The following is a 70769-nucleotide window of genomic DNA, read 5'->3' on the forward strand; positions in this document are numbered from 1 at the left end:
CCCATTTTTGGACTACAACTGGGGTGACTTTCATATTTCTACAATATTTCGTCTAGGCGTGGTGACGATGTAAAAAAGTATATAATTGTCAAAATCCTGATTTTGGGGTTCGGACAGATTTGTTACCCCCGAACAAACCTTTTTCCTAGCTAAACGATAAAAGATATCGACACACTTCCTTCAATGTGAGTGCTAGGAAGGTCTGAGGAACAACTTCCACAAGGCTCGTGTTGCTACGTCGAACGGTTCCCGAATGGGAGCGATACGAAAAAGTCTGTTTTTTTGAATTTTCAGTTCGGATTTTCAGAGAGCTCTCATTGGATTTCTATTGGAGAAGTTTGGACTTCTTCGTGGTCTGGGCCAAACTGTCGGAAAACCGTAAATGTCACACGAATGAGGGTTACATTTCCTGAATCCTGACAAAAATCCCTACGTTTTGATGTAAAATTTATCTAGATAGGGTAAAAAATGAGCGAGTGAGTTGAAGCTGTTCGGCATGAGTGAAATGTTTGAAAACGCTAGAGTGGCACACTCTAGCAGCTGAACATTCCGTCCATAGACTTCCATTATAAATTTGAAAATCTGTAAAAATTGTTTAAAAGTTTGAAGCTTCACTGAAGCAAAACTGTAAAAGTTAGCTGAAAGCCGAGTTAAACAGTAATAGCAAAAAGATACGGAAACATTTTAAAAGTTGAATGGTGTTTCTAGCTGAAAGTATGCTGAAGTAGTTAAAGCTCAAAGTAGTTGAAGATTTGCTGAAATTTTGTGGAAATTTTCTGATTTTACATTCATTCCTATGGGAGAAAAAAAGGCATAAAAAGTTAAATATTTTAAAAAGTATAAAAGTTTAAAAAGTAAAAAGATATAGCAGAATTGTACTAATTAAGTTGAATAGTTTAAAAGTTGAATGGTTGAAATAGCACAAAGTATGAAGGACTAGTTAAATGACAAAAAACGGAGCAACCAGAATAAGAATAATAATAAATAAAGAGAAACAGGATCTCAATAGTGTGAATGCCTACAGCATTCACACAATAAATAAAGAGAAACAGGATCTCAATAGTGTGAATGCCTACAGCATTCACACAATAAATAAAGAGAAACAGGATCTCAATAGTGTGAATGCCTACAGCATTCACACAATAAAGAAAAACAGAAAAACAATAAGTGGGAATGCTTAAGCGTTCCCACTTGATAAGAAATTAATCTTTGAGATGTCCTAACTTTTCACACTACTGAACATTATGTAGAATAAAACATGCCAACTTTAATATTGATTTATTTCTAAATAAAATAGAATAAAAATAAAAAAAATACCCTCACCTGTTACATAAGTTAGATCAAGATCGAATCCATCCCTCTGATAACGCCTCTTGTTCTCAGATATCTGGGGAAAAAAAACAAAAAAACATTTCTTATAGCCAAACCTAACAATAGGAGGAAACAGAGTGTGTAAATATGTCTGCCATTCATTTCTTCTCTGGCTTACAGAAAATGAACATACCATCCTCCTAGTGACCTTCTCCAGCTCTTTTTTCTGAGATGCCAGCCTGAAAATCCTCACAAAGATGATTATTCGCAAGAAGCGCAGAAATGTCACGGCCCTGTCAAAGAAAGATGAACACATTAGTATGGTAGAAGCCATTTTCTGACACTCACAAAGCTTATTTGTCTATACCAAAATTCATATTCAAGCCAATTCAAAATCATTTTAGAAGGGAAAAAAATATTAATATTATTATTACTACAAAATAAAATACATAAAAATGACAATATGCCAATTTAAAACAAGATCTTAAACATGATGAAAATTACAAACATAAAAAGCTATAACCTTTATGGGTATGGTGCAGCAAAAATGTGTCCTGATTTAAAAGCAAATGACATTTCATATTGCCGTCACGTTCAAGATTGTACAGATCATCTGCCATATCTGTGGTGGACCACAGCTAAAGATCAGATGACAACAGTAACATCAACAGCTGAGAGGCCAGAGCACCCACCTGGGAATCAGGCTGGCCCCTGACAGGTCACTGAAGGTGTAGATCATTGTGACGATCAGCGTGATTACGACAACACAGGCATCTACAATGTTCAGCTTGGAGCTGAAGTACACTTTAAAGCTAAAACAGAGAGCCAACAGTGAGTAATGCATTCCCAAATGCTCATTTAAAAAAGGAACAGATCACAAGCTGTTCCTGTACAGTACTGGTGGTTGTTAATAAAATTAATTGGATGCATTAAGTGACTCTGAACTGATATTCCAAAGAATCAGCCCAACGCATGGTACACATTTCCTGTAGAGCTTCCTCTTCACCACTTCCTGCTCAACAGCTAATCTCACAGTTCTGCTGACACAGGAGCTTGGGAATGTTTGCAACGCTTTTCAGTATTTTTTCTGCTTCTTCATTCATAGGAAGGGACTTGAGGGGCAACAGTTAAGTTAAATAATTTATGTAGGATCAGAAACTGCTCTATTGCCAAGCGGTGCCTAACACATGCAAGGAATTTGTTTTGGTGATAAGGTTTCTGTTTCTACTCATAAGGACTATCTGCCATTTGTTTTAGTTACTGGATTTATGCCCAACGTTGACATTTAACCCAACCATTACCAGTATATTCCTGTCCTTAAACTAAAGTTAAGGTAACGTATGTTTATTGGTATAGCACAATTTAGTAAAAAGACAATTCAAAGTGCTCTACATTAATTAAACATTAAAATAGAAGGAAAAAAATGGGATATAAAAAAGATAAAAACAATAAAAAAACAGGTATATCAAATATAACAGTTGGACCACGACCTTAAACTAATTATACCTCAGTTAAGCCTTAACTTTAACAGGCAGTTAAATGGGTTTTAACTTTGAAATAAAAGAAATAAGGCTTCCAGCACTTTTAGTCTTCTGGGAGTTTGTTCCAGATCAGTGGAGCAAAGGAACTAAATGCTACTTCTCCACATTTGGTTCTAGTTCTGGGTGGACAGAGTAGTTTGGAACTAGAATACCTGAGTGGTCTGGAGGGTTTATACACTGACAACAAATCTGTCATGTATTGAGGTGCTGAACCATTAAGTGGTTAATAGACTAAGACTATAGAATGAATTTAAAATCTTTCGTCTGAGATACAGGGAGCAGGTGAAATGACTTCAAAACCGAGCTGATGTGCTCTACTTTCATAGTCCTAGTGAGAACATGGGCAGCAGCTTTTTGCATCAGCTGCAGCTGTCTGGTGACCTTTAGGCAAACCAATGAAGACACTTTTGCAGTAATCAATTCAACTAAGGATAAATGCATGAATGAGCTTTTCTAGGTAATATTGGACAGTCATTTACTCCTGGAAATGTTCTTCAGGTGATAAAAGGCTGATTTAATAACTGCCTTTATGTGCCTCTGAAGGCTCAGGTCTGAGTCCATCTGGACAGCGAGATTTCAGCCTTAATCAGTGGTTTCTAACTGTAGTAGTTGATTATTCCAATGTTAAATCCCACAGACCTCTAAACCAATCTCTCAAATGGGATTAGAACCTGATTTACATCTTCATAAAACTTGTTGGTCCTCAGATAGTCGATAAATATACCAAAAAACGTATAAACAAGTACACATCCCCCACGCACATACACTCTGTTGTGTCACACTATCATTGTGGGGGCTGGCCATTGACTTCTACTACTACTGTATTAATTTCTATGGCGTAACCGACATCCCTATCCTAGCTATTATCAACACACACCTAAGTCCCAGTTGTTGGTCCTGACACTTAACAAGTACCCAGCATGAAAAAGGCTACATGGATAAACAAAGACAACACAATAACATTGTAGACATAAATAAGTAGACATAAATAAATCCAGGAATATACAATTTAGAAAAAAAACAAAACAAATGCAAGTAGTATGGGAAGGTTGAGAATACAAATGAATAATGCAACTTTTGCAGAAGAAAGACATTATAGGAGTCATTAAAAATAAATAACAGTATGAATTAAATTAAATACCATTTACATGTATTGACATATTCCGTTTCAGTTTATAGGGACAAAGAATATGCAAGTTATAATAATTTATATGTGCAGGAAGTCTTGCAATCAATATTACTGGGAATAAAACAAAGTCTAATACAAAGTAATCTCTGCTCACCTTTCCACATAAACCCGTAGGAGAACATCAGCCAGAAAGAAGAAGGAGATGGTGAGAGACACTGCTTCTAAAGCGTCTCCGACCTCTCTGTTCTTGTTTGGCAGTGAGAAGTCCACAATCACCAGCACAAAGTCTACAATTATCAGCACCATCCCAAATACACTAAAGGTATTTAGAAAAAAAATATCCAAATTATTTCAATAAAAACAGGAAAGCATGAAAACATTGATTACAATTTAACCCCAACCTCACCGAAAGCCAAAGGACATAACAAATGGAGCGACTTTTTTCCGAATGTTGCTGTAAAATGAGGAAATAAAAGCATCAGGGTGGTTATTAACATGATTCTGTTCAAATCGGACAGAAATGCTGAAAATGCACTCACTGGTACATAGTGTCTGGTAGCGGGCTCTCCTCCTTTCCATCATCAATTTCCACTTTTGCATCTTCCATCTTTGTGATGTTTCTGATTTTAAAAAAAATAATTAAGATAAACACATAACACAATAACAGAACTAATTTTAGACTGATGGGTGCATTTCAAGGATTTTTTTCCAAACCAAAGATTTAGTAATTAAATTCAAAAATGAATTACTAGGGATGCATCAATATAAAAAAATGACCCTATATTGATATGAGATATTATAGAAAAAAAGAAAACCAATATATATTTATCTTTTCTATTCTTTTGAAACTGAAAAATTAAAATTTTCACACCACTGTTTATCACATGTTTATCTGCCTTAAACAACCCAAAACTCTAGACTACATCACTCCCCGCAAACAATGGCCACGCCCCCTTCAGGATAACGAAAATATGGGAATTTAATGTGATTATTAACACTTTCCATCTGATATAAATATATATCCATATAGTGATGTGATAAAAACCAACAAACATCTGCTGTTATAGATATTAATGGTGATATATTATGCATCATCTTTATTACGCACCATAAATGGATACAATGCTGTATCTATTCAGGGTGCTGTTTTTTTAAGTTTTGTGACAAAAATTTGGGTTGAAGAAAAAAAAAAAAGAATACACAAAAACAATAGTTAACTGTAACAGGAAATCCTCAAGATATTAAGGTTACTTTAGAATGAGCTACGTTCTACCTCCAGAAACGTATCTGGGTAAGGAGGAAAAAAGGGCAGGACACTTTTCAATTGGTCCAAAGTCCTATTTTCAAATTCATTTCAGAGCAGAGGCGTAGCCAGAATATTTAAATAAGGGTGGCCAGGCAATAACCAATGTACACTGAGGGGGGGCCGAAAGTGGATAGGCACCAGAATATAAGGGTCAATCTGCACTGTTCTAACAGGAAAATTAACAAGCAAAACACCCATATTTTCTAAATAACGACCAACTATACTTTCCTACAGCCATTGCTAACAAATAGACGCATATATTTAAACATCTATGATGTCTAAATTAAAGGTGTAGTGGCCAAAATTCTTTCCCGTTTGAGTTTGGGGGTGGACATCTTATTCATTGTCATTACTTATCTTCTTTTATCAAAAATCGTTCAGCATGAAATGAATATCTACATGTACTAATATCTAAATTCAATGGATTAGTTATTATTAAAGAAATTATTTTTTTCAGATTTCACTAAAGACTCAGAAGACTTGCAGAAACATAATTTTCTCTTTACCCCATGTGATAAAATCTAGTTCTGAAAAGCGCATGATTTCTGTATTTATCATCTTGGTATATTGATGTTCATATTTAGCCAAAGTGTTTTTGTTGTCAAGTAACTCTTAACATACACTATATTGCCAAAAGTATTTGCTCACCTGCCTTGACTCACATATGAGCTTAAGTGACATCCCGTTCCTAATCCATAGGGTTCAATATGACGTCGGTCCACCCTTTGCAGCTAGAACAGCTTCAACTCTTCTGGGAAGGCTGTCCACAAGGTTTAGGAGTGTGTTTATGGGAATTTTTGACCATTCTTCCAGAAGCGCATTTGTGAGGTCGCACACTGATGTTGGACGAGAAGGCCTGGCTCTCAGTCTCCGCTCTAATTCATCCCAAAGGTGTTCTATCGGGTTGAGGTCAGGACTCTGTGCAGGCCAGTCAAGTTCATCCACACCAGACTCTGTCATCCATGTCTTTATGGACCTTGCTTTGTGCACTGGTGCACAGTCATGTTGGAAGAGGAAGGGGCCAGCTCCAAACTGTTCCCACAAAGTTGGGAGCATGGAATTGTCCAAAATGTCTTGGTATGCTGAAGCATTCAGAGTTCCTTTCACTGGAACTAAGGGGCCAAGCCCAGCTCCTGAAAAACAACCTCACACCATAATCCCCCCTCCACCAAACTTTACACTTGGCACAATGCAGTCAGACAAGTACCGTTCTCCTGGCAACCGCCAAACCCAGACCCGTCCATCAGATTGCCAGATGGAGAAGCGCGATTCGTCACTCCAGAGAACGCGTCTCCACTGCTCTAGAGTCCAGTGGCGGCGTGCTTTACACCACCGCATCCGACGCTTTGCATTGCACTTGGTGATGTATGGCTTGGATGCAGCTGCTCGACCATGGAAACCCATTCCATGAAGCTCTCTGCGCACTGTTCTTGAGCTAATCTGAAGGCCACATGAAGTTTGGAGGTCTGTAGTGATTGACTCTGCAGAAAGTTGGCGACCTCTTCGCACTATGCGCGTCAGCATCCGCTGACCCCGCTCCGTCAGTTTACGTGGCCTACCACTTCGTGGCTGAGTTGCTGTCGTTCCCAAACACTTCCATTTTCTTATAATACAGCTGACAGTTGACTGTGGAATATTTAGGAGCGAGGAAATTTCACGACTGGATTTGTTGCACAGGTGGCATCCTATCACAGTTCCACGCTGGAATTCACTGAGCTCCTGAGAGCGACCCATTCTTTCACAAATGTTTGTAAAAACAGTCTGCATGCCTAGGTGCTTGAATTTATACACCTGTGGCCATGGAAGTGATTGGAACACCTGATTCCAATAATTTGGATGGGTGAGCAAATACTTTTGGCAATATAGTGTATGTAAAATGTAAATGTTAAATAAGTTAGAATATTCCTTTTGAGAGTATTACTGCTGCCACTGTCTGTATTAGAGGGGGGGAAATGGTAGGGGTGGCCACAAGGGTGGCCAATGATTTGCTGAGGCTCTGTCCCTGTTTCAGAGTACCTCACACATCCCTTTGCTGATTTCATTTTCCAGCAGGGATCAGTACCCCCAATCCTGCTTTCATCACCATGCTGTCACTGTGCTGGAAAGTATGGAAGAGGAATAGGGCCAGTGACAAAATTAAAAAAAGGTTTGGTTTTCAAATTTTATTTCAGTTTAATATGGAAAAAAATTCAGAATTCCGAGGAAAACAAGTCAGAAATCTGAGGAAAACAAGTCAGAAATCTGTCAGAATTCTGAGATTAAAGTCAAAATTCTGAGATTAAAGTCAGAATTCTGAGATTAAAGTCAGAATTCTGAGATTAAAGTCAGAATTCTGTCAGATTTTTTTCAGTTTTTTTTTAGTGGCCCTAATGCTCTTCCGTAGGAAAGGCCAGCTAATTCTCTAAACCTAAACCATGAAGGGAGTGGATGAAGTAAGTGTCAGGAGGAAGATTAATCCCAGTAACCTGGGTTTCTGTTTAGGACAGACTGGCCACCTCCCTGCAGCTCTGCATTAAATCACACATTCCTGTCAAATGAGTTTCAATCACATGCACCAATAAAAGCTTAACATAAAATCGCTCTTCTCACCCATTTACTTCCGAATCTGGTCCCGGATTAAAGTAGACGGACATGATGAGTTTGTGTTCCTGGACTCTTCCCAAAACCCTTTAATGCAGAATGTAAAGCGCTCTCTGTAACATATGTGCAAAAAAATATATCTTTCCTTTCCTACATGTGACATATTTGCGTTGCATATTCATTTACTTACTGATAAAGAGTATTTAGTGCAGAAATGTGAACATTTAAAGCCCCAAGTCACACATGTTAACCCTTAACAGATAAACACACTCTTACCGTTAGAAGTGGCATCCGTGAAATTATTCGACAGCTCGTCTTGTGACTTCTTGTGAGCAGAAAGAAAGAAAGTTCGAAGGTTAACCGGGTAGATTTTTTTTTTTTTTTTGTATCATCCACTATTCTTCATCTTTTTCTGCAAGCGTTGCACTTTCTCGCATTTCCTGAACTTCACTGACGAAAAAGCTCAGCCCCCTTTTCTGCTGTTACTCATCTTTCCCTCTCTGCTTACTTTTTTTCTTTTTTTGGTTAAAGTCTGACTGAACTTGACCATAAACCTGCCCTATGAAGCTTTTTACACCCTGTGAAGCTTCAGAAACTGGGCCAACAAGCAGAGCGCAGCTTCTTCCCTCTTCTCCACACATCTGGTTGCAATTAAGCGCATTCCCCACCGTCCCGTTTTTTCTTTTTTTTCATGCGCATATTTTCGGCTTTCCTTCTCTTCTTTTTGCGAAAACACAAAAGCACTGATTGAAGCTATAAATTGACAAACATTTGCCATATTTCTCTGTAAATGTTTTTGATATGACCTACTACTGACTCACAAAAACTAATTTATCCGCGTTTGAAACGTGCTGATAAGTACGAAAGAGGATTAGGGCCACTGAAGAAATTAAAAAAGTTAACAGATTTTTTATTTTCATTTATTTTTATTTTGTATAATATGAGAAAAAAACCTCAGAATTCTGACTTTAATCTCAGAATTCAAACTTTTTTTCTCAAAATTCTGACTTTAATCTCAGAATTCTGACTTTTTTCTCAGAATTCTCACTTGAATCTCAGAGTTCTAACTTTTTTATCATAGTTCTGACTTCAATCTCAGAATTCTGATTTTTTTCTCAGAATTGCTGACTTTAATCTCAGAATTCTAACCTTTTTCTCATAATTCTGACTTTAATCTCAGAATTCTGACTTTTTTTCTCATAATTCTCATTTTAATCTTAGAATTCTGACTTTAATCTCAGAATTCTGACTTTTTTCTCAGGATTCTGACTTTAATCTCAGAATTCTAACTTTTTCTCAGAATTCTGACTTTAATCTCAGAATTCTGATTGTAATCTAAGAATTCTGACTGAATTCCGACAGCTAACAAACATGTTAGCATCAAGCCGTTGCCATGTCTGTTTTAGAGACTTAACTAGCTTGTTTCAATCACATTCCCCCAAACTGCTGTAGTTTGGGGGAATGAATAACATTACCGGGGACCCCTTGGGCATGTAAAAAGTCACCTAATCCCATCATTTTCCACCAAAGTGTCACTGGCCCTCCCAAACCACTCACATCTTTGTCAGTGAAGCTGACTGCTCGCACATCTCTTCCTTAATCTACATTAAGATCCGCAACTCTGAGATTAAAGTCGGAAAAACAAAGCACTTTTTAAATCCTTAATCCAATAACCAAATAATTTTTGAGTAAATTGTTTCCTCAACCTTTTGATATTTACACATTTAAAATAAAAAAAAACTAAGATCAACATAGGTAATGTGAGTTTAGAAACTCCCATTGGGTAATACCCCAGTTTTGTTTTGAATTCTGTTTTGAAATATAAAAATCTTGATTGTATTTGTGATTGCAGCTTCATGGGAACAGTAGGTGAGGAATAAACTCTTCCAAATACTTTTTGTTCAATAGGGCAGAGTCAGTTCTTGGATCAGGTGTGATTTATAACCACGGCCACATCTTTGAGCTTCAAAATAAAAAAATAAATAAAAAACTTTCAAGGAATGTTCAGCTCTGAATCACCTAATGTGGAACATGCAGAACTAGCCCCATCTATAAATCGTTCAGACATATTATTAGAGGAGGGAGAACGTCAGTACGGAGAAAACAAAGAGGAAGCTTTATGAAATAATGGTAGGTTGGATGAGGTTTTATTTCATTAAGATGGTGTTAATACTATTTTTATTATGAACCTTGTGGATAATGTGTAATGAATGTATTTCAGACTAATTTTGCTGGAAGTGTGTTTCTGTTGAATGCCATGGCAGTGTTGCTGCTGCATCTGGTCTACCCAGCTACAGCAGTTCCTGGGCAGCTTTATGTAAGTTAATCGCAGCACCTGCTGAGAAGGATATGCAGGTCTGTTTTTGAATCAACACTGGATTATGCTGATGTATGCACTTCATTTTTTTTTCTTAAATTTTCTAACTTTGAATTTCTAATTCATAGGCAACTACTCCATGCGGACCAGAGGTTGCAGCTCTTAAGAACAGCATAAAGAAACTGGAGAATAAACTCTTGCTCACAACCTGGCAGGTGGAGCATCTGCAAACTCATAGATACTTTAGATCACCTCAGCTTGCAGGATCCGACAGTAAACAACAGACTGACCAAGCCCCTGATCTGAACCACAACAGCAGCTCTGAAAACACAACAATGAAATCAATTCCACCTGCAGGAAATCTCATCGTCTATGATAAAGGTAAGTAATAAAATAGATATTTAATAATGAATTTAATTTTCACAAAAAAATACTACTGCATACAAGGGGATTCAATGAAAATAGATTCAATTTTAATTTTTGCTTTAAGTCAATTGTTTATTTAACTTTTGCTCCTTATTTATGATTGTCATTCTTATAGCTAGTATAAAGAAGTATTAAATATTATAACATTAAGTTGTTATTATAAAAAATACCATGCTTACTATTATCACTTTTTTGTTAACATATATATCAAAGGCACAAACAAATTTCCCCACAGCATACAAACACATATAACCGAATAACATTTTGCTTTTTATTGTAATCTGATTTTGGTATCTATGGATTTTATTTACCTGCATCTCTTCTCTTTCCTTCACTATTAGAAAATACAAAAAATATCTTTTTTTTATAATTATATTCTCAAACAAACATTGTAGCTGTTTTATATATTTAATATACTTATGCAATTACAACTTGAAGGCCTTTACAATGTACAAGGATCTTCACAATGTTGTTTTCCACAGACTGCTCCCAACTGTTTGATAGACTTAGATCACCCAGTGGCTTTTACCGCATCAGACCCAAATTACACCAGGACCCTTTTTTGGTCTATTGTGATATGGAGGATGGAGGAGGGTGGACAGTGTTTCAGAGGCGTCGGCATGGAAAAGTTGACTTTAACAGGTACTGCACTTTGCCAGATGAATTTTTTCTGAAGAAAAAAAGGAAGTAAAATTTGCTGAATTCATGCAGCAGATCAATCTATTATGAAATATATGTTTAATCCTCATAGAGACTGGGTGGACTACAGAGACGGATTTGGAGACTTTAAACTATGGAATGATGAGTTTTGGTTGGGGAATGAGCAAATGAACATTCTATTGTCCGAAGGTTAGAAAAAATGACCATTATCTACATTTATCTACATGCAGTCACTCTTTAATAATTGTACACACCTTTTAAAATACAAGGATTTTTGGATGTAGCAAAATCCTAAATATGGAAAACACACTTTCATATAACATACTAAAAAAAAAAAGAACAGCTGCAACACAAACTATCTAATAAAGCATTTTTTTAGATTAAAAGACAGCATTTGACTTATTTTGTAGGTAATCTTAGCCACTATATCTAGACTATTTTAAACATTTTATATTAAAAAAACTCTTTAAATGTCAAATTTATCATAGTGAAATACAAAAATCTAAATTAAAGTATTCACTCTAATAATCCAAAAGGTATTCTATAAGGCTGAGGGAGGAACTGCATAAGACAGTCAAGTTTCTCAACACCGAACTTCATACAAATGCAGCCTTTTTGATTGGAACATCAAAATTCCTAGATTTGATGTGATTTAATTACTTAAATCACATCTTTAGATATGATTTAATTCAATTAAATCATATCTAAAGAGACGCTAAATTATATAGATTGTTAATATAAATACCAAAAAAAACAGATATAGCTAAATCAGTCCTAATCCCGACCACTAGAGGGCAGCAAAGTTTTCAGATTAATTTATTCATTGTATCCTTCTTTCTTAGCATATTTATATCAGTTTAATTATTAACAATATCTGCATATTAATGTTTTAAAACATTTTGAAAAGATTGAATTATTCACACCACATGGCTTGACATTCTACAGATTTGAGAGTATTTTCTATAAATGTCTAAAAATATATACGTTTTTATTTGGTCTCGCTGCAGGTAAGAATCTGGTGAAGATTGATCTCATGGACTGGGAAGGAAAGAAAAGTTATGCATTTTATGAAAACTTCAGGATCACAGATGAAGCTGTAATAACAATATACATATATATGTATTTATGCAACTATAATTTTTTGTTGTGAAATACAAATTTTCCAATTTTCCCTCCAGGATAAGTATCGCCTCCAGTATGGGCAATACAGTGGGAAAGCTGGTGATGCTCTTACTGGTGGTGGGGGGATGGTGGAGCAGTGGTCTTCCTGCCTTAGTGGCATGCAGTTCAGCACTAGAGATCAGGTCAGCCACGCATGTCCCCCTTTTTCAGGCTTCAAATGGCTACTTATTGCACTTTTTAAGGAAAATCTGTTCATTGTTGTTTTCAGGATAATGATCGCTTCCTTCAGGGGAGCTGTGCCAAAGAGAATCAGGCTGGTTGGTGGTTTAACAGGTATTTTTATTTATTTTTTTCTTTGTTCACTGTTTGAACATTGTTAATCATCCCTTCCACTGTATCATCTACAAACTACCTTCTATCTGCAGATGTCATGCAGCCAACCTCAATGGCAAATTCTATCGAAGGGGGAAGTACAAGGCTGAATATGACAATGGTGTGGTGTGGGGGACCTGGAAAGGCCTTTGGTATTCCCTTAGACACACCACCATGAAGGTTCGTCCTCTGGTGTTTTTGGACACTGCAGGAAGTGGAGAAGGGGACATTTAAAAAATGTGGGCTTTGTATTAATTTAATAGCAAAGAAAACAGGATGTTTTGATTCCTCATATTTCAAAGGATCAACATTTTATTGAGTTTTTTTATACAGTAAACATTTCAGCATATTAGGAATGTATAAATATCTGATATTTAAACAAAAGTATTTAGTTTAATTGCTTCAACAGTGTTCCTATTCCTATGTGCCTTTCAAAAGCATTGATAACCCTCAACTTTTTTATTTCACATTTTGCCCCATCAAAACAACATACATCATGTATTTTAAAAGTATTTGAGGTCTAAGAGAGAGATGCAAATTAAAGAATAGTTATGAAGAGAAGAGAAAGGATTTTTTGTCTTCAACAATGTCTAACTGTGGAGGTGCATGTCTATTTAACCTTTTTTATCCTGAAACCTCTCGATTGAGCTCAGAGTGACCAGTTCCATTCAGAAAAATCTTAAAATAATGTAACATAAAAACTATAAAATTGGTGGTTGTAACGCAAGACAGTCTAAAAAAATCACAGTACATATCTTTTAAGGCACTGTAGAACATCTCAAAAGAAATTCCAGTTTAACAGTATATATATAACATGTGCACATATCGATGCTTCTCCAGTATATACAAATTAATATACAGATTCTAAAGGTCCCTGAAGAAATTACCACAATATCTACAGCAATAAACATTGAGGCTTCACAGCATGACTGAAACTGTGGCTTAACAGTTTATATAAACCCTTCATGTGTTGGATTTTTTATGATGTTGTTCTTCTAAAGATGCTTGACGTTGCAGAAAGGGTGAAATTGTCTATCATAACTTGCAAATATTCAAAATTATACATTAAAAGTGTTAAAGAGTTAGTTGTATTTTTTTTTTCTTTTTACCATAATGTTAACATGGCAGTGTAACCCAGTGGAAATGAGGGGTAATATGCTCTTCTACTCCTTCTGTACAAACACTGGGGACAGATCCAAGTCCAGCATCCTCTGTTCTGCCTCACTCAGCCTGTAGGGGGAGCCACCACTGCTGCTCTGGTCTCTAGATATTGGCAGTGATTGGCACCAATCCCTCCTACACTCAGATGAAGACATGTTAAAGCTGGAGCTGCGCTGGCGTCCTTTGCCTCCAGAGCACAGCTGAGCTTCTTTCAGTTTCCTGGCCAGGATGTTTCCCTGGATAGGTGAGGGGCCTCGCCGATTCCAGTTCTGCTCAGCCCGCTCAGCTCGCTCTACATCCAGATGATTCACCTCACGAGACCAGGAGAGTGTGAGGGATGGACCTCCGATCCCTGAGACCAAATTTCCACCTCTGCCTCCAGAGTCGACAAGCGTCTTTCTTTCCCCTGTGCCACTGAAGTCTTTAACATGTTTATCAGATAATGAGGTTTTTGTGTTTGTTCCCATGTGTTTGACTTGAGTATTTTGAGAAGTCCTCCTCTGGCTGTGAATTTGGGGTTTTGTTGTACTCCAATCTGAGACTCTGTGCTCAGGGATGGGGTAAGAGGGGTGAGGCTGTCTCTCCCATTTCCCTTTGGTCCAAGAACTTCCTTCTGGAAGAGTCCGAGATCCCACCTGAGGAGGAAAATGTGGAATCACATCTTAATAGGTCTTGTAACAATTGATTTAAGAATAGATAAACTAGAAGAAACAAAAATAAAAAAAGGATGGGTGGGTGACCTGGGTCATGCTCCTTTCTCTAAAATGCACGGATTGAGCTGAGGAAGTTGAAAGGAGTTTGGTGTCATTAAAGCTGGAGGTCCGTCTGAAGTTTGGATTCCTGTTGTAACTATTCCCCGATACTGCATCTCCTCCCCTAAGACCGGCCATCTTACTCCTCTCTACCATCTCCACCCAGTCAGCTGTGCGGTCTCGCCATCTAGAGCTCCTCCCCGAGTCAGAAGGACCTGAAACAAACTCCACTCTGGAACGTGAAGCCTCAGACAGAGGAGTAGATGTGCCAACATGGCTGCTGTTAGCAGTGTCCTGCGTACCCACAGGTAGAGCAGAACAAACAAATCCAGTAGGGGATGGAACAGGGGAGGTGGTGGGTGAGGCACATGTCTCTACCACAGTGTCATGGACTGGGCTTGAGGAGACATGGTACAGCTGGGTGGCCTCCTTTAAGCCCTGCTTCTTCATCTCTTTTAGCTGCTGCTGAGCCAGACGGTAGCTACAGAGAACATAGAGTTTTAATTAAATGAAAAAGGGTTTAACAAACACTATTAGGTACTGATAAAAATATTGGTGGGAAAGATATTTGAACATACCCAAATATTGGTGGTAACACCTTCTGACCTGTGGGAGATAGCCTTTCTGGATCCTGTGAAAGTGTCATCACTGGTGCCTGTGGCGAGAGAGGCGGAGCTCCAAGTGAGGGTCGTTTTTGGGGAATGACTGCAGCCGATGGGAAATGACCATCAGAAAGACTGGGTCTTTGAAGACTGTGGCCACAGATGGAGGCCTCATCTGAAAGCTTGCGCCCCCCCGGGGGATGAATGGAGCCTCTATGGACCGAGCTACACTGAGGAGTCTGGTAAAGCTTTCTCCACACAGTCACCACTATAGTCACCATGATCACTGCCAAGCAGAATGAAATACCCAACACCACAATCATGTTCCCACCAAACCGCGATGCTCCCACAGGTACAGAAGGCAGGGATGGAGATGGAGAAGATAACACTGAGGAGCGAGAACAAAATGAAATAATATCTAAATGAGATACAAGGATATTACATCATCACTAAATCTGGAAAGAACAAAGGGGAGAAATGTGGCATGTTTATCTAACTAAAATGGTGGATTAAGAATACAAAATAATCTGGATAAAAAACATATTTTTCCTTCAAATGTTAAAATAGTATTGAGAACAGCATAAAAAAGGTCTAGTTTCAATAATATAACTGGAATAACTGTTGCAATAAACAAAAAATAACCCTTTTCTTCCATAGTAAAATATTTCATACCCACTATACCATTTATAATTGCATTTTAGTTTATTGTTCCATTTGATTAATGTTTTTTTGTCAAATATTTAGTTAATTATTTACAATTACATCTAAACCTGACAAGCAGTTTTATATTATTCAGTATAATTTTCTAAAATCTCTTTATTGTACTTCCATTTATTTTAGCCTTGATTTCAGTTTGTCATTAAAACCATAATGTCTCTAAGAAGCCTTAGAAAACTAGATTTTTTTTCAAGCCTCTAGAGAAACATATGTCCCTATAATTTCATATCAGTACATCATAGAAAGTGTTGTTTAATACCTTAAATTGTTATTTGCAAAGGTGGTGTAAGATATCCCCCTGGTGGGTTTGAACTGACACAGAATGAGACCTGTTATTGCAGACACCTCAATGTAATATACTAAAAATGGCTGATATCAAATGAGTAAAACTTAACTTGAAAAACCAGACAAAACATTGCACAGTCATATCCGATAGATCAGAATATTCATTTCAATAAGGCTCATTTGTCAGATTAAATGTAGCTTTTAAAAATAACCTTTAAGCTGGTTTGATGCAGTTTTTGTAATCATAATAGCTTAAACTGAGTTGCTAATAGACCTATGTTGTTAAGTTGTAGAGCAGAAGGTAAAATGTTAAATTGACTGCTTTAGAGAATATAAAACTGTTTAAATTACTGATTTAACAGAACTTACTATTACAGTCCTCCAGGGAGCATGGAGACCGTTCCTTCACCATGCCAGCGCACTTCACGCCTTCCACACCTGAGGGCAGCAAACACTCCCGTGCTCTTTCTCTCACCCCTTCTCCACAACTCACACTGCAAACACTCCATGGCTGCCAGGGCCCCCAAGATTCTGCAATTCAAATTTAAGACCCATTAAATCAAAGGCGGTTGGACTTATTAGGTCATGTTCTAATTTAGTGACTGATAAAAGCATCTGTTCATTAGCTCTTATTTGGGGTAAAACTTGCTGAATCAAAATAAATCCCATACTTTTCACATTTATATTAATAAAACTTGAAAGCCATAAATCCATCATTTCAATTGAGATTGTCTACCACACAAATTCCAGTCAATTTGATTATTAAAAAGAGTATACATGCAGCAATTTATTATTCACCTCAATTAAAATCATTTTCACTGACATTTGATTTTTTTAATGTGTCACATGAGAACTGGATTAAAAAGAAAATCTCCCTTTAAGCTTCACAACATATGTATATTCCATATAGCAGTGAAACATGTCTTAATCAATAGATTAAACCTCACCTGCACTTCTGTAAACCACCAGACACTTCTCTGCTGGACTAGACAATCGACTAAAATTGAAAACAAAGCGGAAGCAGTACTTATTCCTTCCTGGGTAAAAAACTGAGCAGTTGAATTCAGTCTCATTTTCCTCTTGTGTCAGCCAATTAAATGCCAGCAAAGAAGATTCCTCTGGTTCAGGCTCCATCACAGTGGATGTAAAATCACCCCCCTTTCCAATACTTGCGTTATATAGCTGTATTTTCCCATTAACATGGGTACATGGTGGCGTTATCATCTTCACAGTCATTGTGTCCATGCAACCACTTTTATAAGCGTTGACGTTTTCCACCAGTAGTTTGTAGGGGAAAATACGGGATGGATAGAGAGGTCCGGAGTTCTTCACTTCTTGTTCTGTGTGAGGGGATCGTATGACCACTGTGATGAAGTCTCTCTCCGTGAACCAGAAAGCACAGGGCAGCTCAACTCTCTGCGAACGAAGTGGCTTGATTGGTTTCCGTATTTGACCTCGGACTTTGTTAGTGGTGTTTCGTCCAATCTGGTTGTACTCCGAGTAACTGACTTCTAAGAGGAGGGCTGAGTCCATGCCACTGGAGCAAGCCTGGAAGTGTTCATTAGTGGATAAGCCAACCTGAGAAGAACCAATAAAAGAGAGGTATACAACTCATGTTTGTTCTGATTATGCCACAGTAAATAAGTGAAAAAGATGGTTGATAAATTAAAGATCTTATTGTCTTGCCTGAAAATATTCAGAATGGTTTCCTGCCCTCTCCACAGAAATGTGAAAAGTGGGCCATTGCACTTGCAGCTCAGAGCTCCACCAGGAGGCTGAGGTCACCGTGTGGCTGACATCTGAGCCATTAGCATTGGGAATAGTAGTGATGCTTGTTTGCCTCAACAGGAACCGGAAAGTTCCTGCATACAGGAAGCAGGAACAATCAAACTCCTCCCTACCGACCAGTTGGTGGCCGGGGAGGGGCCTGGACAGAACCGAGGTATTGGTTTCCATGTTGACTAGGGAGAGGCTCATGTTGCTGATGGAGTTGTTTTTGGATTTTACACTGAAGTCCACAAATACACTTCCATTACTTAGGGCCACGTGGAAAGAGGGCCATATACTGAGCCCTGCAAAAGCTGCCAGAAAAAGAGTATAAAAATAAAATAAGTATTAAAAATAATTTGAACGTTGAACTCTGCATCATTGGTAAAATAGTTTTTAATAATGCATTTTAACCATTCAGTTTTCAAGATGTAAGACAAAACTTGAATCATTTTACAACCAGCTCATGGTTTTAATTTCTGCTTTTCTTCTTTATCTATATATGTCTGCTGTTAGCCTATTCAATTGCTCCGCAGGGACAAATAAAGGGATTTTATACTATTCTAAGAATTGGTTTCACAAATTTACACACAAGGACAAAATCGTTGGTACCTCTTATTTATTAAAAGAAAGCCCCACAATGGTAACAAAAATAACTTGAATTCGACAACAGTAATAGTACATACAAATTATACTAAAATAAACAAATGAGTCACATTGCTTTTCAACCATGCTTCCACAGAATGATTAAAGATCAATTAAACAGGCCTGGACAAAAATAATGGTACCCCTAGAAAAGACTGAAAATAATGTGACCAAAGGGACACACTAAATCAAGGTGTGTCCACTGATTAGCATCACGGGTGCCTATAATCTGGTAATCAGTTGGTGGGCCTTTATACAGGGCTGCAGGTACTGTAGACACTGTGCTCTTAGATCACATGGTGTGTACCACACTCAACACGAACCAAAGAAAGTGAAGGAAATAGGTGGCATCAGAGTTTAGAATTAAAATTATAGACAAGCATGTTAAAGTTAAAGGCTTGATGTTATTGTGACCACAATTGTACATATTATTTAGAAATGTAGGATCCATAGGACTGTATCCACCCTCCCTGGATGCGGGAGAAGGACAAATATTGATGACATGTCAAAGAGACAGATAAGACAAATGGTAACATTTGAACTTCAAGCTCGAGGAACATAAGCATTAGATCACACCATCCATCGTTTGACACAAGGAAAAACTCATTGGAGAAGACCAAGGAGGTAACAATTGTTTGCTTCATCTGACACGGTATCTTGAATTTCAGCAGGGAACAATAAAATTTGAAAACTGCCAATGGATTCTCCAGAGAAATATGCTGCGCAGTGTAAGAAAGCTTGGTCAACAAATGTTAAGGCTACCATCCTTACCATACATAATTCTGTCGAAACATGGTTAAAAGGAAAAGTCTGACTTTAATTTGCTTATTTTCCTATAATTTTTATTTATTTTTACTTTTTTCAGATTCAAGTTATTTATGAAATCATTGTGTGTTTGTTTTTTTTCTAGATGTGTGAGAATCAGAACACATTCTGTAGTATTCTCATCACACAAGCTTAATCTTTTCTTGTAAACTACTTACTCAACAATGACTTTGAATGATATATTTCATTCATGTTTTTACAAAAGTTAATCATCCTTATTTCCCCATAGCTGGTCAGAATGAGATGGAAACTGAAATTGCTTCTCCTGCTAAAAGCATGCTCCTGAAGCAGTGGCTGCAAATTCTGTAGGGAAATAATGTGTTCAGGTAACAGAAACACATGTTTTATCAGAGCATCCACACCACAAATAAGGTCAGGAATTCCATCTCTCTTTTCTAATAAAGCTGCTAAATGGCTTGATAATAGGTAGGTATCCCTCTTTGTTGTGACTGTGGCTGGCCTGGTAGCATGTAGACTGGATGCAACCATCCAAACTACTTGAGACCAACCACTCCTCATTTGCAAAATGAGGCCGAAATGCATAGAGAAATGGAAAGAGGAATAAATTAATGGAGGGGGAAAATAAACAGGGTTTACAAAGTAAAAGACAAAAAAAAATATATCCATCCATCCATCCATCCATCCATCCATCCATCCATCCATCCATCCATCCATCCATCCATCCATCCATCCACCTGTGCCCTCACTGCTATTTTACATTACATTACATTATCTGCAAGCCTAAAAAAAGAGTGAAATAAAGTAAAATATTTCAAGATTTGCTCTGTTGATGGCTGTGTGCAGATTTCAGACAGCGGCTGTTTACAAACTATCCAATGAGCTGAACAATGTGGCAGAGCTGAACATACTTTAAAAGTTTAAAGTCAACAGCTACGGACAACTCGTCTACTAAAATTTGATCTTAAACACAAGATGCCATAATTAAAGAAGCATCTCATCAAATTTGCTTTGTTTCACGTGAATTACTGTGAACACTAAGCTTAAGTGCAAATTAATATATATGTTGACGATCTTGAGCAAGGATATAGGGAAAACATATATCGTATAAAATAATAATTCAAATTTGTTTTACGTTAGCCTCTGCAAATGATTGCAAATAATCAGTCCAAGCTGGCGTTTGTTAGAAAGTGGCAACATTAAACATAGTAATCTGTCATGTTTTGTACGAGTCTAACTTTTTAAGTTTGATATTATACCAACTTTTAATGGTTCCTCTGAGTATCCAAGCACAGTTTCAGAGTCACAGCATTTCAAATTGGAGCAAAGCAAAAATGGAATGGCAGCAGCTGCCCATACATTGTAATGGTTCCATTTACCATCATAAACTTTGTCAAACACCTTGTTTCACCGTACTAAATGATAGACTGGAAAGCTGCACAATTGTGTTAAAGGAATAGTACAGCCAAAATATGATTAGCCTTCAAACCGCGGCAGACCAAACCAGATGAAAGTGCGCATTCAGCGTCTGCTCTGCCGATAATGCAAGCGTAGAAGAAGAAATGTGCTGTTTACCTGTGCAAAGAAAGAAACAACGAAAGAAAAATGTCTGAGGACTTCAGTGTTGAAGAAGAGCATGAGTTCTTTGCCGAGCTGAATGCGCACTTTCATCTGGTTTGGTCTGCCGCGGTTTCCGTAGACTCATGAACTCGCAGGCGCGCGCTTGTAGAAAATCCTATACACTACTGTTTATGCTCTAAAAACCTTCTAAATGACTTCGTTTCGAGTAAATTAGGGATGCTACCCACTCAGGACACTTGGAATACATTGGACGAGCAGTATGGAGGAATATTGACACGTTTTTTTGTGGACTTTTATGGACATTTCTTCCTCGGGCGCTGGGCACCTCCATTTTTTAAATGTCAGCAGACAGCAAGAAGCCTCCCAGATCTCCAGATGCATTTGAGATATCAAAAAAGTACTCCAGAGTGTTGTTCAGCATGGGGGTGAGTAGAAAATGAAGGCTAATCATGTTTTGGGTGTACTATTCCTTTAAGAAGACAATTTATATCCTTTTGCTATTTGATAAAAATTCTACATTTTCAATTCAAGGTGATAGCGTTTGAAAAACTTACCGTATCCTATGAGCACAAGAAGGAAGGCCAGCAGAGAGATAGCCTGTGGCATTCCGATGTCTGTGTCCTTTCTTCCCTCTATACCACATGACCATCTCTCCCCACCGTCATTCACATCTATAAATCACAGGTCAAAATCTTGATTGCTTAAAAAAACATAATCTTGTACAAAGGCTGCAGTCTCAAATGGACAAAGACACTCAGAAAGGCTTTTCTTTCCACTGGGCTATGAACAACAGGAAGCTCATAAGAAGAAACAATAAACACCAGTTTTCTGGATTTTAAAGTTGGTCCTCCTCTTCCTTTTATCCCCACAATGGGTACAAGGAGTTGCCGTCACCACAAAGCTTAAGTTCCTCTGGAGGGCTTTGTTCAAAACAAGGAATAAAGTCGTATTTGTGGGCAGCTGCACACCTTTTCTGGTTGGTGTTCTTTGTGGTTTGAATAGTATTATATCTCAGGCTGCTGATGCAATGAGGGATTGCATTCGAGTCAATGAGTCGATGCAATCAACTGGTTTTCCTTAGATAGAAAACTTTGAAGCACTTTGACTGTATGATCTTGTTAAACTGTAAAGTGCCTTGAGATGACATGTGTTTAGAATTGGTGCTATATTAATAAACTGAATTGAACTGATGTGAATCCAGACGCAATTAAAAGGAGGAAAAAAGTAAAATCTCAAAATGAAATTTCAATACAGAATTCCCCATTTTATACTGTATTGGTAGTGAGATTACAAAAACATTTAAGTGGAAATTAATGAGACATATTAAATGAGACATAGTTTGCATGTTCTCCCTGAATATGCGTGGGTTCTCTCTGGGTACTCCGGCCATCTCCCACAGTCCAAAAACATGACTGTTACCGTAGGTTAATTGGCTTCTCTAAATTCTCCCTAGGTGTGAGTGTGTGTGTGAATGGTTGTTTGTCCTATTTGTCTCCATGTTGCCCTGGCAACCTGTCCAGAGTGGACCCCACCTCTTGCCTGTAAACGGCTGGAGATAGGTACAAGCAACCCTCCCTGGGATAACCATTTGGGAAAATGGATGGATGAATCAATTTGGCTGCTGTCATTTTTTTAACTATCCCAAGCTTTGGTCACCATTTAATAGTAGGGTTAAAATCATGTGAAATACTGAATAAAGTTTTATCCGCATGGTATTTTTACAGTTGAAATTATTTCAGATTCCCTTTTTATTTGAACTAAGATCAGAGAAACTTTCTACCCAAACAAATAGAAGAGGCACTTGAATATATATTAAAATATTAATATACCAGAATGATGAGACCTCTAGGAAATAATTCTATCAAATTACAAAAAAAAAATGTAAATGAAACTAACAACATTTGAATAAAAATTGTGACGCAATACAGCAGCAAATCAATAATCGTAAATACAAATCTGCACAAGACATGTGTCACATCAAAGAAATAATAAAAAGAAAATAAAAGAAGAAATGCATGACATAAAATATAGAAAACGTAGGATTTAGTCAAATACTTTAATAGCACTTGGTTTGAAATGTGTTTGGACATATAAAGTGGAAAAGATGTTATAAATTAAACTACATTAATCAAAATGTTAAACCACCCACATAGAATTCCAAAGCCTTGCTCTTTCAGATCGCTATAATAGTCATTTATGAAAGAAATGTACAGCTTATTTTACTTGGTAGACATGATGAATTATATGTCTTTGCTTTAAGGGAAAAAAATCTTGAACTTACGTATTTAGTTTGCGGAAAGCGCATTATTCCGTCCAGTTTTCGCTAAAGCAACGTTGAAATGATCAGAGTTTCGCTTCCAGCCAGCGGTCCGGATCCAGGGGAAGTCTGAAGCGCGTTATTGTTTCAGCGTCAGACCGCGTGCCATCAATCCCCACTGACAGTTAAAAGCTGTAGGCATTTATCTAATAATTGCTTACATTTTAATTCCATTTAATGATTGAGAAATTAATATTTGAAATGTTATGTTTATAACCGATGATAAACCAATATGGAAGTCCGAAAGTGCCATAATCCATTAAACATGTTAGGTTTTGAAGGATTGGCATATCCCTGAAAAAAGTCACATGTCCTTTATATAACATTTCCATGATTTTGTTTTGAACAAGACTCATGAAATAATTGGAACTGCTAATCAAATATAGACCCTAAAATCCCACTGGTAAGTGTCTACTCTGCAATGATAGCATTAGACCCGCATAGGCATTTATTATTTTTTTTTTTTTTTTTTTTTTTTAGAATAAAGTTCAATAAATAATAGTAATGAATTCAATGTATAACTTACTTTTAAAAATTTAACTTTGGTGAATTAATCTAAATATGTCACCATATACATTAATAGTCAATTGTATCACTTGATCACTTGCTTCTTCTCTTGCTATGTTTAAGTGTTTGAAAAAGTTGGATTTGGTTTCTTGTCATTTTCATTTTATTTTACAACTTTTTAGTACTTTTTTTTATTCCTATGTTATTTTACAACTATTGTCAATTATTTTCATTAGCAATTAGGAATGTCCTAATAGACCTTTTTTTTTTATCACAATACCAATATTGCAACCTTAGATGTTGACCAATACAGATAGCAATCTGAAACTATATCGGCATTGACAATACATGCTTTTATTATTCATTTTGTAGTGTGTAATGTTTGAAAAGTTTTAATGAAGTATTACTGAAATCATATTACACAAGGAATGTAATGCAAAAACATTAATTACTTTTATTATATTTATAATGTATTATTAACCCTTTATTAATAACAAATTTGTCATATAAGATGATTTTCTTGCAGCTGAATCTTTTGCTGGTGAATTTTTTTGCAGGGGAATTTTAACCATATAAAAATACAGTGTTTAAAATTTGATGTACAGAAAATGGCAAATTCCAATGAGGCTGTTTTTCTTCCATACCTTTCTGGATTAATCCATATATTTTCAGCTCTGATGTACAGTATGCAGAGTAAAGATCTGGGCACACTAAAATATTCTTCCTTACTTTAACTCTGATTCCCAGTTGGGCAAAGTCAGCATGAGTCTACTGGTGTTGGTCAGTAAGCAGTTAGTCAGTCAGAACAAAACTCTATTAGTGAAGAATAAAGTGAAAACTTGATTACTGGTTGATTTGAATTTTCAAGTTAAACAATTTAACTTCACACACAACATGCAAGTACAGCATTGGTTTAAAGTTATCTTATTGCCGCCATCATATATCAGTCAGGCTGAGACTCTTCATTCCAGAACAGCTCTATTGCATTGATTTAAAAAGCCTCCTGCTTTAAGCCATTTATCAGTATAAAGATATACTGTATTTAAAGCACATGTAGCACACAGCAAATGCAATTAATGTAGCAGAATAGAAAAAAGTATCCTACTCTGTCAGCTTCTTCATATGTAGATTTTTAAGTCATATAACAAAATCTGAGACAAAATATTATTCCAGATTTATATTTGTGAAATGCACTAGTTATTTCCACCTTGCAAATTTAAGAATAACAAGCAAATTTTCAATATTTACTCAAATTTAACTACTTGCCTCAAGTCAGATTTCCTGAGTGAATTCAGCCCAGCTATTATCAATGAGTGAACCACATGTCAAGCTAATCTAATCAGCTTCACTGACCTTCATTTTTTTCCTTCAAACAGAGCAGGCAAAAAACAGGAAGTTTCTGTGGGGATGAAACAGTTTACTGGGCAGCTCGGTTCACATTGGGGACAGAGGATGATTTGATTCTGAGTTTCAAAAGCTCTGCACGGATCAAAGACAAAAATCAAAGGTGTTGCTGAGGACTGGTGCATATGGATAAATGCTTAGATTTTACATAAGGATTAGTGTCTCAGCAGCAGAGATGGCAAAAGTACTCACTTTCCGTACTTGAGTAAAAGTACAGATACTTGTGTTAAAAAATGCTCTGGTAAAAGTGGAAGTACTGATTAAACTTCTTTACTCAAGTAAAAGTAACAAAGTACAGGCTTGTAAATTTACTTAAAGTATAAAAGTAAAAGTAGAAACCACATTTTTCATGCCGTTGCCTACATTTTAAATGGATGTCTGCCAATAGGACTAGATCTCCGTTGTGTTCATTTTCAATCATCTCGTCGTCCATACTACTATGCTAACGCCACCGCCACCAAGCTGCAATGATTTGCCGCCAATGAATACCGCCGAATCTGTCGATTCATCTTGTAGTGGTGCGTAGATTCCCATCCAATTAGATTGAATTTGGTACTGATGACGTGAAAAATAATAATGGTAACTCCATTGAAATAATTCAAAACTAAAGTAACGAGCCAATTTTTTAAAATGCAAGGAGTAGAAAGTACAGATATTTGTGTAAAAATGTAAAGAGTAGAAGTAAAAAGTCGCCATAAAAATAAGTAGTAAAGTAAAGTAAAAATATCAGAAAAATCTACTTGAGTACAGTAACAAAGTATTTGTACTTCATTACTTCCGATCTCTGCTCAGCAGTTATTTTTTTGCAGAATATGCAGCTTCTGCTTTGATTTGTGTTCAGTTACAGGAGTTAAATACAACAAAACATTTCTAAGATGGAGGTCAAATATTTGGAACTGGGACCAAAAGGAGACGACGCAGATTGATGGGAAACTTTATAACCATTTTATTTAATTTTGGCCCCACGGTACACAAAAAAAAATAAAATCATAAAACAAGTTTACATCATTTTGACAGACAGAGAAAAACCAAAAAAATTGCAAAATCATTTGAATTAACATGATTTGCTGAAATGCTGCACATGTAGACATGTTTGCAAATTCCTCAACACTAAAGAAAACAGAAAAAGTTTGCAACCCAGTTTGCATGTATTGTAGAAATTCTTTGTTTACTTTGAAACAAAGGATCCAAATACTAGAGCCTGTGGGCATTTCCTAACACCGTGCAAGCTTTAAATAGGCCTGGATCACCAGGAAAAAGGAAAACATACATCAAATGAGCAGACAGAGCTGTAAGTAAATGTCACCAACCCCACTTTGCATTACACCTCAATGAGCCTCTTACCAAGTAGAGTAATGTAGAATATATTTTCCTCATTTGCAATAATTTTAGAGAACTTGCCCCAATGCTTAGATTATCAAAATATAGAAAATAACAACCAAATGTCATCACCAGGCCGACTTTAGTATCAACATGTATTTATGTTTCCCATTACTGTGGAGAGAGATACCCTAATGTTTTAGTAGATCAAAAACAGTTAGGGTAAAATCTTAACCCTTCAACAGAGTCATCCCTACAAAGGTGGCCCATCTTCTCTGCAAGCAACAACCTGAGAACGAAAAGGAAACAGAACAAACATCAAGAGGAGCAAATTAGTATAATAGAAGCAACAAAGTCAATCAAAATGACAATCACCTGTCAGAAATAAGACAGAAATTAAGATAGCTTTCTATCTCTATTCTCCCAATCTACAGAATTTGTTAGCTCAATCTCTAACTTTATACTCTCTCTGCTTTTTCTCATAATTGTAGCTTCATTTGGTCTGTTCTTGTTTGACTGTGACACCATCCTGGAGAGAAATATCAGCTGTGCTGCTGCCATCAACACCTTTGTTTCTGGATGCTGGAGTTTGGCCAGTTTTTCAGTGTAGTCCTGTTTCTCTGACTGTGACTAACTCTATGTGCTCACATTAATCCTGTAACATGGGAGCTGGTTGGTAGTTTGGGTCTCTTCCTGTTAAAAGGGAGTTTTTCCTCCCCACAGTCGCTACAAGCATGCTTGTAGCGACAGTGGAGCTTATCTCTGCAGAGTGCCTTAAAATGAGATTGAATGAATTGGCGCTATATAAATAAACTGAATTGAATTTTAACTCACCGCTCCTTAGACAGAAGAACAGAAAGACCTAAGAGCTTAGCAAACTCCTCTGCTGTGAGGGAGCCTTTTTCTGTCACCTGGGATTGAATACAAAAAACACAAAGAAAAGCTAAATATATGAAATCTTCAGCGCAGTTAGCAGAACATATTATAGGAGACCATATTATGGTGTTATGCTTGTTAAAGATTAGGCTTACATTGTCCAAAGCAGAGGCTATCATTTCCTCCTCACTGTGAGACTGCAACTGGACCACCATCACACCGCTGTCAAACACACGCAGCCTACACAATAACCACGATGCATGGAAAAAAAAAACAAGAGAAAAGACAGTGAGCAAATGGGTCATGCATGGATACCACATGATAAAAACAAATGACACAGGAAACTCTGAGGCAAAACTGCAAAAAACATGCATGTAGTCAAAACTGCAGTTTAGATTTCACCCATCACTTCACAAAAGAAAAAAAAGGGCATTTGAATGAAAAATACATCTATGTGTAACCTTGTAGGCCATAGCAGTAAAATCAATATATGATGTAAAAATACAGCTATAACAGATTAAAATTATTGTGCTGTATAGCCTTCACAGACAGAATTACACAGCATTTGTTGGCCAGGTAACAGATTTCCTTCTTCCTCAGACGCATTTTAAATCACGCCATTTTGTATGTGGGTTTTTCACTTTTTTGTCAAATGTTAAAGTTGTGGAGTAAAAACTGATAGATGGATACTTAAATAAAATAAATAAGGTAACAGTGAAATTAAATATAATTCTGAAGGCAACAGGTTGACTTGTCAGGTTTTTAAGTGCATACAGATTTTGAAATCCATTTTTTTCCCCCTTGGACTATTTTGTGATCCAATGTCAGATTAAACCAATATAAAATAAATAAAGTTTTTTGGTAAAGAAAAAAAAAAACAATAAAAGAAATTATCCTTTTTTTCTTAGTAATTAATAAAGGTTTACTAAGACCAGTAATGCAGACCAACATGGGAAAACTTGACCAATGTTTTTCCAAAAACCCCAGGAAGTAACAGGAAATGACAGCTGCGGAAGCCTGGACAGCCCTTCGCACAACAGGAAGCCAGGCAGGAAGAGCCTGGTCAGCCTCGTCCTAAGCACTGAGCACTTAACCCGCTCTACAACTGAAGGAATGTAATGCATACAGATAATTTAAACAATGCAATACAACCTCAAACTCACCTCAGGGGGAGTTTCAAGGACTCAAACATTTTGCATGCGTTTAATAAATCTTCAGGAGATAAAAGCTAAAGGGGGAAAAAAACGAGAAAAAAAAAGAAAATCACTAAGTTGTCACACTTGCAGAGAAAAGTCAGCAGAAAGGATCAACATGTGAGCATCACCTCCAACCCTCTGGCACGATTGACGAGACAATACACCTCTGTAAGAGCCATCATACCTCCTCGCTCCTGAAAGACAGCAAGGAAGGGGTAGAAAAGTTACACGCAAGAGGAAAATGAAAAACATGGTACCGAAATTTGGTTTATTCGTTTGATGATAGCAGACAGGTGAGACACCTACCTCAAGAGGAGCCTGTAGCATACCACCTAGCTGTTTAGCCAACTGCATATGATAATGTGTACCCGATCCATGTGTTTCCCTAGTAACAGGGTTAGCAATGCCCATGCTGAGGAGGTAAGATTTAAAGCGAATCGTCTATGAAAAGGAACAAAGCTTAAATTAAAATTATTGCTAATCCGTAAGCATTAATGAGTTAATTATCCGAAATATAAGATCTCACCCATCCGAAACTTGAAGCCTAAAGGTAAAACCTTTAGCTTTTAAAGCAGGTTTTAATATTTATTGGTGGTATTCTTACCTCATCTTCTGTTATATCCCCCTGTTTGTCTTTGATCTTGTTGGCAATAGATCTGGACAGTTCCACCATTTCTTTAGCCTGCAAGTTGGAGACTAATTCAGCAAATCTCTTTCTGTTATAATGTCTTTCTATACATAAAAATTTAACTTATAACTAAATAACAAAAACAGTATTCCTATCCGTCTTATTCTTAACATTTTTGGGACATAAAAATATTATGTATATCAGTGGAATATTATTTGATTGTGAACAACAAGAAGTAGGTTTACCTGTAAAGCAAAAGATAAAGAATGTTCGCTTTTTCAAATAAACCCCCTGATACTGATACTGAGAAGGTTGCAAGTACCCGGTTTGATCCCCACAGCCTCCACTCTGGGTTTCAAAGCAAAACCCTAAACCTCACATTGCTCCCCAGGCGCCGCAAATGGCACCCCACTGCTCCCCAAATGGATGGTTTAAATGCAGACAGTGAATTTTGTTGCTTTGCACTTGACAATGTAATGACAATAAAGTTGAATTCTATTCTATTCTATTCTTTTGTATTCTCCTTAATAAAATTCAGGCTTACAGAAGTAATCTAGTTAGTATTAAGTGTAAATTTGAGAATTAACTAATTAACATCAGTCAGAGGTTTTTCTTTCATGGCACAGAAAGTAATCTTTATTTTATTGCAGAAAAACCTGGATCTACACAATTACCTCAAAATAGCTTAGTATAGATTAAAAGTAATTGCCAATACCAGTCATTGAGGGTTGGAACACTCAAGGGGTATGAATACTTTAGCAAGGTACTTGTATTTTATTTTTGGCATAAATTGGCAGGGAAATCAAATGAAATCTTTCTTTACCTTCACCATCAGCTTACTGAGATCCTCAAAGGCCTAAAGACAAACACCAAAAGGTTGGTAAAGCTTAAAATGTCCATGATCTAAAATAGTATTCAAAATATTTTAAATCACACTCCAATATTTACTGGTTTATAAAATAGTAATGTTGGTTAAATTCTAAATAAAAACTGTTCTTTTATATAAATGCCTTCATTTAATATCTTCTATATATTATTTGACATCATACATAAAAAGGTGCAGATACCATTTCTGTCTTCTGAGACATTTGAACAGAATTACAATGAAAACTTTGCCCTCTGTCTTTTTCCCCAGAAATTACCTCTGAAATGTTCTTGTCTGTTTCTTTCCTCTTCTCCTCTATTTTTCTTTCAATGCCAACAATGCCCACTGCGCGTGTCCTTCCTGCCTACATGACCACAAAGAAAAGGAAAACAAACATAGTTAAAAAACAAATTCAAATGGTGTAACCATGACTGTGGAACAACAAAAGAGAACAGCAGAAAAAACTGCCAGTAGTTAAAAAACCTATTGAGAAAAAAATATATATATTTGTTTTTTATATTTTTACTGGATAGGGTCTAATCTAACTTAGTTCAATTTATTTAAGAGAATAACAATGATTTTTATCTAATAGGAAAAAAAAGTGAAGAACACTGCCACCCAGTGGATTAACATTTTTAAATCAAAACTCTACATCTTAAAATTCTTAAACCTCCAGTACAACAGTAACCTTTCAATGTGAATCCTCTGATCTTGCAGAGTCTGTGAAATAATATTAATATTATTTATTTCTAACCTGAGGTCCAGTTCCTGTTGGGATAGGCTGTGAAACTGCGGTATTCTCCCATCTTTTTTGGGTCATCTCTTCTGACAGTCTCCTGTAAAACTGCATTTAAAAAGTACAATGTCAGTTCCAGGTAATCGATAATGTAAAATGAAGATAGATGAGAACACAAACATTTACAGATAAAGGGCTTGAAAACTGTAAGGGTTTATATGTGGGACTACCTCAATCTGCCCATGTTCTTTGAAAGACAGCTTGATGAAGGAGTACTTGCTGTTCTGGTATGGACCTGGTTCCTTGTTGGCTGGTGATGGATGCAGATGGATGACTATTTTTGCACTATAAAATAAAAAAAGGCTGTTTTTTCCAATAGAGAAAAACTGAGGTTTGAGCCTTAAGCACAGCAATAGGATAATTACCAAAATTAGTTGTGACTAATCACATTTTCTGGAATATTTTTCTTTTTTATCATCATAATATTCCAGCTTAGGCATCTAAGGCATTAGAATCTTAATTTAATGCAAGCATAGAAGACAAAGAAGGTGCACCATCTGGGTAAAAGTATATATCAGGATGCAGAGTTTAAAAGCATGGCTCACATGATTCACATACTGACACTGAGATGAAGATTGTGACAATTTATCGTGCACCTCTTTGACAATGGAAATAGTTTCACAAAAACAAAGCTTGACACGTGTCCTGTTTAATTTCAATCTGATAGTATCAGCTATATCTACATAAACTTTAAGTGACTGATTAGTAAATAATTGGAAAAGAGGGAAAATAAAATCAAGACAAAGAAACTGAAAATGCTAACAAATATTGTCAAGATGTTTTCGATGACTGTTTTTATTATACTTGATCTTTTTTTTTTGTAATCTGATCAGTTTACCTCTTTCCTATTCCAGCAGCCTGTTCCTCAAAGAAAATAATCTGAGACAAGGGCATGGCCATGCAGCAGTCCTGCCAAATTGGAAAAGAAATAAACAAGTCATATTACAGCAAGCACAAATAATACCTTCCAGCATTATCTGTTGCAAAACAATCAGGTTAAATGTTAAATCAAGAAAGGGAGAATCCTTTATATGGTAAAATCTTTGTAAGTGTGAACTGCTGATTTACAGCACACAATTGACTAAGCGATTAAAGTAAAATTAGATGTAAAAATATATTTATTTAATGTTTTTGAATTGTAGAAGTTGCCTCACATGATTATTTGCATCCCTCCAGATCAATCGATGGGTACTCAACAAGGCAGCTCCGACATTCAACTTTGCCTGGTTATAAAACAAGGAAGCAATGCTGCAATATAACAACAGTTTTACACAACATTTATAAACACGTAATAAATACCCAATGCTGGGATGCTCTAAAATCTAATGCAACAGAAATTCTATTTACAATTTTGCTGCCATGTTCTGGTAACCAAAAGCGGAAAAAAGGCTTACTAATGAGAAAACTGTACCTTATCATCACCGTCATATAGTCTGACACCTCTTTGCTGTATCACTAAAGTTTCGTTTATTTCCAAAAGCCCATTTGACCACGAAAAACGGTCCATTTCAACTTTTGACAAGACAAACACAAAATAACTATTGCTACAAACAGTTGTTTCTGTAATTACTTCCTGTGGGCTGTTTAAAAATCTCCTGCCGAGAATCACTGACATTACACAAAATTTAAAATTCAAATGTAACCAAGGTAAAATGAAATAACTACAAATTAAACACCCTAGAGGTTAATATTTTAATTTATTGTTGTTTAATGTCATATTACTTTATGGATATTTGTTTCCGATCAGGCGCTCTAACGGGGGTCCTTTCGTTGTTGACGTTAGCCGCCAGCTGTCAGTAGCAGCTAGCTAAACTTGTGTATTTTCTTCCACGTATTAGTTTGATTTAAATATTGTTTTAAAGCTTCTTTTACCAATTTTAATTTTATTTGCAGACTGCTTGAACAAGCGTTATCTCCTTGACTCTTCCAATACATGTTTTATATCTATAAGCACGTTTTCTTCGCGTCGTGGTCTCGATGGGGATAACTGTAGCACGCTAGCCTGTTGTTAGCTGCAGCCTGAGCTGGTTGTGCCCTGCAGACAACTCTGCTGTTTGGTAGTCATTGTTCACTATCTAAGAGCTGATTGCTAAATGGGTATTTTAGCCATGCGGTTATCAAATATTGTGCTGCATACATACAATATATTAAAACTCGGATTCGCCGATAAATGAATTATTACCAGAAGCCAAGAGGGGGAAAAAAAAACTATTTTGAACGTATTCAGATACGGATGCTTTTCATTTTAACTGACCTTATTTGTATAATTTAAACATCACATTGACTGTTAACGCCAGTTTGTAATCAACTATCGGCAGGAGGCACCGTGTGTATAAAAAATACAATATGGATAAGAAATCTTTTGACATAGTCTTGGATGAGATAAGAAAGGTATTACATTTCTTTCTGATTTCAAATGTCTAATTCGTCCTCTGCAGTTTTGTTTACGCTTAATCTTCTGTTTCAGTGCGTCCTGACAGACCAGCGGGTCAGAGCTATAGAGCAGGTCCATGGATATTTTTCCAGTGAGCAGGTAATCTATCAATCTCATGTCAGTTGTTGTCAAATATGGAGTTTTTCCATCTTTTACTGTGTTAAAATTGTATTTTTTCACATGCAGGTAGTGGAAATCCTGAAGTACTTCTCATGGGCAGAACCTCAGATCAAAGCAGTAAAAGCACTGGAGCATGTAAGCTGCCTGAAACTTAATTTTAGCATAGACAAAAATTACACCAAAGTTGCTAAAGGTTCACTAATCACAGTAATCCCTCTAAAGTGGCTGCCTTTCTTCACCAGAGATACAGGCTATCTCTTAAAAACACGTAAAAAAAATGGAGTCTTGATCATTCATCTGCTCCTCTTTTTTGCCTTTAGAAAATGGTTGCGATCCCTACAACCAAAGTTGCCAACATCCTGAACTGCTTTACCTTCACAAAGGACAGACTTGTTGTCTTGGAATCAATTGCTCTGTGAGTACATTATAAAATGCAATCCTACGGTCTAATCTAGTCTTTAAATCCTCTTTGTTTTCAGTTGATTTATGGGGTATTAAACTGTACGTCCATTTCCATACAGGAATATTTCAGATGCTCAGAATTATCGGCCGGTTGAGGATCTGTTCAGAACGCACTTGTCTGAGAAGAAGCGTGCTCGCAGAATATTAGACCAGGTCTGCACTCAAAAGAAACTAAAATTCAAGGCCACTTATTCTTTAATAAATATTATTTTTATTGATAAAAGCGTTAGCATTTGTGAGATGAATGAGTTAAGCAACTATTTATCTAACAATTGAAAGAAATTCATCGATTCATTCTTAAAAATTGTCTGGTTAGGTTTGTAAGGTCGGCTGCAAGGCTCCAGTAGCTATGATCTCCTCATGTGGAATGATCCCTGGAAATCCATATCCTAAAGGCAGACCCAGCTTGATCACTGGAACTTTTCCTGTAAGTACAAGAAAGATTTAGTTACTATCTCAACTAAATTATTCTCTACTTACGTGCGAGTTAAGTGACAGAATCTCTGTTACCATCTGCTGACAGAACTGTATGTTCTTTTTCTTTTTACACAAGGCAATATAAATTGCAGACATAATAGATCAATCAAATGAGTAACCTTGTGAGGCTGAGATGTTGATTTTTTTTTCTTTTCATTTTAAAGAATGACTCCTAAAATAACCTGTGCTATTAACTACAGGGAATTATTCCAATAAAAAAAGAGGGTGAGAAAAAAAAAGACAGCTCCACCAGCATTGAGGGGAAAGGAATTGCTTCCAGGATTATTGGACCATTCAAACCTGTGAGTATTGAATTGGTAATGAAAAAAATATATATTTGTCAGAATATGACAGTTTTGTGTGTTATTGCACTCTGAAATTAAACTATAGTACAAATCAGCAATAATGAAGTCCTTTTTTTTTTTTCAAAGTTGCCATCTTTTGCCGATATAAAAGCTGAACACTTACTGTCTTTTTTTCTACTGTAGAAATAACATTTCTTTTACAAAGTTCTTCCAAATCCGTTGCAAAAGTTCCCATAAATGTGGGATATTTGCAGTTTTCTTTGTTTTAACTCTTTGGTCCAAGTATCCCAAACAAGCTTAAAATGGTTATAAGTCTGCAGACCGTGTTGGCCACTCCAAATTTTCAAGGCTACCATCTTGTTCTTTTTATCACTGAGGCAGTTTTGGCATTGCTTGGACTTATGTTTGGGTTATTGTCTTATTTAAGTAACTCCGTCTGACGAGGTGCCTACCTGAGAGTATTGCATGGTACCGCAGAAAGCTATGTTAAATATTTTTGTTGGATTCAGCAAAGTAGCACCAGACCACACGCTCCCTCCTCCATTTTTGACTGCTGATGTGACACCCTGTGAAATCATCCTTTTGCCTTCTGAACAGTATGCAAATATTCTGTGATGAGCCAAAGATTTCTAATTTTAATTTAGCGGTCCATAAAAATTCTTCTAATTCTATTCATTTTTTCAAGGGAAGTGTTTTATTATCCAGTCAAGCTTGTCTTAAGGTGTGTTCACAACTAGTGTAAATTTGGCAGCTGGATAGAACAACATGTTATCTCCATGTAGCGGGTGACTCAAAAGCCCTGTGAGGAAAATGGAGAGTTTTTGTCAAATTCAGCAAAGTGAGAGAACCACTGCCCCTGCAAAGTATGCAACATAACATTCCCAAATTCTGAACTTTTGTTTATATGCTTGTCATAAAAACCCTCATCCAGCAGAGTGGATGATGCAGTAGGGTCTTTTACCTGCAATGCAAATTCACCCACTGTGCGAATTACTTTTGCCAGCCGGGTGGATTTCTGGCAGAATGTCATCAAAGTAAAAGCACACGAAACAGGCAGATGTTTTGCATTCGGTGTGAACGCATCAATGCTCTGGCACTTCAGCAGTGACTTTCTTGCTTCAATTCATCACAGTTAGCACTAAAACTTACTCGCTACGACTACTGTTATGCTGTGCTTGAAGCTGTGATCCTTGGTGCCACCTGTGACCCAACTTGTCCTGCAATTCAAATATGGCTTTGGGTCTGCCAGTTTCCTTCTGTAGTTTGATACCGTGCAACTTTTTCTAATGACAGTTTGGTACCATAATGTGCTCAAGTTTATCATCTGGCAGTTCAATACTTTGTTCCATTTTGAGCTACTTGTTATGCTCAAACAACTTTGATTACAGGAATGAACTAGAAAAATTGTGTATCTACCTGTTAGATATTCTACTGTTTTAGGTTTCTGGTTTGATGTTTCACTTGTTTGTTTTTTGTTTCTTTCTAGTTTCCCTCGACTTACAACCCTCATAGACCTGTTCCTTACCCCATACCGCCCTGCCGGCCTCATGCCACCATCGCCCCAAGTAAGAAACGTCAAAGCAAACTACACTTATTTACTTTTCAAGGTAGTTTCATTGTTCCCTACCATGAGAACTACCCTCAACCAGAGGTGGGTAGAAAACCCCAAATTGTACCAAAGTAAGAGAAACACAACTTCAAAAATTTCTACTCAAGTAAAAGTGAAAAATGACTTGAGTAAGGGTAAAAAGTATTTGGTAAAAAAGGCAACTCAAGTATTGAGTACTTGTAGGATCATAATACTGATTGGATGTTTAGAAATTACACAATCAGACAGCTTTTACAGGCAAATTCTAGAATTGTGAAACCTAAAATAAATAGGAAATACAAATAAATCAGATGATAAAAAAATAATAGTGCTGAAGAAAAATGTCCAAATCATTATTTTCAACATTGAACTTATAAAACCATTCCTTTCAGTAAATAATGTATATATACAAGAACAGGATAAAGAACCTCTATTGACAACATCACCTGTTTGCCACCTGTTCTCCATATAACTCAAGGACTTAAAGATTTCTGATTGGCTCTAGTGAGGGCGGGAATGCACAGTAAAAGTTTTGCCCTTTTGGGACAATTTTCAGGTCGTGCTGGAATGTTTTTGGATCAAGCCAAATTTTAGCTTCATCCTGCATCATGTAGTATAAGGGGGTAAGGGACAATTAGCCTAAAATCACCACCTCTTGATCAGGAATCGTATGATTAGATAAAAATCAAAACATGTTTGAAATCAGTGGTCAGGTGATCATGAGCGTTTCCTGCTGTTGAAGCAGAGCTAACACCAAATTTACCTCCACATCTTGCACTGTGCATACAAGGGAACTCCTCTGACATTTATTCCAGATAAAATTATTCAACCAGGACCATAGTTTTGGACGTACAGTGCAACAAGTCAGGTTGCATCAGAGCATTGGGCCGTACAGTTAACAGTGCTATCAGACCGGGTGTGTTTTCAGTCTCAAAGCGTCTGATTTACATGCAAACTCTTTGTGGGACGTTGTCGAGAGGTCCAGCAGCTCATCAGAGCATTGGGAGCGGCGCATACGAGCGTTCTGGTATAAGAGCATCTGAGTGTTCCACACTGGTGTTCCAAAAATGTAACTTTTGCTGCTGGACACAATGTCTTCAACTAATCAGAAAAGCTGATTCAGGAGTTCTTTGGGAAATAAGACACTACCTACAAGCTGTTTTCACTTCTCTTTATGAAAAATAAATAAATATCAAGGAGGTAAACTCCAAAGGTTTAAAAAAAAAAAGCCAGAGGAATGGATCGTTAAGTTGCTGCACTAAAATATTTTCTATGAATTATGGCGAAACAGTTTATAAATACCTAAATTACTAAAAATGGTACAACCTGCAGACGAAAACTATTTTAGTAGTATCATAATCCTGATGAACTGAATGCACAGAGGATGTCTGGAGGTGGAATCACTCACTTAAAAAAATGGCAAAACTGTATTCCAATTCTTCAAAGTAAATAAATAATAGTTGCTCTGTAGCTTGTAGCTGCAGAACAGAGCAGATCAACAACCAGAACGCTGAAGCGTCAAAGCAACTTGACCACAGTTTGATCCAGCATTGACCCAGTGTCCAAATTTAGCCGTTTAAGCGTTTTGGACGCTTTTGTTGTGAGCGCAGCATAAGAACAGATATTGTGAACCCTGTGGTTTTGTCGTATGGTTGAGCTGTACCTGAGTGCAGCAATGATATCGTAGAGTGTAAGCCAACCCTTACTGTAGAAAAATAAGCCAGAAATGGTGCTCAGGTAATTAACATATTTTACAAGGATTTTACTCAAGTAACAGTTATAAGTACTATACTGCAAAACATTTAAAATATTTACTTATTTTTTCATTACTTTACTTAAGTAAATGTAATTTAGTAAATGTAACCAGTTACTACCCACCTCGACATACAACCTATCAGACATTTTGAAACTGATTGTCATCACAGTGTTTTTTTTTTTTTTTATCAGATGAAGATTCTGGTCTATTTGGTAGTTTGTGTTGTAAGTTGGTGTTGTATGTGTATTATGGACATCTTTAATATTTGCAACTGCCACTCAGGTGCGTACAACAATGCAGGCCTTGTTTCTGTGGGAGGGGTCATAACAGCCAACGTGCCCCCTCCCCCCTACCGCTCTTCTCACAAACTAGCAGGTATGATTCCTTTGAGGCAAGATGGGCTTAGACTCTCTCTGAAGCTTGCAGCTTAACTTGCTGGCATGCTGCTCTCCTGTGCTTCTGCAGTTTGTCAGCTGACTGATTTTAGTTCCTGTTGGAGTACACTAATGACCAGAAAATTTAACTTTGTTATGCATTCACAAATTTAGTTCACATTTTGATATTAAAGTCTTTCTTCTCTACAAAATATCTTGAAACATCAATGATGGATAATATAGTCCTGATCATCCAATTTGATAACTGTCAAAGTGATGAAAGAAACTTTCAAACTTTGTTACGTTTTACTGGCTGTTAATTGTCGAGCTTTACAGCAAATTACTAAAATTGGGTTTAGCTGAGGTTCTATAGCGTTGACACTTATACTGTTGTTTTTGAACAAAATAAACATATTATTAATGAAAAACTCATTTGAAGAATCTAGATTCGTTAAAGGATGATATTGTCCTGATTTGAAGAGTCTGAGTATTAAATATTTTGAAGTGAATCCAAAAAAGGATTATTCAGATGTCAAAAAGATATTAAATGACCCTTTAAACACTTATAAATGCAAAGCCCACCTCATGTTGTTTCTTGATTTTATAAATATAGACATAGTAAAGCCCAACTAGATAAATGGTTTGTGTTTAAGGTAAAGAGGGTTCCTGATAACAAATAGGTTCATTTTAAATGACCTTATATGTTATATATAAAAATAACTATTAAAACAGGTCAACAAACATAGTTGTGTGTATGTATATGTGTGTGTATATATATATATATATATATGTATATATATATATGTTTGTTCAAGATTCTTAAAGTGAAAATAGATTCAAAATTCAGCCCTCTCTTTTTCACTCTAAAATTATCCACTGCGCTTGTATTGAACTTGCATTGCTTGGGGTAGTCTTTTTTTTCTTTTCTTATTGCAGTTTCTTTTTTTTTCTTTTTTGGAGCTACAGCTGGGTTTTCAAAAAAGTTGGACTGTTTAGTAAAATGCAAAAGGAAAAAAAAACTAAAAGTAAAAATTTGGATGAACCATCCATGAACTTCTCAGGCTTATTTCGTCATGGTCGCGGTTGGGCCGGTGCCTACCCCCTCCAGGCTATGAGCGAAATGCCTGATTAGAAAAAAACGTATACCGTATGTTTACTTTTTAGAATCTATAACAGGAACTTCTAAATTTTTTTTATCTGTTTAAGTTTGTGATTTTCTTTCATTGTCAAATAAAAACTTGCATTCGATAACTAGTTAGTTAAGCTCATTTAGTGAGTTAGAACGTAACAGTTGTTCATTTGATGGCTCTTTTTGAAGATCCCACCCCTCAGTAACATCTGAAAAATATATCCAATTCTAATAAAAACTTTGCCTTTATTTCCATCTTAAAACACATTCCAACTTTTTTGTAAATGTAGTTGTACATCAGTTAATCACTTTGGGGAAATCTCTTGGAACAAAAATTTTCCAGCTTGGTTAAACTGACGAGCAGTTGAAATCAGAACGGTTATGAACTGATTAAAATAAATTTGAGCTGAACCAGCCAGAAGCCATAATGCAGACATTTCCCCAAAGGTAAGAAGGGGACACCTTTTAAAACTTACTATTATTTAAAAGGCTGCATGTAGGAATGCTTCCTGGCTATTTCTCCTTTCTTTTTTCTCTTCTTCGCAAATGGTTTGGCTTTTTTAGTCTGTTGTCTCCTTGAACCCCAGTCGGCCTCGGCAGATGGCCGCTCACACTGAGCCTGGTTCTGCTGGAGGTTTCTTCCTGTTAAAAGGGAGTTTTTCCTCTCCACTGTCGCTACAAGCATGCTTAGTGTGGGGGATTGTATTTGAGTCAATGAGTCAATGCAATCAACTGGTTTTCCTTAGATAGAAAACTTTGTATCAATTTGACTGTATGATCTGGTTGAACTGTAAAGTGCCTTGAGATGACATGTGTTGTGAATTTGGCGCTATATAAATAAACTGAATTGAATTGAATTGAATTATAAATATTCTGGATTTAAAAATGTAACCACAAAATTGATAATCATATTGTTATAGTGGTTTTAATTATATCATTTTTGACAGCCTATAATCTACTTTACTTACTTCCAGGTTACACCAAACCTGGGAATCCCCAGAACACCACACCTGGAGTCAACAGCGGGCCCCTTCTCATTCCTCATGGATCCACTCCTTCTACCCCTGCCCCACCCCAGGCTTCACCTGCTCAGCCACCTCCTCCAACCACCCCCATTACACCAGTTTTCCCTGGCATGGTTCCCTCCCACAACCTGAATGCCCCCTCTCCTTCCCCAGCTCCATCTCCCTCTGTTATCAAAGCCGGACCACAGACCCCCAGTGGTCATGTCACACCTACACCGTCGTCTGTCATTAAAGCCCACACCCCCTCAGGAACCCCTTGTGGAACTCCTGTTCCTGGCAGTGGAGGTTTTCCTTCTTCCCCTTTCCATGGCCTTTCTCGACCAGGCACCCCAGCTTCTTCTCGTAGTGGCCAGGACCCGCAGTTACAGTCCAACTCCATAGGATCAGCTCAACAAAGAGCTTATTCCCAGTCTGGTGACCAGCAGTCAGGAACCAGCTTCTCTGGTGTGCACCCAGGTAACCCATCTGGTTCAGTGATTAGAAGCTATACACCTTCACCTCAGACTCCTAGATCTTCCACTCCGGGTGTTCCAAACTGTTCCACCCCTGTACCCAGTCCTAAACCCTCCCCTAGTCACTCAGTTCAGGCCCAAGCTCAGGGTGTTTTGGCTGGAACCCTCAACAGGCAACCTGGAGGGAACAACAGTGGCAGTAGCAGCCCTGTACCCTCAGCCTTTAAGGGTACATCTCGTTCTGGTACACCGTCGATCAGCCCACTGGTGACACCTGGCTCTGCTCAGGCCGCTCTTGCTCGTTCTTTGGGCCTTTCACACCCCTCAGGTTCTCCTCAGGTGTCTCTCCCTAGTGCGGTTGCTATCACTGGCCTTCAAGCAATGTCATCCAGCCCAGCTCCGGCTCATTATCCAGGTCTGTCACCTTTTCCGGCCCTGTCATCTTCTTCTCTTCCCTCTGCCACCATCCCTTCATCTGTACCTCCCTCCCCCAACCATCCACCATCTTCTATCTACCAGGGCTTAGCCCCTGTTGCTGCTCCTACTGCAGCTTCACCTTTCGCTCTAGGCCTCACATCTACCCCCTCTATATTCCCAGGCCTTTCCCCTGGGCCTAACCCCTCCAACTTTACTGGACTTGCTGTATCAGGGGGGGCTGGAACCAGGAGCCCTGTGTTACCTTCCTTTATGGGATTACCTGGAGCAGCTAAATCCTCAGTAGCATCTGTGGCCCCACTGCAGGCAGCCGCAGTAGGGGTTCCCTCTTCTTCACCAGTCTTACCTGGGTTTGCTTCTGCTTTCAGCTCCAATTTCCAGCCAGGGTACGTGAACTTTTGATTTTTCTCATATGCACACAACGAAATGTAATTGTGGTGTATGCATGTACACCAGGTGTCTCTGTGTTATTAAACTCTTGAATAATGGGAGCTGTCTGTGGGTGTGTAGTGGGAGTCCTGACAATGACATAAGTCAGATAAAATATGGCACAAAATTTAAGACCAGGGACGATTGGATACTTGTCTAGGACTGCGTCCTGAGGATATTTGCCCGTAGTACTTCATTTTTCGCTTAGAGAACAAAATGGGCTGCTAGGCAATGCATGGTCCACTTATCATTAAGCTGCACCATAAAAATGTAGAATTTTTAAACCTATTCATTGAGTAGAACGTGAAAATACTGAATTTAGGATTATTTTCTTTGGCTTACATAGCAAAGCAAAGTACCGCAGCACTTCCCGTCCATCACCTGTTACCACGCGCTGCATTTAGCTGGTGCACATGTGGCTCGTCAAACTGTTCTCGTTTCCAAGCAACACAAATGGGAAATACACTGGAGGAAAATGGTGACTGTGACACCAGTTTACCACTTATACAAAGAATTGGTTCTAAGTTCAGTTTAACTGATTGCTTAAAATTAAAAATGTATTTTTGTTATTCCCCTGTCAAGTAATCCAGCCTAAGTTAACAACTCCTCCATGAACTAGTTCATCATTCAACAAAATGTGTCTGCATTTTTGAAATTATTTTATGATAATATGTCGTCTGGCCATTTTTATCCTTATGTCTTTGTAAATTAGGGTTTTGGGCTACAGGCATATGTGATATTAGTGGATGTTGTAAAGACAATATATTTTAGGATAAAAAAAAAAGTGATCAAAATGTTTTACCGTCTTTCTTAGATGTTGGGAAGTCTGTTCGACTACTGGAAAAAAAAAAGCTGTAAAAATCACAATCATAAACGACTGCTTGAACGCAGTATTTAGTAGATTTTATTATTTGTCAATTATTCTTCTCCTTATCTTTCAGCCCTAATATAGATATTTATATAGGTCAATGTATCATTCACCAGTTGACATAGTTACGTAATTGTAACCTGGTTTTTAACAGACTATTGAAATGAGTTGTGATTTCACTTCGATTTTTTTTCAGCTGTACTGAGTCCTAAAGCAGCTGCTTTTGTATTAGAAATAAAAAAAGAATTTTAATTGTAGACTCTGTTTTTTAAACTTTGTATTCCATTAGAGCTATTTAGCTTATAAAGTATTAAAATATGTACATTTGAGACAGCCTAGCTATTGATAAAGAAAAAAGTTAAGTGTCACGGCATGTATCTGCACCTTCCACTTCTGTATTTCCTAATAAATCAGGGTGCAAATAAAAATTTTTCCCTGAAATTTTGATGGTTAGGCCATTAAACTGTAGCTTCTTTTCTTATATTAAAGCTAAGCTAAAGCAAGGAGAAAGGCAAAGATCAATATAGTGTCACAGGAAAGACAGTAATATCTGTAAAACACAGCCTAGGCCTAAGATCTGGGTTTAAGGCAGTGATTCCTAAAGTAGGAAATGCTGATTAGGTCTACAAATTGTATGGAAAGAATTCATCTTTTCCGAGAGGCATAAAAAAAAAGAATTGATATCAATGCTAAATGCTTTTACTCAGTTAAACCTAAAAATATAATTAAAGGGTGCTAGTTTTGAGATTATAGTTTGTTTGCAATTTATTACAACTATTTACTGAAGTAGATGGTTCTTTGTTTAGCTGCTGAAAATGTCTAAAATAGGACATTTTTCACAAAACAACACAGTTAATTTCAAAATTGGCAAATTGAGATTTGCACACAAATACTATTATATAAAAAGAATTCAAAGCTGCAGCCTTGGTCTTCTCCGATGTACTGCTGCTACCAGTGAGCTGGCTGGAGTATCATATTGACTTATGAATGGTAAGTCACTGCACAGATAAATGTCATTGTTATAAAAAAATATTGACCTGAAATTGGTTGGAATCAGTTACTTCATTTTATATATTTGGTTTTCATCATGCAGACAGTCTCTACTTACATCTATGAAAATGTATAATACATATATTATGACATATAAACCGAATAATCACATTCAAACTGGAATGAAATATATAGCACTTTATTAATTTCCTTTTGACAAAAATTAAGAAATTAGACTTTAAAAGGCTGTAATATTTAACATTTGATCGTCTTGCAGTAAAACAGCATAGTAAATAGCGAGTGGAATAACCACACAATTGGCTGTAATATGTGACGTTGATTTCCATTTGCCTGTAAACTGAAAAAAAAAATCAGTTTGTAAATCAGCGGTCTTTTTCCATGATGAGACATAAGCTTATTCTTTACAGTGCAAAGTCCTTTTTTTAGTGTTTTTTTTTTTAGCCCTGCAGAGTGATTACTCACAGTTATATTTGCTGTTATCTTGTCACTGAACAAGTCAAGGAACAACAAGCCAAACCTTTTGATGCAATTTCATGCTCTGGAAAAGAAGGTATGTCACTCGGGAAAGAGTAAATAGAAGCCAACAATTATTATCAACCAACTTAATAAGGAAAAAATAGGACTAGTACCACTGGTACTGCTATTACTATTAAAAATAACAACAATGATGAAAATATATATATATGTATATATATATATATATATATATATATATATATATATATATATATATATATATATATATATATATATATATATAACTTACAGATTACTATCCATTTGTAATTTTTTAACGATATTTAAACAACAGCAGAAACCAGGTGTGCAGAGAAACATACTGCCTAAATGGCATATTATGTAACAATAAGAAAATGTTTTGCACAGGTGTTAATAAACTTAAAATGCTAAGTTATTAAGATACATACAAACAGATATTTCGGATGACATACTGAAATGTGGTTCTTCTTCTTCTTTTTTTTTCTTCTTTTTTTTGTTAAGAAAAAAATTTAATCCAGAAACTATGCATTCAAGCATATATGGACAGTTACTTTCTATTTGATCGAAGTTACCTTCAGAGAGAAGGCACTGAATTGACTGGGGCCGTGACTTGGTTGGTGGTAGGCGATGGCTGGACTGGTCTGTGTGCCAGAAACTGCTAATTACTTTATAGAAAATAGAGAAATTATCCAAATGAGTTGTAATTATGTGAACAAAAACTACCTTGTTGACTTCAGTGAAAAAGCAACTGGTTTGAGACGATCGCTCAACAACAGATTCATGAAAACAAGGTTCATATCATCACAGACTAGACTAGAGACACGTTGCCTGATCTTATCTTATCTTCATCCATGACATTCAGATGGTAGGATCAGACGCATTACTTAAATTACCTGATCCATTCCATTGTGTGGAATATTTATTTAACGGATATATTTTTTGCCAAAATATGGACCCCATAATACCAGTTGAACAATTTTTAAAGCGATCCACGACTAGATGGACATTTTGTAACTTTCCTTTTAATTTAAACATTTAAAAATGTCTGTTTGCGATATGTAAAAACTCACAATAAATTATACATCCTTTGTCAACCATGGAGGTCTAGTTTTTTCACCTGTGCAATGCTTGCTGGATTGATGATGCTGTTAGTTTTCCTGAGCCATTATACATGAGATATCTGTTAAAACAAACAATTGTGATCTTTTATTTACTATATTAGCTTGAGCTAGCAGAAACTAAGTTGAAATTAAAATCTAATTGCAAGATAATAAACTGTTTAAAATGCCGGTAAAATATCTTAAAGTTGTTATATTACATGGTTCTGATATCTTGGAGAAAATGTTTTGATCCCAATGCCTACTGCCTCAGTTACAAACCAGAGAAATGGTAGCATAGCTTTCCATCTGGATTAGCATCTACAAGCAGCAGCTGCACAAACACCAGCTTCTTCAGCCAACTCTCCCCTCCCCCTCCATTTGATCCTCTTCATCTTCATTATATCTTGTGATCTCTGCAAATTCAACACACTCTGGTTCAAACTAAAAAGGTTTAGCCTGGATGGAGCTAGTGCTGTCCATTTGACAATATTTTATTAACAATTTTTAAAACTTAAGAGCTTGCTGTATGTTTTTTACTGTAATTTATTTACATAGAAAATAAATACTTCTCAAATAAAGTCTGCTGTTACAACTATTCCCTTTAACACCATAGCCTAAAAATGATCTCAAAGTTTTTTTTTGTTTTAATTGACCATGGCCTTTAGTCCCAATACGAGGTATAGAAATGCACATGTTTTTGGATGTGGTTAGGATTCTCATCATGGGGACCTGTTTAGTCCATGCCATAAGGATCCAACTCAGACACCTTTCTACTGCCTGGCTTGTTTTGCATTGGATATTATTATTATTATTTTTTCTTCTAAAAGTAGAAGGGAGATGGGGTTGGGCATATTGTATTTGTTTGGCATTTATATTTGTCAATATCCAATCCTGGCCATGACAGCAGCATTTATATCGGATATCGATATCAGCTGTACTTCTTGAAAAGTTGCATGCTTTTGCCACCATGTAATCATAACTCTGTGTGTTCCAGTTTGACTGGTGGACTTCAGCCTCCAGGAGGTAGTGGATTCCCTGGCTTGCTGTCTTTCCCCACAGTACCAGGCTTCACTCCCTCTGCTTCAGCTGCTGCACTCAGCAGCCTCCACGACCCAGCGATGCCATCTGCTCTGCTTCAGGTAGCTCCATTAAAACCAATATTTTGTGATCAAGAATCTTCTGTCAGCTCGGCAGGCTAAAAACAATCCTACTGTCTTATTTATTTTAGGCTCATCCAACATCTGCATTGGAGAATTTCCCTCCTCAGTCCAACAGCTTTCCAAGCTACCCTCCGGGCCCCGGAAACCCTTTCCCTCTCCAACCAGGACTACACCCCCAGTTGGGCTGGCAGTGAAGCAAACAGTTAGAGATTTTCAAACATAGACATTGAACCCTTTGCTTTGCCCCTCCTTATCCTTCCACGAGATAATATGTCACTGGCCTTGAACCCTCAGGACCACATAAGAGGATTTTTATTTTTGTTTATGTTACAGAACGAGTGTCTAATTGCAAGGAAACACTAGTCTGGATATGTATGCCATACTTTTAATAACTAGTAGGTAGACGTAAATATCAACGGTGAAGTTGTGAGACTAAACGAATAGATTGTGATTAGAATCAAGAATACCTTTAACCTGCCTGTTTTTATGATGCCTAGATTTATTATTGTTTTATGCAAATTATGAAAACAACCTAAAACATAGTTATTGTAATTTTAATGAACTGTTTTCTATGATTCACCAGGATAGAGAATGGACATAAGAATTCTGTCTTAAACCTGTTATTTCAATGTGAACTTTCCACTGACTTGTTCTTTATGACATGGAATTACATTTAAAGGTGCTCGCACAGTCCTGTAAATATTTCCATTTATGTAGGAAGTGGGATTGTTTCAGTTTGCAAACTGACTTCGGCAGCTTTGATTACATTTGGGTGTTCTGACGTGTTTTGCCATCGACTGTGAATACATTACTGTCATTAAGATATTTTATTTGTACAAAGTTAGCCGATCTGACACTCCCAGAACTGTTACTGTGGTATTTGACAAGACATGCATTTTTGTTACAACAAGCTAGATTAGCATGTGAAGGCTATTTTATTTAATGATTCAATGAAATTGATTTGTAAATTAAATACATAATTTACTTTCATCTGAAACAAAGATACTCGACCACAAAGCACAATGCTTCCAGCATTATACAAGTTTTTTTTATTATTATTTCAAAACCAGCTCTTTAATTGGATAAAGTTAGTTTTTGATTCAATTAAATAATCTAACTTTAGAATTGTATTTTCATTTATTGAGAGAAACTTGTTCATCATACAAAAGCTTAACAATGTAATGAAATTATGTGCGTATGTATATATATATATATATATATATATATATATATATATATACACACTAGGGGTGGGTATTGGCAAAGAAGTCATGATTTGATTCGAATCACGATTCACATGCCACGATGCGATTCAATCACAATGTATCACGATACTTGAAATATTGCGATGCATCGCGATATTTTCACTGAACATGTAAGAAAAAGATACAGCCCTTACCAGTGGCTGACTGGCTGGGTGTGATCTGGATGGTGTCTTCAACTGATACATAACTGAAAGCAACTGAATTCATACATAGCTGTATTTATTGAAATTACTTTTGGAGGTGTTGCCATGAAAACAAATACTGGACAGAAATATTACTATTACTGGCGTGGACACACTGACAAAAAGATCTTAGGATTCATCAAATTTAAAATAACAAAATAAGGATAATCAGTGCTGTTTACATGGCCTCAGTGGTCCTTTAAACCAATGAAATGAAAACATTCAAATGTATGACATTTCCCCTTTTGCAAATTACGAGCGTCATATCAATTTTGTTTTTACCTTCTTTGTTTTTAAAGCCCAAATGCATCCAAGAATCTGACTTGAAATGTCCTCCATGTTTTATTGCATATGACTTGTCGCAGTAGTATCCCACGGCCGGTCATGCTTGTGACACAAGGCAGCGGGAGTCAACACATCCGCAGCGACATCTGCTGGACTGCAAGTTGTATTCCACTTGGTTTGGCTGATGTGCGCCAACCATTCATGTATTTTATTTGTTCATTTATTATTTTTTTTTTATAATCGATTCTTGCCTTCAAGAATCGATGCAGTAGATCACAAAAATTAGAATCGCGATGCATCGTCATGATGATTATTTTGCACACCCTTACTATACACACAGTTTACCGACTATGTCATACACTTTAAAAGGAGCTGCTGTAGAACTCAGCTGTGCGGTTGACAGATTGTCCTCTTTGCCTTGCATTTAAATATGTTCCTCATTCTCTCAGTGATCTTGTAGAGTCTTTTTTTCTCTGTACATGATGTATTGACTGTCTGGCACCCTTTAAATAAAACAACCAAATCTTGATGAAATACGAAAAGTAGTACTTTCATTGTTTAAATAAACGGAACATCTCAGCTGAAGAAACAATAATAAAATGTACCTTAGAGAGTTTAAAAAGAATACAAAAAAATGAAATATTTCCATGAAATAAGAAAAATCAACAAATAATAATAATAAAATCATAAAAATAATAATTCAAAAATCATGGGTAAGTATAAATGATAGTTTATTGTAAAACAGTTTATTAAAAACTATCCATTGATTAATTTACAGATTTGACGTATGCAAACATCTGTGTAAATTGTTTTCCAGCACACTTCCTTATGCATTTTACTATACTTATCAACAAGAGTGGTGCTATTGCTTAATACATCTAAGCAGTCAGGTGCTAGTCATGTGAATTCAAACTTAAGATAAGAGTCCACTTGTCTCGTGGTATTTCCATTGAGTCATACTTTTCATTTCTGTTTGATCTATACTAGCCTTTTCCAAAAAAAATATTTATTATAGTCGCTCTATATGTGTTTTTCAATAGAAATGTTTATGCATTTCCCTCATAAGCAGAATGAATTTTTTTCTTCATTTTGAACTGCGATTATTTCATAAAGATGTTTGGTGAATTAAAAAAATTTGACCTTCTTAAATGACATTTTCTTAATTTCACAGCATTAGTCTTAGAACACCAACCAACCAGTAAGAATTCCAGCACTCAGAGCCCTGTTAGGGCAACGACTTGAAGGCACAAACTAAACTGTTCATAATTTATCATTTATGGTACGCCAGCATTCATAACATGTAGGTGAATCACTGTCCCCCAAACATCTGCGGTTATATTTTTTAGATTTATATATGTATGATGTCATCCGCCCGCGCCGGCTACTGTTCATTCTTCCTGTCCGCTAAACTGCTGCTAGTTTTACTCACATGCCTGGAAGATGTCTAGTGCTACTACCACAGATGATCTCGCTCTCGAAATGGAATTGAACTATTCAGATTAGCTAGCCGAATAAATAGAAGGGGTGGAATGTAGCCGCCTGTGGCCCGGGCTGACTGTCACAACTCCAGTCTGGCGCGCGGATGTCATACACGCGCCGCTTTGTTTTTATAACATATAAATATAAAAAATATAACCACGGATGTCTGGGGGACAGTGATTAACCTACATGTTATGAATGCTGGCATATCATAAATGATAAATTATGAACAGTTTAGTTTGTACCTTCAAGTCGTTGCCCATAGGAAGACTAGGAACACGTTACTTGGATTTAACAAAACCGAATATCTTCGGAACAGCTCCAAATGACACAAAACTGATATGGCTGAGTAGAACATGATAATAATAACGTAAAATCAAGGGGCCAATGTAAAAAAGAAAAAACGGTGTTCCCCTTTAAGGTCTCTGAATAGAGTGTGTAACATTGTTTGGGCTGAAAATGGCATATTTGCTGTTCTTTGAGCCCCAATGTAAGGCTGCTTAAAAGCCCTAGAATGAAACGCCACATTTTCTTCCTTTTATGGTATGCTCATGAATATTTAGATGAGCTGTGCGCTGTTTGGTTGATTTACAATGAGCAAAGATGCTGAGCAACGACGCATCATAGCAACAAGCACTCACTCACTGAAACATATAAATTGTTGATATGGTAGGGTGACCAGACATCCTCTTTTTCCCGGACATGTCCTATGTTAAAGAAAAATTATTATTTTTTAGACTTTAATACAGTTAATCTTATGGCATGTGTAAACACTCTCACTTGAACATATTTCTTAATTTTGAACAAGGCTGTGTTAATGATTTAAAACTACTAATGGGTAAGTATTTAGACCACCAGCCCATAGAATGAGTATCTCCTGGGGGGTGAATAACAGTTAAGCCTGCAGGAGAGATTTCTGCTTGGTTTACAGAAGGTCAAAAGTGAGGCCCCCCACATTCCACAAGCTGTCTGTGAGAGCTTATCTTGTGTTTTATGACTTTAGGAATGCTAGATGCCAGGACAAGCTTTCCGCCTTTTCTTGTTAAAACAAAGAAGCAAATGACCCCAGATGTTTGCAGTAAATAAGGGGAAGCCCTAGCAGTGTCAGAGATGGCGTTTGATTGGAGGACCGAGGGCCAGCCCCTTTTTGAATGGATTAGATACAAGAGGATAAAGCTTTCTAATTAGAAGAAAAAGATCAGATTTTTGCTCTTGCAAACTCTCCAAAGATGTCTTGTACGTCTTTGCTTTCTTTCCTCCTATGTCAGGTAATGGAATGTATGTCTCTGTTGTTCTGCAGTTTCTGGTGTAGGTTTGTGCATTGTCTTATTTCTAAGTTTATGCATTGTCTTATATTGGATTAAACTCTGTAATTCTGTGATGTCAACACGCAATGTTGGTTTTATTACCAAACGCAGCTCGCCGAGTGGACCTGGGGAAGGGAAGAATCAGAAGCCAACCTTTTTCCAAAGTTAACTATGTTAGAATATTTTCTTCCTTTACAATTGGGGGCTCGTGCCGGTTCTGGAGTCTCGGCGGACGGCTGTTTGGTCCTGATTGATCCGTTTCGGCCCGACGCTTCGGTGTGGTAAGACAGTATCTGATTATTTTTCAGTTGTCTGAAGCGCCGTGTGGTCGGACCGGGGCTGATTTGCTGTGTGCGGCCTCACAGAATTCAGATGCTGCAGAGGTAGATAAAATCCCTTCTAAAAGAGTCGGTTGTTTAAGGATTTGAATAAATACACATTACAGGGAACTGTGGCTAGTTCAAACAGAGCCTTTACGTTAACTCTGACTTAAAGGAATAGTACACCCAAAACATGATTAGCCTTCATTTTCTACTCACCTCCATGCTGAACAACACTCTGGAGTACTTTTTTGATATCTCAAATGCATCTGGAGATCTGGGAGGCTTCTTGCTGTCTGCTGACATTCAAATAATGGAGGTCCATGGCGCCCGACACAGAAAGGTCCATAAAAGTCCACAAAAACGTGTCAATATTCCTCCATACTGCTCGTCCAATGTAATCCAAGTGTCCTGAGTGGGTAGCATCCAGAATTTACTCGAAACGAAGTCATTTAGAATGTTTTTAGAGCATAAACAGTAGTGTATAGGATTTCCTAATAGCGCCCCCATGCGCGCTCACGATTCTACGGAAGCCGGCAGACCAAACCAGCGCATTCAGCTCGGCAAAGAACTCATGCTCTTCCTCAACACTGAAGTCCTCAGACATTTTTCTTTCGTTGTTTCTTTCTTTGCACAGGTAAACAGCACATTTCTTCTTCTACGCTTGCATTATCGGCAGACCAGATGCTGAATGCGCACTTTCTTCCGGTTTGGTCTGCCGGCTTCCGTAGAATCGTGAGCGCGCATGGGGGCGCTATTAGGAAATCCTATACACTACTGTTTATGCTCTAAAAACATTCTAAATGACTTCGTTTCGAGTAAATTCTGGATGCTACCCACTCAGGACACTTGGATTACATTGGACGAGCAGTATGGAGGAATATTGACACGTTTTTGTGGACTTTTATGGACCTTTCTGTCTCGGGCGCCATGGACCTCCATTATTTGAATGTCAGCAGCCTCCCAGATCTCCAGATGCATTTGAGATATCAAAAAAGTACTCCAGAGTGTTGTTCAGCATGGAGGTGAGTAGAAAATGAAGGCTAATCATGTTTTGGGTGTACTATTCCTTTAAGCTGGGTTTTTTAAAAGAAGGTTTTATTGATTGATTAATTAATTAATTGATTAATTAATAAAGATTAATTTATTCTTTTTACCCTGAGGAGCAATGCCTGGGCCTCTAAAAAAAGTATTTTGGAAATTTGTGTATTGGTTAGTTTTGGCTTGTATCAGCCGGAGATTTCGACTCATCTCCAGTGGACTTATAATTATTTGGGTTAATTGGATCGAGTTGTATCACTCATGGAAAAGGACTAATAGCGGGTTAATTGGACCGAGTTGTATCACTCGTGGAAAATAAAGGACTAAAATAAATTATTTGATTTAATACGGGTTCAATCGCTCTCCCCAGCTGAAAAAGAAAAAAACCTTTTGTCACTGGGCGGATTGAGTGATCGAATAAACTAAATTGAGGCTTATTTTCGCCTCGAGCTTGACCCAGCTCTGAAGTGTAGGACTGAGAAGTTGAAATGAGAATAAAAGGGATTTGTAAAATTGAAATTGGACAATTAAAAGATGCGTCATACATTCTTTTAGCCGGCTCCTGACGTTTTCTTTTCTTTTTTTCTGTCTTTTCTTGACTGAACTACAACGTTGTCTGTGTTTCTGTGTTTTGTATGTTTCTTTGTGTTTGTGGCTGTGTGTCTGTCTTCCCCCGTTATACTGTAGCCTATGTCCCACCACGCGCTGCTGTCTATTCGTCTGTCTGTGTCTGAATTGTGCTGAGATTGTGCGGAAGTGATTTGTGTTTCAAGATTGTGTTCTGAAATATTGTTAAATATTTTTGCTGGATGTTGTATTACTAACTTTCTGTTAAAATGTGCTTCTGTGGGACAGAGGTGTCTCCGTTTTGGATGCAAGTTTTGTTTCACAGCAGGGGGACTGATTGACCCCCCTTATTTGCATTTTGGGAGTGCTTCAGTTCTGTGCTATTTCCAACTCACGCTTTCAGGATTCTTGGATTTTGATGTGAATTGCTTTAGGACTGTGTTTTGTGTTGAAATGAAAAGTACAAAATAACAGATTTACAGATGTTTTTACTTTCTCAGCGGGTGAAATGTGTTGCATCAGTTCCAGGCTTGAGCACTGGAATGATCCAATTGTTTATTATAATACTGTAACATTGACAATCACTTAAATTTCTAGGTTTCCTGACAGGAGGGAACACCCTCACTGATTGGAACAGGAGAACATATGGATGTTTTTCTGCTTAACAGTGTTTTCTACACTGTTAATGTGGGACATGTTGAAACGCTAATGAATGACTTTGTTTCTTGTAGGACGATCTTCGTGTGCAGCCCATTTCGCATATTACATGACCACATGAACGGTTTTTGGGTTTTCCTACAGGGGGTCTAGGTAGCCATTTAATAACAGTGGGCTATCATGAAATACGGTTGTGTGTATAATTTGGAGTTTTTAAAAAGGTTCACTCAAAACTGAACAATATTAGAACTATTGGATAATAATGTCTTTTTATTATTTTTTTCAACCATGGTGTTATAATATTTGTGTTTAAGACTTTTACAGGATGAATTTTGGTTTGAAATCTGGGGTAACATCCTGCATCTTTCTTACAATGTGTTGATGAGTCTGCTTGAGTGTGAATGAGAGTGAATGTGGAGGCAGATGGCCTTTGATGGGCTTTAGGATGCTCTATGTAAATATGACCTCAGTTTAGTGTGTAGCTGTGTGATATTTTTCTTATTTTAAACTATTTAGGTACACTGAAGGTTTTGTTTCATAAATATGTTTTTATTACTGCTTTAAGGGACAATTTTAAGGTAATGACGATTTCATATTTTGGTGTCACAATCTGGTTGAAGCTGAATCATCTGCTTGTGCAGTGAAATTAATATGAAACGAGAATTCAGCCTTGGCTTAAAGCAGATAGATGTAGTTATTAGGAAATTGTGTTATCCACTTTGACTAACAACACTAACAAACTAACCTAAATTCTAACTAAATAAACTTGGTTTATATTTCATATGGGTGACTGATTGGACATGTTGAAATTTTAGCATAATGGGGGTGAGTTCTTCCATTTTTGTTTTTCCACCTCTAAATTGTTTTTCTTTTGGAAATAAGAAAACACAGGGGGATGTTATAAAGATAAGACATTATAGATGGAACTTTGAAATTTACATAATCTCAGTCTAGTTTGAATACTAGATGGAAGATTTGGAGAAATGGTGGAACATCTTATGATATTTTGGTTTTTCAGCAAATTATTATATAAAAGTGACATAGATTCCAAATTGTTTTCAAAATGAGAATTTTATTATATCAACAGGGGGAGAAGCAGAAGTAGACCCTAATTCCTGGTAAATTTTTGGATATGGTTAATGGTAAATTAGTTAATCAATAATTTTGATTTTTTCGATTCAACAATAGTGAATTATGGATTTCTTTAATGTAGAGTCATATGGCCTTCCTGCTTTACTACAATATGGTGTATGTGATATAGAAGCTTCCACTAAATTAGATTTGATCATCTCAAATTGAACGGTTTCAAATAACATCTATGCCATGTCTATTTACATTTAAAATTGTTGATAGATTTCTGCATCACTGCTGACTTTGATTATATACAGTTGGGTGTAAATTGTTAATTTTGAGGAAAATTTTGGTTAAAACTGCTATGAAATTCAGATAAAATGTAAAGGATTTCTGAAATTTTGAAATAGGACTTTGTCTTGAAGCGTGGGACAATGATGAGGATGTTTGGTATTTAGTAGAACAATATGCAATTCATAATTATTTGACCAAGGGCAATTCCATCACAACTTTTATAAGTATCAGTACTTGGACATTCTAGAGTTTGTTCTAATTCTTTAATGAGTTTGTGAGGTTGTGATTTTAGAATTTGTAGTTGATATTTGGCACAAGCAGAGTGAATGTCATCGAGGTATTGACGTTTATTGATTTTGAACAGTAAGTGTCATTATTTTCTTAATTCTGGCACATCCGATCGTGGACTATTTTAACAAATTTCTGTTTATTCTTTTTGCAGTTCAGGATTTGGGGCAGTTGGCGTTTGTGCTATAACAACAACAAATCTAGCGCCACACGGGAGGAGGCATCACAAGATAAATTTTATTTATGATAGTGAAAGTAACAAAATGTGGCAAATATAAGTTTTGCTTTTTAATTACTTTGTATTATTTTTTCTCTGGCAGTTCTCCTTCCTTCTGACTTGATGGCGATCTTGGGGGAAGGGTCTTTTAAGCTCAGAGATCATGGGAAGATGTATTTGAAGGGATCTTCTTGATTACCGCATCAGGCCGCTGTTGTTGCTGAACAAAGACATGATGATGCTGAACTAGGCCCATCTTCTGCTGGACTGTTGTATGAAAGCCGAACGCTGTTGAGCGATTACGAAGGTCAGTGAAAGCGAACTGTTCTCCTGCTGTACCTGGCAACAGATGTCTCCTTTGACTGTTGCTTTTCATGCCTGGCTGAAAACAAAAGGGACTCAGGCGTTATCTGTGGGAGTCTTCTATGGCTGGAAATCAGCAGTGAGTCGGGACCACAAAGATCATAGACAAACCCGGACGGGGGTTTCAGTAGATGACTGGTCTGCTGGTTTCTATGTCCTGCTCTGTCGACCACGAAAGGCTGACCAAAGTTCATCAAAGCGGGACTGTATCCAGATGTTTCTGCACTGCTGGAATGACTGCTTCTCTAGACACGTTCTGATTCAGCAGATAAAGAATTGGGGCATGGCAAGTCGCTCAGCGGTGGTCCTGTTGTGTGTTCTCATGTTTGATCCTGGATTCTCACCTCTGATCATGTGACCTGGGCGCCAAAGCCCACTCCTGGGGTTCCCTTCAGTCTGCAGGTTGGAGACGAAATGGGTGCCAACAATACTTGGTAGTGGTGAATAAGTTTTTTTAATTTTTGTAGTGTGTGATGCCATTGTTCTCTTCTTATTTTAGATATAGCACTGAGGCGCCCTGTTTTCTTCACGTCCTGCAGCCCTGCAGTGTAATTCTAGGTGTTGAGGACAACCCCATCTCCTGGGGTCAGAGGTTTTACGATGCAGTTAGGGGTTGGTGTGCACCAACTGTTACGACACTGCATTCCTCCATGATTCACTCTGTTTGTCTCACAAAATGCTAGTGTGTTTTTTTCCTTTCCTGCCTGAAAAGAATGGGCAGGGACTAACTATTGCAATTACATTTTTTTAACTATAGCTGAATTGCATTGTGTGTTACGCTTCATCTACTAGGGAAGATGATCTAAATTTTATTTACATAGTACAGAGGCTACCATTCAGTAAAAATAAATTTTAAATTTAAATGGAATTTGAAATTAAGGTGTTAAAGTGGATTGATGGGTGTCTATAGACTGACTTACTGAGCAAATGACACCAAGTTCTGTGTTGATTTCATAAATTTAATCAAACATTAAATTCTTTGATTGAGGTGTGCAGATTGTAACAGTAACTGGGACACCATGTTTGAATTGCATCCAACTGTGTTACATGAGGCTAAAGTTAGTGGTGATAGCGGATTTCATCTCAATGAGTTGTATAGGATTTTTATTGTATTCTATGACAGAACATTTGTTCTGTTATAGAAACAGGGGGACATGAATGGAATTGATCTGATAGGCAAATTTTTAGTTTGGATCTCTGCATTTACTTTTCGGAAAAAGAGGTTATTGAAGTTAAATCAAAATACATTAAATGTTTTACGGTGTATTACCAGCATTAAAGATGAGCTAACTATTTGGATATGAAATAAGTAAAATGTATAAATTGAATATACTAAACAAAATATTGACTATCAAATAATTTACATAAAATAGTGTTCTTAAACTAAGGAAGGTGATCATTGGATTGTTGTATCTCTATTCATATGTTTTAAAATAAGTTGTTTAACTAAGACATCCAGGAAGGTCTAAACTAAAGATTTACATCATTTAATAAATTTAGCTGTATTGAATCTCTCTCCAAAACTGAAAAGGCATTGATAATTGATAAACAATATAAAAAGGGTAATACATTATTCAATTAAATATTTTATAAATAGGTTTTCAAATGAATAAATGGATCAAAGGTAAAAATGGTTGAAATTTTTGGGATTTAAAATATGATTGGAATAAAGTAGGTCATTTTTGATATTTAGTGACTCATGTAAAGCAGGCTGATCATTCTTTAAGGTTTTAAAAAATAGAAAATATGATGATTGAAATTAAATTGGTCTAAATTGGAGATTTACAAATTAACAGTTATGGAACTGCTTCTAAAATACAGTTAAGTTTTGGGTTTAACATGATAGGAAACTTTCATTTCTCATGTAGGCCTTATATAAAAAGAGGGTCAAAGGATTGATAAAATACAACTCCAAAGTAGCAGATTTATAATACAAAAGGAAGACAGTGAAGCTGTCATAAAGTGTAGGATCAATCATTAACCAATCAACAGGGTTCTCTCCATATGAGCTCCAGACAGGACGGATGTTTCCAGGACCTGCTACCCGCATTCCAGGATGGAAAGGTAAGCTTGCACATTTATCTCATAAAGATTTCTTCAATGAGTTACAGGTCCTGGCAGCAGAATTTACAAAATACCAGACGTCACAGGAACGTCCAGGCTCGGGATCAGTTCGGGGAATCGACTGGGTGCGCCTGATGGTCATCAAAAGAAAGTGGTCTGAACCTCGCTTCGCCAGACCATACCGAGTCGTGGAGAGTACATCTCATGCTGTCCGTCTACAAGAGAGAAGGAGACACGTGGTTCCATTGGAGTCAGTGCACATCAGCTGAGGAGCCACGGCGCACGCTGCAGGGCATACAGGAGAATCTACAGTCTCAACCTGCGGTCGAGGAGTGTCTGAGGGCCATCACAGCGCGGAGGAGGATCTGCATTTCCGGGCAGAAGTCTGCCAAAACCACTTCATTTTCCTGAATTACAAGGCTTAAAAGGCCCAGACAGGCACAATAATCCTGTTCCGGTGTCCTTCCATTGAGAAAAGGAGATTGCACCCTCTCCTTAAACTCACTGTTAAATTGGCATAATACTCCAATTTTCAGTGAGCAACGGACACTCAGGTGAAAACCTGAGGTTTACAACCGAGGAGGAACACGTGAAGGATCCAGCTACAAGATCATCATTAACTTATCTTCTTTTTATTGCGTGTTTTCGTTTTTGCGAACTCTTCAAGAACATTCGTTTCTTTTTGCGCGTATTTTTGGATCGTTTCCTGACGAAGAATTCATATTCATTTTTGAAAGACTATCGAAGGAGCATAGAGACGAACTCTAACTTCTTATTGTTGAATTGTGAAAAAAAAAAGAAAAAAAGGTCTTTTGTAATTTTTATGTGTTTATGATGTATTTTTTATGTTGTTATTGTTTTGTATTGACAAATTGTAATTTTTGTGGCGAGTATTGTCTTTTGAGTCTGCTGAGCATTTTTTGGTAATTTCGAGATATCTTGCTTTGGTTTTCTAATTTTATACTTGGGCTAATATTTCTATTGTGTGTTTTCTTCTATTGACATAACTGAGTTTTATGATTTTTCATGTTTGATAAGTGAAATGTATTTTTAGTTTAGTTTTTACTGGTTAAAATTTTGTGGTTCATCAGGTGAGTATTAAATTGTTGGACAGCGCAAGATACATTTGATAAGTTTAGATTATGGAGTTCAGCTTTAGACACATGACCTGGCAGGGGACCTAGGAGGTGCTGTTTAAAAAGGGGACTGTTATAAAATTGGGCTAATGTTTTAGTTTTTTAGTATACTAAATAGTTTTTTGGTTCCTCTATTAGAAGGCTTAATCATTTTATTTGTGAGGTCTGTATGTCTCAGACCTCAAAACGGGGACTGTTAAAGAAAAATGATTATTTTTTAGACTTTAATACAGTTAATCTTATGGCATGTGTAAACACTCTCACTTGAACATATTTCTTAATTTTGAACAAGGCTGTGTTAATGATTTAAAACTACTAATGGATAAGTATTTAGACCACCAGCCCATAGAATGAGTATCTCCTGGGGGGTGAATAACAGTTAAGCCTGCAGGAGAGATTTCTGCTTGGTTTACAGAAGGTCAAAAGTGAGGCCCCCCGCATTCCACAAGCTGTCTGTGAGAGCTTATCTTGTGTTTTATGACTTTAGGAATGCTAGATGCCAGGACAAGCTTTCCGCCTTTTCTTGTTAAAACAAAGAAGCAAATGACCCCAGATGTTTGCAGTAAATAAGGGGAAGCCCTAGCAGTGTCAGAGATGGCGTTTGATTGGAGGACCGAGGGCCAGCCCCTTTTTGAATGGATTAGATACAAGAGGATAAAGCTTTCTAATTAGAAGAAAAAGATCAGATTTTGCTCTTGCAAACTCTCCAAAGATGTCTTGTACGTCTTTGCTTTCTTTCCTCCTATGTCAGGTAATGGAATGTATGTCTCTGTTGTTCTGCAGTTTCTGGTGTAGGTTTGTGCATTGTCTTATTTCTAAGTTTATGCATTGTCTTATATTGGATTAAACTCTGTAATTCTGTGATGTCAACACGCAATGTTGGTTTTATTACCAAACGCAGCTCGCCGAGTGGACCTGGGGAAGGGAAGAATCAGAAGCCAACCTTTTTCCAAAGTTAACTATGTTAGAATATTTTCTTCCTTTACACCTACTTTTCATACAAAAAAAAAATGTCCGGGGGGAATTTCAAAATCGTCCGGGACTTTGGTCAACTACAGTCCAGCACTACCTGGACCGGACCGTATGCTTCCCCCCTGCCTACCTTACTGGGCAGGCGGGGGGAAGCATACAGTTACCAGGTCGGGTTTGGCCAGAAACCCAAATCTGGTCACCCTAGATATGCTAGCATTGCTATCAACAGCTTAGCGACAAAATAATACTTACAGCTTGCGGTTTCGATGGCCTAAAATGATGCCCCAGCAACTAGCAGGCCAAAGGAAAACTCATCCTTGGAACCATGCGAAAAATAGCCTTATTCTCTGATGTGTGAGATTCTGGTGTCACCTTGTCACCAGTTAACCAGTGATAGTCAGCAAAACATTGATAAGAAACCTGAGAGAATGGTCCTCTAGGTTACTTTTTTGCGGTGGTTAAATGTCAAAGATTTAATCATCTGCAGGAGAACATGTTCTATTTATTACGTCTGTAAATGACCCACCATCCTATCCAAAAATGTATTAAAAAGCACTCGGAGAGAGCAGAGACCTCTGCCAAGCAGCAAATGTTGCCCCAAATTGTGACTTACGCCTATAGATAAAACTCGCACATTATCTGGATCATTAACAAATCTATATGAATTGTTCATTGGCATACAAAAATGTCAATATCTGTTTAGTTTTCAATGGATCCTAATAAGAAACCAACAATGTTCTCTTTTCTTGTGTTTTGTCTACAGTAAAAATACCTCCAAACTTTTTTGCAGTTCCGATGTTGAGGCTGTCGATAGTCAATGCTGCCAACTTCTCGTTCAGTGGAGAACTGCTTGTTCTGCTAAATATCCCTATATTACAATGTTAGGGAATCCTTAAAAAAATTCCTGTATCCAAAATTAAATGGAATGATCCTTCTGTGGTATGAGGGACACATCTGATGAATATTTAAAAAAAAAACATCCATAACTTTTTTTTTTTACATTTTACTTTTTATTGGAATTTTTCACTTTTTTACAAATACAGTGTACATGAACAATATACACTGAACTCAACGTAACATAGAGCTTTCCCCTGGCGAGCTATTCATCTATTTGGCCTTTGTCCCGTCTAGTTTATTTATTTTTATTTATTTTTTTTATCTTTGTCGCTGTCTTTTGTCTTAAATCTTGTCCATTTCCTCCACTTTTCCAAGCCAATCTAGCTTGTTGAAGTCTTAGACGATGTGTCAGCTTTTCCATAATGTAGATTTCTTCTATTATTTCAGTCCATTGTTCTTGACAAGGGGGGTCTGCCTGTCCGCATTTCCTCGTGATAGCTTTTTTGCTCGCTATTAACAATATCTTAATCAAATACCTGTCTTTTACCTGTACTTTGATATTGTTCAAATTGCAAAGGCAAAGCACTGCACTGTTTGTAGGAATATCATATCCCAGTATCTTCTTTACAGTTTCATGTACATTTTTCCAAAATGTATCAATTTTAGGACAGTTCCAGAATATGTGAGAATGATCAGCATTCATTAATCCACAATTCCGCCAACATCCCATGTTTGTTTTGTTATAATTATTCTTAACTTTAGGCATGATAAAAAATCGTATTTTTCCATGTGAACTCCCTCCATATCCGTGAATTGGTGGATGTCTGATGTGTTTTCCACATATCTAGCCAATCTTCATCTACAATTGTTATATTAAGCTCTGATTCCCACTTTTCTTTTATGTACATAGTTGAATGTTTCTTCATCATCAGTTTTTGATATAAAGTAGAAATGGTTTTAAATTTTCTTCCACTAAATGATTTTATCACAATCTCAATCACCCCATTTACTTCCACAGAGGGATCCCACCTGATTTCTGTCTTGTAATAGTCTAACATCCATAACTTTTTAAGTTTATTGTACAGATAAATACAGAAACACTGTACTTATACAATACTAAAAACATAACCTCCTTGGCAGAGGTAATTATTCAATTGTTAAAAAATAAAATGATACCATTAACAATTTGCCAAAATACTTATACACACATTTAATTACTTTAAAAGTTTATTAGTGTAACACTAATAAAATTAAAATAGGATGTTTCTGTTTTCTTATTTTTCCACAATCCATTATATTACAACTTTCCAAGATTATCTCTTAACATAGTTGAAGTTTTATGGTTGCACTCAGTTAATGATCCACTCAGACTCAAAGCCACACCTACACATTAAGAATATTGCATGGTTGTGATGAGGCTTTAAAAGGCTGTATCACTTCCCCTTCAGAAGCAACAAACCCTCTCAGCCAATATCCAGGAAATTCACTCAGCGAGAAGCAGCACATGGAAATGGAGGACCAAATGGAAAGCCAGAAGAGAAGAGGAGCAAGCAATGATAACCTGATATGTAAGCCAAGTCAATTTTTGTTCTTTAATGTTTCTGCTTCATTTAAAAGTCTGTGTTGTGTAACATTTGTGTTATCACTAACTGCAGATCAATTTTATGCTCTGTAACTCGATCATTTTTAAAAATTTTATCCTGACGTGAAGCTCTTACAGCACAAGTTTATTGTACGTCATGATATGATAAGAATGCACCTGTGCTGATAAAGAAAAGAGCCACACAAGCCAAAGGATAGCGAAGCTTCATTGTCATAGAGACCAATACCACATGTCAGGAGGATAAATGGTCCCAAAAGCATGTGACCATGAATGTTTGTGTATTCGCTTCCCTACCGTTGTCTACATGCTCTATTAAAGCAAGTGAAAGGGAACTTTTCTTTTCTAAGCTTTGACCAACAAGTATGGAAATTTTCCATGATTTGGGTTTTAGGGACTTCTCTCCATAAAAGACAGTAGAACTATTGTCCATATGTTAAATACCTCCAAGTATCAAAACTTTGACCTATAAAACAGGAACTTATTACATTATGACCCAGTTTGCATTTTGTCCAGCCTTTTCCTACTTTATTGCCTAACAACCACAGCTGAGCAAAGTACTGTAGAGAAAATAAGTAAAACATAAAACAGTACAGATAAAACACAGGTAAAAATAACAATCAAATCAATAAAATTGGGTAAAACATAAAAGCAATAAAAGATAAAAAGAAAAGATAAAGAATAGAATAAAGCCCACTGTCTTGCTAGGTGTTAAAAGCCAAAGTGAAAAGGTGGGTTTTGACAAGAGATTTGAAAACATTCATAGAAGAGTGTCTTGGTTGCCCCATTATATTCTCAATTCAACATTCATTTTCGACCTATGGTGATGTACTCTTGACTTATTTTGTTAACTTCATTAGATCAATAGAGCCATTAGGACATTTTTTCCTGTATTGGGAAATAGCTCATAATTTTGAAACTGGGAAAGTTTAGTAGGTTGAACAACAGGAAGCTGTTTCTATTTATTTAACTGATTTCATGTGTTGTGAAGATGTTTAATGTGGTTTTGGTTTGAATGTGGGTATGCTGGTGCTGGAAAGTATAGCAAAAACCACAAAGGCTCCAAAAATGAAACTTTCCATTAAGATCTAATTGTGGTTTATCTGATAAAAAAAAAACTTTTAAAAGAGATGTCTTAATGGCTTCTCATCTGGAAATGGACAAGTCAGTCTGAGCTAGAAACGTCCGCCTTGCTTTTATTACTTTTCCATCTGAACAAAGCTGTGGATCATGTTTTGTCAGTAAACATTTTAATATTTGCTCTTTGGGTGGATGTTGTGGTGTTCAGTGAGCTGTCATGTTCTCAGTGATAACAGAATGGAAACCATCGACACACCTTTTATCTGCATGTGGTATATTAAGTCCCAGGTAAACAAAAGACACGTGTGGTGCAGTAATGTATTATAATTTGTACACAATAAAGTCCATACTAGTAGTTGAAGACTAATATTTAATTTCATGACCTTTACATTTTACCAGTCACCCTGCATTAATGCAATAACCCCAATTTTGTTTGAAGAGTATTTACTTGGTGGGGATCGTCTCATGTATGAAGTTCTAAACACAGTGGTTAAAGGTTCAACCTGCAGACCTGTGCTGTATAATGTGCTTACTTTTAATATGGCCTACAGTCAGGTTTGGTGGAATTTAATTGAGGACCCAAATGCAGAGCTGAGGAGGAAGAGCTGAGTTTTGCTGATTTAATGAAAAAGGCAAGAGAAACAATATCCAAGAAACAAAATACAGGAAACCAAAAAACACTAGACGTCAGGGGAAAACACATATGGGGAGCCAAGTAACAAGAAACCAGCAATGAGGAACTGTAGAGGAAGAGTATATATGTAGAACAGAACAAAAACTGGGCTAATCAGCTGATACGGAGCAGGTGTGGATACAAGTAACTAGAAGGGAGCTAGGGCAATGGAGACAGACACAAGGGGGCGACAGAGAGAAACACAAAAATGCAACACAGCTTCATTATTAGACAAAATGAAAAAAAAAAGATCAAAATGAGATAGATAACTAAAAAAACTCAAAAAGAAACTTAAATAGAAGTCCAAAATTGGAAAACCATTACAGTCTACTTGTGCCACAAATAAAAAAAAAATAAAAACAAGAAAGCAGGAATTCTATATTTGCCGTAGACTTAATGGTTTAGCATTCAAGAATTGCAATTAGCATTGTTGAAACATGCTTTGTTATTTTCATCAGCTGATAGGCCTGTCGGATCTGTGGGATGCATCGGCTGGTTTCTGATGATTCTCTCAAGCCTTTTCATTTTCGTAACCTTCCCAGTCACACTCTGGTTTTGTTTTAAGGTGAGTGAATTGAAAACAGTAAACAAGCATTTTGTATTTGTGAATGCGTGAACATAAGCTGATTTAGTGTTTGTGAAATCTACTGTAGGTTGTCCAGGAGTACGAGCGGGCCGTCATCTTCAGGCTTGGTCGCATTACAGACCGAAAGGCAAAAGGACCAGGTGTAGTATTTATGTCTGCCTATTATTGTAGGGTTTTTTCTGTTTTTTGATTGAAAAAAAAAACTTTTCTTTGCCTCTTTTCTGAATGCTGAAAGGAATGTTCTTCATATTGCCATGCACTGATTCTATTGTGAAAGTGGATCTGAGGACTGTGTCATTTGACATTCCACCGCAAGAGGCAAGTGGCACACAACAGCACCTAATTTCCATTACAAGAAAATACTTCAAACTTCATATTCCTGTATTTATTTATGTCAACTGTATGTTTGCTTATGTAGCACCTCATCACCAAAAGAAATGTCCCATACGTATAGAACAACACTGAATTTTCTGAATTAATGTGTATGATTGCTCTAGATTCTGACTAAAGATTCAGTCACTATTTGTGTGGATGGCGTGGTTTACTTCCGAGTTAGTGACCCTATTGCCTCTGTGGCCAACGTATCTAACGCTGACTACTCCACTCGACTGCTGGCACAAACCACCCTCAGGAATGTTCTCGGCACCAAGAACCTTGCTGAGGTCTTGTCTGATCGTGAGGGCATCGCTCACAGCATGCAGGTATACATACTTATTATAAGTTGCATAAGTATTTCTTCTTAGGTCTTACTTTGGTTCTCTCCTTTCTTAGTCATATTTCCCTTTTGTTATATATTTCAAGATGTATTTAAGCAATTAGAATTTAACAGACTCATTACAATTAATTTCAGTAGCAAATGATGTTTTAAAGCAATTATTTATACTAACTGTGATTGTAATTGTGAGGATTTTCTGCTTAGATCTGAGGAAAACATGATATTTAAGAATAAAATATTAAATAAAAGAAACATTTTTAAAATGTAAATATGGGCTTAATGAAAAACATCTTAGGGGTTATTGTACTAAATGATATTAGATTTTTAAAAATCCAGTAATTTGTTAGAGATAAAACTGATTTTGTTTGCTCCAGATGCACTTGAGAGACTTTAAGTTTCAATTATGAGGTAAAAATCCTTTTTATGTAACTTCCAGTCAAGCCTAGATGAAGCCACAGACGATTGGGGCATCAAGGTCGAGCGTGTGGAGATCAAAGATGTGAAGCTGCCTCATCAGCTGCAGAGGGCCATGGCAGCTGAAGCTGAAGCAGCACGAGAAGCCAGGGCTAAGGTCTGTACAATGCCTCCCTCCAAAATGTCCAAACAAAGACTATTAAATCACATAAAAGCTGATCTTCGCTATATGTTTATGCATTATTTTTATACCCGTCTGTCTCTTGCTGTAGGTGATTGCAGCAGAAGGTGAAATGAATGCCTCCCGTGCCCTGAAGGAGGCGTCCCTCGTGATTGCAGAGTCTCCATCAGCACTGCAGCTCCGCTACTTGCAAACTCTCAATACCATCGCAGCAGAGAAGAACTCCACTATCATCTTCCCACTGCCTATGGATGTGATATCACACTTTATGCGTAAATGAAGGCACTGAATCATCTTTTGCATTCTAAAGAAGGGGAATTGAATCCAAAGGTAATGTTCCAATGCTTTATGCTACTGTAGGCCTCGATCAAACAAGGCTCTTCTTAGGTGTGTGATTTGAATCGAATGTCGAATATCAGTTTGATATTGTATATAATTATGTGCGTATATCAATATCGATATACGCAATTTATTATTTAAAAAACAAATGAAAAAATCTCAAGAACAATTTGTAAAAAATCTTGAAAAGCTTCTCTTGTATCTTGATTCTGAAATCATCACATCCACTTTGCCACATAAAAGCTATTACAAAAAATTTGTTGTGAAAAGAGATTTATTGGTGTCAGGGACAATTTATTAAGATCCCATAATTTAAAAGTGAAACCAGGAAACTTTTTTCTAGAAGTAAAAATCTGAAAAATGAGGCATGCTTTTATATTCAGGCCCCTTTACTCTACATTTGATCAAAATTCAGAGCAACTGACCTTCACAATTCATCAAAATATAAAAAAGAATCCACCTTTGTGTAATTAAATGTACGCATGTGAAGGCTTCAAATGGTTGGTCAAGTACCACCGTGAACTGACAGCATCATGAAGACTAAGATGTGCTATAGACAGTTCAGGGATGACTGTATTTGTCAAAAAGCAGTTTTGTTATTAAACAAAATCCGGAGCAAATAACATTTGACATATAATTGCTTAATGTTTGATTGATAAGCCAGATAAGGTGCACATCAAAGTTAGAAGAGTGTTAAAAAGTCCATGTTGTTAGATGTTTTCCATAGGTGTTCGAAACTCCATTGAACGCACCACACCTGCATGTTGGATGGCTGAAAGTTTTTCCTACTGATGCAGCAGTGTACAGCTCATTATCTCCCGTTTTGTCCTAACATTCTTCCTTTATATGTGTTTACCTACTGGACTTAAAGTGTGTACATGTCAGAAGAATCACAATAAATCTACCACAAAACCAGACATCTGCCTCTGTGTTTTTTAACGGGAACACATTCCATACACATTGCCGCTCTAAACCAGCTAACTCCTGGAGAACACCTCATCTCCACAAATAAATTATTGGATACCCTGATTGCAAAAAAGAGCCTGTTAGTTCATATACAAAATGCTTTCTGTTGGGAAAAAAAAAACTATACCTGCATGTCACCCTGAACTCTCCATCTCCTTTGATAAACATGGTGGTGGTTGCATCATGCTTTGGAAATTCCATTTTCCCATTAGAAAAAGTATAACTTATCATAATGTGGATGGAGGTACTGTAGGTACATGGCAATCCTAGAAGAAAAGCTGTTAGAGGCTGTAAATTATCATGAGGCAGGGGTGCATTTTATCTTAAGATTATTATTAATACACGTAAGTGTTAAAATGGAACAATTTAAAACTAAAACATGGCAATGCCGTAGAATGGCCCACAAGTCTGGCCAAATACTGTCTGTTCCACTTGATGAGGTTTCAGCTATTTTGCAAAGATAAATGTGCAGAAATTCTACCTTCTATACGTGCAAAACTGGCACAGACATATCCCCCAAAGATCTGCAGCTTTAACAAAAAAAGATACTTTTATAAAGTATAACCTCTGATACAAATGCATAATTCACTCTTATCATTTTTAATGCAATAGAAATGGAAAAGGTGCATGAACACTGAAATCTGTCTTTTTCTCAATTTTTCTTGATTTTGTTAGTTTAACAGGACAACATACGAAAAATGTCATGACATAATATGTTTAAGGTACTGTATATCCATTCTCCTCTGGTCTTATGTTGGAGGCTATATACATATTGTTAGTGTCGAGTTATTTTGGGGTTTGTCTGCCTGAACTCGACCAGGCTTGGCACAGAGGACGCAGGAAACAACTCAGACCAACTTAGTCATTTCTTTTATTTGACTTTTGTCATTTTCTGTTAAATCATAAGCAGGTTGATAACCAGTAGCGTCTCTGTGTTCCACTGACTCAAACAACACCAAGGGCAAACAAACAAAAGGCCCCTCAGGTGCTCAAGCAAGGTTAATCACCCTAGAGCTTCTTGCTCTCTACTCTCTCTCTGAACACCATGTGAACACTTGGGCTCTCTACCACCCTCTGACACTCCATGCACAAAGTAGACATCACCACATCCCAGAGTGAAAAATATAAAAAGAAAAACATGAAAAATAATCAGCATACAACACATAACCCAACAGTTAGTAACCATAATGAATATAATTTGCTGTTGTATTGAAATTTTTGATTAGTAAAACTCTTGCAGAAAAAATGAACACAACACACTTATTATTGCATTTCTTTTTAAACACTTTATTACTGTCCTTTTGCTAAAAATGCCAAATTAAAGCATCAACATACTGTGTTCACATTACATTGATGAACAGTTTCACTTTTATTTTTCTACATCCCCAACGCTACAGTTACAGCTTAACCATAAACAACGCAGAGGTCAAAGAAGAGAAAAGAACATGGACAAAGGCAGGAAACATGCTTCTACTGTATATCTGTCGGTGCACTAAGACACACGACTCGGGTTGTAAATGTATCTACATTCAAACATACAATCAGCACCAAAAAGCTTGTCTCAGGATCAAAATCCATTGGAGCTATGGTTTAAAGATGGTCCTCTACAAATTTTACTTATTAAACTAAATAAATGTTGAAAAGCCACATTTGCTACAGTAGCATTTGAACGTTTTACATGAGTGTCAAAATACTAATCATCTGTTGTTTCGTAGGCAAGTTTGACCAAATGCTACATATCATATGGCTGCTACAAAATCACAATCACAAAAAAGGTCCTTCTTTAGTTAACAAAATGGCATGAAAGAGTTTTATCAAATGCAATCATTACAATTTTGACATTCAGAGCAAAGTGAGAGACAGATGTCCACGGGACACATTGCAGGGTAATTATAATACCAGTTTAGTGTTTAGAAACTGTAGTTCATTCAAAAGACTAATCTTGAAATTCAGAACTGTATGCTGTTAGTTGTAAACAATAGTTTAGTTGCATCCTTTGAAACTGTAGTTTTTGCACCTGAGGTGAACCTTTAGGAGGAGTGAGAAATAATCCCAAACAATCTGAAAACACAGTGAGTTTCTGACTGAACTATTTTTTTTCTTATTATTTTCCTTTTTTTATCAATTGAGTAGACATTCTCAAAAATGATCAGTGTAGAAAAAGGAAACAAACAAAATAATTGTGACAGTTTCAGCTCATCTCTCCTACGCTGCACTTGACATTCTTCTGACAGAAGCATTCAACCCTGTGTCCACGTCATACAAAAATTTAGAAGTTTAATTAAAGGAGTTTTTTTTTTTTTAAAGGCCGTCAAAAAGTGCTGGTGAAGAACTTAAAGACTAACATCACCCTTAACTTTAAATGTGCACCCCTGGTAAAGATGTGTAAAAAGCAATACAATAATCTTATATTGCTGCAGCAAAAAAAAAAAAAAAAAAAAACAAGTATTCAACCTGAACTTTGTTGAAAAAAATCCCATGTTAAAATATAAAAAAAATATTTTGGAATAAATACTGTATAATTAGTACTACTCCTAACAGTTAAAATAAAATGAATATTATAAAAAATGTTTTATATGAAATTTGGTCATTGAGTTCAACAAGGATTTATTTCTGCAAGCAACTCTTTACTATGAGAAAGACAAGAAAACATGCATTTAAATAAGGCCCAATTTTGACCTTTATTCCTTCAAAAAAGTGACCAAAAATTTGTTAAAAAAGTTTACTGGAAAAAGCAGCAATTATTTTCATAGCAACCATTTTTCTTAAGGCTTTTGCATGCATCTTTACCAGGAGTGTCAGTTCTTTTTGTTGAGAGCATTATTGTCACTAAATGTCTCAATAATCATTTCACATGCAGCTCGCCTGCCGAGCTGGAAACATTCAAATCAAGTGTGCTGGTCAATATTTTCTCTGCATTTTGCAGCACAAGTACGCCAGATAGTTCTGTTAAACAAGTGCCAGATCTACATGATAAAAACACATAATGCCCACACAGGGCCCCCCTCACGTCTGTTTAACTATAAATACACCTATATGAGCTACTAACCCAAATGCATGCTCCCCTCAATAATAGAATGGTTTACACTGACTCTCTGACTTTATTTACAGTGGTTAATCTTGCGTGAATGTTAGACTATATTAGCTTTGTGGATAAAAGTCTTTTCAATGATTTGTTAAAAAACAAAACATCATGAACCTGAGGGTACTATAGTGGGCAGATTACATAACAGGATGTGGATATGACACAATGATGAATAATAATAAATGATAAATATGAA

General features: G+C 36.8%; 6 protein-coding genes across 12 annotated transcripts; 3 read left to right on the forward strand and 3 right to left on the reverse strand.

The window, feature by feature from the left end:
- Positions 1–1323: 1323 nt before the first annotated feature.
- Positions 1324–8504, reverse strand: LOC119775821 (phosphatidylinositol 3,4,5-trisphosphate 3-phosphatase TPTE2-like; the record flags this gene model as incomplete). The annotated part of the gene is made up of 8 exons (XM_038273906.1): positions 8144–8504; positions 7877–7980; positions 4521–4601; positions 4388–4435; positions 4136–4297; positions 2004–2123; positions 1505–1604; positions 1324–1387 (listed from the first exon to the last, which is right to left on the reverse strand). Coding segments are annotated over exons 2-8 (619 nt in total), but the record flags the coding sequence as incomplete, so codon positions are not given.
- Positions 8505–9908: 1404 nt separating this feature from the next.
- fgl1b (fibrinogen like 1B) lies at positions 9909–13136 on the forward strand. Its single transcript, XM_038274028.1, has 9 exons — positions 9909–9997; positions 10089–10184; positions 10313–10565; positions 11093–11252; positions 11362–11459; positions 12278–12366; positions 12449–12574; positions 12661–12725; positions 12818–13136. The coding sequence occupies exons 1-9, from the start codon at positions 9995–9997 to the stop codon at positions 12996–12998; spliced, it is 1071 nt and encodes a 356-aa protein (XP_038129956.1). The 5' UTR covers positions 9909–9994; the 3' UTR covers positions 12999–13136.
- A 344-nt stretch (positions 13137–13480) lies between these two features.
- Positions 13481–23617, reverse strand: LOC119775886 (thrombospondin type-1 domain-containing protein 1). Of its 3 annotated transcripts, none has more exons than XM_038274027.1 (8): positions 23339–23617; positions 21612–21728; positions 17968–18143; positions 17229–17859; positions 16651–16812; positions 15256–15667; positions 14666–15158; positions 13481–14560 (listed from the first exon to the last, which is right to left on the reverse strand). In XM_038274027.1, the coding sequence occupies exons 2-8, from the start codon at positions 21661–21663 to the stop codon at positions 13928–13930; spliced, it is 2559 nt and encodes an 852-aa protein (XP_038129955.1). In that variant the 5' UTR covers positions 21664–21728; positions 23339–23617; the 3' UTR covers positions 13481–13927. The 3 variants fall into 3 exon arrangements, with proteins under 3 accessions (XP_038129955.1, XP_038129953.1, XP_038129954.1); XM_038274025.1 differs by having other exon boundaries at positions 17968–18362; XM_038274026.1 differs by lacking the exon at positions 23339–23617 and having other exon boundaries at positions 17968–18362; positions 21612–21880.
- Positions 23618–26207: 2590 nt separating this feature from the next.
- Positions 26208–32473, reverse strand: vps36 (vacuolar protein sorting 36 homolog). Its single transcript, XM_038274040.1, has 14 exons — positions 32378–32473; positions 32121–32189; positions 31805–31875; positions 31137–31251; positions 30925–31014; positions 30448–30534; positions 30129–30161; positions 29282–29359; positions 28984–29118; positions 28806–28871; positions 28645–28709; positions 27637–27721; positions 27440–27516; positions 26208–26894 (listed from the first exon to the last, which is right to left on the reverse strand). The coding sequence occupies exons 1-14, from the start codon at positions 32471–32473 to the stop codon at positions 26813–26815; spliced, it is 1149 nt and encodes a 382-aa protein (XP_038129968.1). The 3' UTR covers positions 26208–26812.
- Positions 32474–32738: 265 nt separating this feature from the next.
- Positions 32739–47176, forward strand: proser1 (proline and serine rich 1). Of its 5 annotated transcripts, XM_038273962.1 has the most exons (13): positions 32739–33357; positions 33434–33499; positions 33587–33655; positions 33841–33935; positions 34042–34135; positions 34299–34409; positions 34660–34761; positions 36251–36329; positions 38391–38483; positions 40586–41503; positions 41687–41909; positions 46424–46568; positions 46658–47176. In XM_038273962.1, the coding sequence occupies exons 1-13, from the start codon at positions 33313–33315 to the stop codon at positions 46781–46783; spliced, it is 2166 nt and encodes a 721-aa protein (XP_038129890.1). In that variant the 5' UTR covers positions 32739–33312; the 3' UTR covers positions 46784–47176. The 5 variants fall into 5 exon arrangements, with proteins under 5 accessions (XP_038129890.1, XP_038129888.1, XP_038129892.1 ...); XM_038273960.1 differs by having other exon boundaries at positions 40586–41909; XM_038273964.1 differs by having other exon boundaries at positions 33591–33655; positions 40586–41909.
- A 15168-nt stretch (positions 47177–62344) lies between these two features.
- stoml3b (stomatin (EPB72)-like 3b) lies at positions 62345–67439 on the forward strand. The gene is made up of 7 exons (XM_038273908.1): positions 62345–62502; positions 64746–64852; positions 64941–65013; positions 65109–65191; positions 65371–65574; positions 66025–66159; positions 66275–67439. Exons 1-7 carry the CDS (start codon positions 62439–62441, stop codon positions 66461–66463), a joined length of 855 nt encoding a protein of 284 aa, XP_038129836.1. The 5' UTR covers positions 62345–62438; the 3' UTR covers positions 66464–67439.
- The last annotated feature ends 3330 nt before the right edge of the window (positions 67440–70769 follow it).

Source organism: Cyprinodon tularosa, unplaced genomic scaffold (assembly GCF_016077235.1).
Source record: "Cyprinodon tularosa strain WSP-4 unplaced genomic scaffold, ASM1607723v1 ctg9, whole genome shotgun sequence".
Taxonomy (NCBI): Eukaryota; Metazoa; Chordata; class Actinopteri; order Cyprinodontiformes; family Cyprinodontidae; genus Cyprinodon; species Cyprinodon tularosa.

Coding starts and splice junctions, on each gene's coding strand:
- fgl1b (XM_038274028.1), top strand. Junction 11,253..11,361: donor GGAAAAGTTGACTTTAACAG/GTACTGCACTTT, acceptor TAATCCTCATAG/AGACTGGGTGGACTACAGAG. Junction 12,367..12,448: donor TCAGGATCACAGATGAAGCT/GTAATAACAATA, acceptor TTTTCCCTCCAG/GATAAGTATCGCCTCCAGTA.
- LOC119775886 (XM_038274025.1), bottom strand. CDS start 21,663: ATGCCACAGGCTATCTCTCTGCTGGCCTTCCTTCTTGTGCTCATAGGA. Junction 18,363..21,611: donor TCTTGTGCTCATAGGATACG/GTAAGTTTTTCA, acceptor TTTTTCTGGCAG/CTTTTGCAGGGCTCAGTATA. Junction 16,813..17,228: donor GGTGGTTTACAGAAGTGCAG/GTGAGGTTTAAT, acceptor TTTGAATTGCAG/AATCTTGGGGGCCCTGGCAG.
- vps36 (XM_038274040.1), bottom strand. CDS start 32,473: ATGGACCGTTTTTCGTGGTCAAATGGGCTTTTGGAAATAAACGAAACT. Junction 28,872..28,983: donor TGCTACAGGCTCCTCTTGAG/GTAGGTGTCTCA, acceptor GCTGTCTTTCAG/GAGCGAGGAGGTATGATGGC. Junction 26,895..27,439: donor GTTCTTCTGTCTAAGGAGCG/GTGAGTTAAAAT, acceptor TTTCGTTCTCAG/GTTGTTGCTTGCAGAGAAGA.
- proser1 (XM_038273960.1), top strand. CDS start 33,313: ATGGATAAGAAATCTTTTGACATAGTCTTGGATGAGATAAGAAAG. Junction 34,136..34,298: donor CTCGCAGAATATTAGACCAG/GTCTGCACTCAA, acceptor TTGTCTGGTTAG/GTTTGTAAGGTCGGCTGCAA. Junction 41,910..46,423: donor AGCTCCAATTTCCAGCCAGG/GTACGTGAACTT, acceptor TGTGTGTTCCAG/TTTGACTGGTGGACTTCAGC.
- stoml3b (XM_038273908.1), top strand. CDS start 62,439: ATGGAAATGGAGGACCAAATGGAAAGCCAGAAGAGAAGAGGAGCAAGC. Junction 65,014..65,108: donor CCGAAAGGCAAAAGGACCAG/GTGTAGTATTTA, acceptor GAATGCTGAAAG/GAATGTTCTTCATATTGCCA. Junction 65,575..66,024: donor GCATCGCTCACAGCATGCAG/GTATACATACTT, acceptor TGTAACTTCCAG/TCAAGCCTAGATGAAGCCAC.